Genomic DNA, 71,871 nt, shown 5'->3' with positions numbered 1-71,871 from the left:
TTATTTCATCCCTGCCTGTGCATCTTTTTTTGCGTCCTTTAACAATAAAGAGATGGAAGCCGAGTGTTGCCTTAAGTTGTGAACCATTCACCACCCCTGAGAAAGAGGATGTGATGATTCCCAGTTGTCCTTGCTTGATTGAAATCCCATGGTTTTTCTCTCCATCTTTCTCCCTTGCCCTCCTCCCCTCCTTCCCTCTCCTCTCCTCCCTATATAATCCAGACATTTTACTCTCTCTCTCTCTCTCTCTCTCCTGCCTCTCTCTCCCTCCCCCTCCCATCCCTTTCTTCCTATCCTCTCTCTTCTCTCTGTACCTTGTCCCTTGTCCCAACCCCCACCCCATGGTGACTTTTCTGGCCTCCTTCCTTGGAGCCAGTGAATTCAATAAATTTGCCATTAATATATATACATTATAGTCCATGTGACCCAGAGCTTACCCTTAGCATCTGGAGTAGAGGGGCAGAGTGAGGGTCTGAACCCACAAACCTGTGGGATGTGACGCTAAACCCAGGTAGTATGAAACTTTATCATGGACACCCACATTGGTGTCTGAAGACTTTTTGTCAGTCATGGAAAATGCCCTAGAACTTACATGCATGCGAGTGACTGTTATTGAAAACACGAAATAAGCATGTAGAAATAAAAGCAGCAAGCACTCATTAGCGTGGAGATATAAAAGTGCTGTGGCCACTGTGGTTCGTCAAAAGGTCACATGGAACTGTCATGTCATCTGGGTTCTCTCCAAAGCAAGGAACAAGCAGATGTTTATACATTAGCGCTCAGAGAGGCATTTTCCACAGAGCTCAAAGCTATGGACAATTCAATTATTAACCAATTGGTGAGCAAAATATGGTATTTTCCTTTATTAGGATATCCACAGTCTTAAAATGCATGGCACACTGCATTTTATGCTGCAACAGGGGTGACTTGAAAACACTAAGTGAGGTTAAGCCAGATACAAAAAGACAGGTACAGCAGGATTCCTGTCATACGGGAGATCAAGAGCAGACCAAGCCATGAGACTCATAGAAATCAACAGATTAGCAGAGGTAGGAATCGGATGGGAAATATCTTAAATATCTAAAGAGAAATACATGAAGAATTTCTCTCTAGGGTGCTGACAAAGTCCTGAAGGGGGACGAGTGCTACTTGCACATTTAAATGCGCCAACACCACTGAATCGTGTACCTAGTGATTCAAACGACAGTCTGCTATGTGCTTTTCATATGTGCCTTTCAAAGGGGCCGTAGCAAAGATGTCTGACGATGTCTGAGGAAAATAAAAAATGTTTCAGCAGTTGATTCTAATGGGAAAACCATGGCCGGTAATTGAGTTTGACTCTGCAGGCTACGCCTGTTCTGAACATGACTGCTTATTTCAGAACCACAAATGATAAGTGATGTTTCTAGGAAGCATTTTAGAAATACATAAAAACACAGAGACTGATCAAGACGGGGAAGGAGGGGAGGGAGGGAGGGAAGGAGGGAGAGAGGGAGGGAGGGTAGGAGGGAAGCAGAGGATGAGAGAATGTCTGCAGAAGTAACATGCATTACGGTTCATATGGTCCATTTGATTTATTTGGTTTTATTTTCTGTTTTGGTTTTCAAGCAGAATCTAATTATAGTCCAGGCTGACCTCAAACTCATTACATAGCCAGGGCTGGCCCTGGACTATCCTCCTGCATTTATGTACCAATTGCTAAGAACATAGATGTGAACCACTAAAGGTTTTAAGTTGTTTTGCTGAAACATTCAAGACAGATCACTCTAAGTACAGTCTATAGTGTGGGAAGATAGTTAATAGCATGGCGAAGGCCCATTGTGTGATTCAGTAAACTGTGAGTTCATGTCTCCATTTTCCCACTGTTAAATGAAGATAATAAAAGTACTTCTCTCATTTAGTTGGTGAATGGATTAAATAACTTGACAAAGGAAAATATTAGTGCAGAGCTTTTGATGTTATCATACAAAATAACAACGTATGATGTCCATTGCTGATTCTGTCTAGTCATCATTAAAGACTCAGTCTGTGGTTATCACTGAAGAAAGTTGTTCTGAATCCCTTAAAGAAAATCTGTGTGAGAGAGACAAAAGAGACCATCTTGTGAGTCCTTCCTCATTTACATGGTGAAAATACCTCTACCATGGTAGACTTCAGCTAGGAATCTGATGTTGCTGAACATGAAGTCAAGTCACCAGTAAAATTTAGTTTGTAAATGTAAATATATTTTACGTATGTTCAATCTTTTTAATCCTCTGTCCATCAATAATTAAGAAGTTGCTTTCCAACTCATTCTTTTAATTCTTTAAATATTTGTTTTATGTGCACATGTATGTGTCTAGACAGATGTCTGTACACCACATATCTGCAGGAGCCTGGGGAGATCAGAAGAGGCACTGGATTCCCTGAAATTAGAGATACAGATGGTTGTGAGCCATCTGGATGTGGGTGCTGGGAACTGAACCCAGGTCCTCTGCGAGAGCAGTAAGTGCACTTAGCTACTGAGCCATCTAAATTGTAAGATATCGCAGGTTTTTTGCTGTGATATAAAACCAGAGAGATGAGGTTGGACTTGAAGAGAGAAACCTCATTCAGTCCAGACCTGTACACTCCTTGTCCCAGGTATTTGGAAAGTTGCTTTGTTCCTTCCGCCATATTGAAAGGCTGCTGTCTGCTAGTCCAGTGAGTGATGGGGTAGGGTACAAAAGTCTTCAGCTCAGCCTCCACGTTGACCTCTGCTCTTTCTATGGCTTTCATTTGGCCGTGTATGTGTAATTAGTCTCACCCATCTAATCTGGCTTCCTGCTGTTAAACAGCATTTGCTGTTTCCATTACACAAAGATTCCAATCAGGGCTGATTTCAGGCTATGGATTATTATGACTGCACATAAAGACATGTGCCGGCCACGCCTAGCTCACCCTTTCAGTTACACGGTTTACCAGGGCACGCCCCTTTTATCACTGCTGTCCTGTGGTACTTGCCTAGATGAAGTTTGTCTGTTGCTGATGTTCCAGATTCTTTCCTTGCCAGGGAAAAATTATGAGTACATGGATAGACTTTTGTCCTTTTTATTTATTTTTATTTATCTTAGCTCTCTGTATCCTTTCATGTAGATACATCTTTCACAAGCAACATATAGTTATATTTTTATTTGTACTGCAATCTGATAATTTTAGGCTCTAGCTGACAATTTAATACACTGTTATATTCATATTTGCAACCGCTCTCTCCATATTACTTTAGTGTTTCTTACCTTTAACTTGTTTTTCCCCCTTTCCTTTCTTGCTTTCTTTTATATTGGTAAAACATTTTTATCATTCCAGTTAATCTTTTGCAGACAATGGAGAGCCACCATGTGAATTCTGGGAATTGAACCTGGATCCCCTTGAAGAACAGCCAGCAGTGCTCTTAAACTCTGAGCCAGTTTTCCAGTTTAACTTTTTCCTTAAATCTAATTACATCATTTTCTTAGACTCCAAGACCTTAGGGAAATCTTCCATTTCTATCGCTGGGCCTATTCATCCAAATGCTTTGAAAGTCTGAAACTGGTTATCCCAGATGATACCTGTGTGTCTTAATTATATATATATTTGCTTTCCTTTGGTTGTCAGCCATTTTCCTTTGTCTTCTGGCATGGCTACCAATCCCTTGATAAATAATCAGACTCCACATAAAACACAGCAGAATCCAAGAATGATGATCCATCACCCCTCACAGAAGATGTCAACTTACATCTGAGAGTTGGCCATTGTCAATGGTTGGGCCTTCTGAGAGCTGATTCCTTCTCCATTTCCCTTGCCTGTAGTTTTTAATTCCCTGGGTTGATTCCCTTCATGCCACCACTGCAAGCTAGGGGCGGCTCCCCAAACTCTGTGGTCCTACAGCAACCTTGAACACCAGATCCCACCCCTCCGGCTGACCGCTCCGTCCTCACCTACTGCCTGCAGCTCCAGGCTGCTTCCTGCTCCCCCCAGGGATAAAGGGAAGGAGCCCAGCTCCCTCCCTCCGGTTATTTCCTTCTCTGCTAACCCTTTACCCTGGTCCCTGAGTCTGCCAAAAATCTATTTTTTTTAATATATCTGTACAAGTTCTATAGTTATTCTTAACAGTAGGTTTGGTCTCATATAGGCAATTTCATAGTAATTAGAAACAGATGCTTCTTTATCTGTAATAAAATTAAATAAATAGTGGCCTCAGGTCCATGTTCTTGTCGAGATGACAGTCAAGATTGACTATCTCCAAGTAAAATAATAAGTCAAACCTTGAGTACACGAACCACACACTGATACTTAACATACTTTAACAGGACACATGTCAGCCTTTCTGTTTATTGTTGCCATATATGATGCATATATGATATATCTGTATAGTTCATAAATCTAATAAAAGATTTCAACTTATAATTTATTGTAATTTATTTATAGAAGGTATTTTCCCTATTAAAAATCTGGTTTTGGGTTTTCTTTAAGACTTTTTATTTTTATTTATGTATGTGTGAGTCTCTGTGAGAGCGTATGCCACCTCTACACAGGGGCCCATGGAGACCATAGGGGGGTAGTGGATCTGCTGAAGCTACAGTGATGGGCATTTGTGAGTTGTAATGTGGATACCAAGAAAAAAACCTGGTCCTCTGGAGGATCAGCAAGTGCTCCTAGCTGCCGACTCATCTCTGCAGCCCCGTTTTCACGGTAGCTGCCGTTACATTTTTCTGAGTTTACTGATGTGCTTTAGTCTCCAATTCTGTGGTAAGAAACTAGCCATTTTTCACGTTGTTGTTCTCTGCTGAAAGGCAGCACTTTTCTTCCAGTATATTTTCCTCTTCATTTGGTTTTGAGAATTAATTCATGCCACTGCTTTGTAGAGCACTATGTGGAGTTTCATGAACTTGGATCAAAAAAAAATCTAAACCACTTACAATCCCTTATGCTTTATTTGTATTTTCATAGAAACAGTATGAATATCCAAGACAAAACGCTTATACATATAAACTCATAACCATTGGTCCAGAATAAAATCTGTACATTTACAAAATATATTATAAGCGTATCCTCCCAGGGACAGGATAGTTTAGTCATATTAAACTATAGCCTGAAAGACATGACAAGGTAGTAATTTTTTGGATTTGCTTTCACTTTGATAACTTTTTTGTGATTTGTGTATCATATCTGTGTGCCACACTGGGTACACACATTCTGTGGTGTGTCTATGGTCAGAACAACTTTCAGAAGTCAGGTTTCTCCTTCCTCTGCAGACTCCAGGCATCAACTTGGATGATTAGGCTTCTGTAGCAAGAACATTTACCCATGAGCCACCTTGACAGCTCTCAAATATGCTCTCTCTCCAGGCAGAGCTAGCACCAAGTCAATCAACCTAAGCTCACTTCCATGCAGATGATCCTACATGAAGTCTTCACAAAACCTACTTCACCTCAAATGAGACATAAATGTGGTTCTCTCTATACAAAACAAACAGGTTTTGTTTGCTTGGCTTGACAACCTCATAACAAAGAAAAGGCACAGAAAATCTTGAATGGTTGGATCATGGTGTTGCAGTGGGATCCTCGTGAATCTTCACACTGTGTGAATTCATCCCTTGCAATCAGGCAGGCAACGCTTATGGTTTCAAAAGTCTGCGACTAAGATCTCAATGTATAGTGTGCAGCCCCATTAATGTTTCAACCTTTCCTCATGACTTAGGCAATGATTGCCGGCAAGAGGCAGGTATAATGAAGTTGTTTTCACCTCAGCATGGGTACACGTTATGCAATGTGTGTGTTTTGGATTCAGAGCCTAGACTAGTTCAGAGCCAAGCTAGGAAAACAGCCCCTCTATAGAGAAGCAACAGATGGGGATTCTGAGCTATCATCTCGGCTGTACCAAGGAGTAGGAGTTTTATGACTACACATAACCACAAAAAAAGTTAGTAACCACACATTAAAAAATAATTTTATTTTATTAAGTATCTGGTTCAGGAAAAAGTTACAGTTCAAAAGCAAGAAAATTTCTCACTTCCTGTAGCAAACACTGGAAAGACAGTTTTATAAAATGGGTACCTTGGACATAGGGGCGCTACCCTACCTCAGCCAGTAAGAGGTAAAAAACTTTATTTGAACTTTATTATGTTCTATCCAAGTTGTTTGCTTGAATATTTTCAACTTACAGAAGTTAAGCCATTTAGTAATACAGCTGTCAAAATATTACGTTTTAAAAATTCACAGTTAGGAGCTGTGGAAATGGCTTAGTCAAGATGTAGACACAAGGACCTGAGTTCAGATCCCAACACATAAATAAAAAGTGCACCTGTAATCCCAGCCCCCACCAGTGTGCTAGGTTTTCAGTAGGAGACCTTGTCTCAAACATAAAATGGAGAACTGTAAAGGAAGACACACAGTGTTGACCTCTGACCTTTGCACTCATACACCTATGTACATAAAAGTAATCAGTGATAACAAAATCCACAGCTAAAATGTTTTTAGTGTTCCCAAATAGTTTACTACATAATTCCACACAGAAAAACATAAAATAGAAGATATATATATTTCTTTTAAGTCTTCCTAAGATGAGAAGAATACACAATGAAAAAAACTTAATGAGCAGGCACTACAATTTTTTTAGTTTAATACTTATCAGTGTGAAAAAGTAACAGGACTGGTTTATGGTTGTCCTTGTTTTGTTTCATTTGAGACAAGGTCTCACTATGTAGCTCAGGCTGCCCTTGAACTCAGAGAGATTCACCCCACTGTCTCCTGAGTGCTGGGATTAAAGGAGTGCAGTCAGCATCAAGCTCAACTAAGGATGTTTAGTGTGGCATCACAGCCACCTAACTATTCTAACTAAGCACGCTGGTTTCATGTCCCTCCCTACCTGCCAACATTCCACATACGTGGGGGGAGGCTCACAGGACACTCAGTTTCCTTCAGGGATAAGCTGGTAGGTTGCTCCACTGTTCGGCCCTACATCCATGTGCACTCATTGGACAGTATGAGGTGTGAGTGTGTGTGTGTGTGTGTGTATGTGTGTGTGTGTTTCAAAGCCTCAGGACAATCCCAATGTGATCTTTCAACTTCCAGCTTGTGGTTCACATCAGGATGTAAGCTCTCCACATCTTGCTTCTGCTACCATGCCTGCTGCTTGCAGCCATGTCTCTGCCATAACAAACTCTTACCCTCTGAAACCATAAGCCCAAAAAACCCTTTCTTCTCTAAGATGCCTTGGTCATGGTGTTTTACTGCAGCAACAGAAAAGTAACTAACATACCCATGGAAGCAATACTTCAGTAAGTAGAAATAAGACTGAAAAAAACACATGGGCCATGATATGGGGACATTTGCACACTTATTATAAAGCTCCGATTCATTATCCTAAGAGCAACAATTAGATGCTGAAGGATTTGAACAAGGTCACTGAAATTATCGAACTTTAACCCAAAATGAGGCCAACCTGTCATTTGGAGAATGAATTGGGAAAAAAAGCCAAATATTTACTTATTAGGTTGACAAATTAATAACCTAACTAATAGGCCTAGATAACTATTATGTATCAACTTCACATTAACTGCAAACTGGTCATTGACAGTGAAAGCATGCAAGTAAAAAGCAAAAGTTCCTCCTTCAATGTCTCTTTATGTGGGATACCAAGACTTAGAGTGGACTTTTCTGCTTTAAATAATCATTAAGAAAATTGTCTAGCATGGTGGCACATGCCTTTAATCCCAGTACTTGGCTGCTATAGTAAGGGATAAAATTCAAAATTATGATCCAACCACAATGCAGATATGACCTGGATTACAGTATAATCTGGCTGAAATATAGACATGGCCTTAGTACACACTTTTAATCCTTAACAATGAAAGTAAGAGCCACAGAGCAGGAGGATCTCTGTGAGCTCAAGGCCAGCCTGATCCACAAAGAAAAGCTAGGTCCTGTTGTACAGAAAGGCCCAGAGAAATCCTCTCTCAAAAAAGAAAGAGAGGGTGAGAGAAAGTGAGAGAGGAAGAAAGAAAGGAAGGAAACAAAAAGAAAAGAAAATCCCATTCAAGAGTGTCCAGAAGCTTGGTTTTTTGGTTTTGTTGGTTGGTTGGTTGGTTGGTTTTGTTTTGTTTTGGTCTATTTTTGATTTTGAACTTTTTTTTTTTTTTTTGGTTTTTCGAGACAGGGTTTCTCTGTATAGCCCTGGCTGTCCTGGAACTCACTCTGGAGACCAGGCTGGCCTCAAACTCAGCAATCCACCTGCCTCTGCCTCCCAAGTGTTGGGATTACAGGCGTGCGCCACCGCCACCATGCCCAGTCCCCAATTTTTTTATTCTTATTTTAAATATATTAGTGTTTGTTTGTATATATATAATATACATATATATAAAACATGTACTTGCCTGGTGTCCGCAGAGGACAGAAGAGGGCATTGGGTCCCCTTGAACTGGAATTACAAGTGTTTGTTCAGTCCATGAAGCTAGCAACTCCATGTGGCTGGGAACTGAACTCTGGCCTCCTGAAAAAGCCACAGGCACTCTTAACCACTGAACCATCTCTCTAGCCACAGCTTGGGTTTTAGTTGGTCTGAGATTCAAACAAATTGACAACCAAGATTAACCACAAAAATACAAAAAAAAAAAAAAAAAAAAAAAAATGGTCCATAACCACCAACCCAGCACTGCAGAGGATACCAGAAGGAATTATAACCATAGAAGAGGAAGAAACATTTCACAAACCGTTAGAGCTCAGAAAAATATAAATATCTCGAGAAACAACAGATGAACAGTAGAGAACTAAGAAAAAAACTAACATATCCACTTCAGTGAGCCAAAGAGCTCCTAAGGTCAATAGGAGAACAAGAAAAATACAATTTAAACAAAACAAAAACAATGAACAAAATTATAGGAATCAGTAAATATTAATCAACAATAAATCAGACTGTAAATGATTTCAACAGATTAGGCCTGAGAGTAAGACTATATATATATGTGTATATATAGTGTGTATGTGCATATATGTATATATTGTATATATGTACATATTTTGTGTGTGTGTATTGTGTGTGTGTGTGTGTGTGTATGTGTGTGTGTGTGTAGGATGGAGAAGTGCATGCTGAACAAGAGAGTATAAGGAACAAGCAGGAAAGGCCACTCTTTCCTGGCAAATACAAGCCAATCTCAGAATCGATAAAGGTTACTACACATAAACAAGGGAAAATAAAATAAGAAGATAGAAGGATGTTAAGTAGTTCTTCACCAAATGCTAACATACCCAGTTTCATAAATTAAACACTGCTGGACATAAAAACGATGGACACCAATACGTTCAATACACCACTCTCCATAATATATAGATCATGCAAGCAAAAGAGAAACTTCAGAGTTAGACAACACCACAGATAAAATGGACTTAATAAACACCTATGAAGTATCATACCCAACAATTGCTAGAGATTGTACACTCTTCTTAGTAACCCAAGGAATTTCATCCAAAACAGACTGTGTCCTGGCCATAAAGCAAGTCTTAACAAATACCAAAAAATTAAAAAGTAAAATAATTTCTTTGATATTATCAAATCATAACAGAAAAAATTTTGGTTTCAATAACAAAAGAAGATATATGAACACACGAAGATTAAACAATATATTTTTGAGCTCACCACTAACCCTAGACCTGTTTCCTACCCCCAGTGACACACTTCCTCTAGCAAAGTCATACCTGCTCCTTCAAGGTCATTCCGCCTAATCTTTCCCTAAACATTCTACCAACTAGGAGCAAGAAATTCAAATCTATGAACCTATGGGGCCATTCTTATTCAAACAACCATATGCACACACTGCTAAACCTAGTGGCAGCCTGAGTTCATCCCCTATGATAGAAGGAGAGAACTGAACACAGACTGTTCTCTGATCTGATTGGGCACTGTGGCTGAGGTTCTCTCTGTCTCTCTCTCTCTCTCTCTCTCTCTCTCTCTCTCTCTCTCTCTGTCTCTCTCTCTCTCTCTCTGTGTCTCTCTCTGTCTCTCTCTCTCTCTCTGTCTCACACACACACACACACACACAGAATAGATAAATAAATAAAATGCAAAATAATACTGCAAAAACAAGACCTCAAAAAATACCACACAAAGACTCAACAAGGAAAGAGAATATCAGACCAATTTCTCTTTTTTTTTCTTTCTTTTTTTTTCTTTCTTTTTTTTATTCGATGTAATTTATTTACATTTCAAATGATTTCCCCTTTTCTAGCCCCCCCCACTCCCCGAAAGTCCCGTAAGCCCCCTTCTCTTCCCCTGTCCTCCCTCCCACCCCTTCCCAGTTCTCCGTTCTGGTTTTGCCAAATACTGTTTCACTGAGTCTTTCCAGAACCAGGGACCACTCCTGCTTTCTTCCTGTATCTCATTTGATGTGTGGATTATGTTTTGGGTATTCCAGTTCAGACCAATTTCTCTTATGAACATTGATGCAAAAATATTCAATAAAATACTTGCAAACTGAATCCAGGAAAACATACACAGACACACAAATCTTCCACCATGATCAAGTAGCGATGTTGGGATGGTTAAATATACAAAATCCATCAATGCAATTCACCATATAAACAAACAGAAAGAAAAAACCACATGATCATCTTGTTAGATGAAAAAAAAAACTATGACAAAATCCAACACTCGCTCATGTTAAAAGTCTTAGAGAGACCAAGGGATACAAGGAATATATCTAAATATAATAAAAGAAATGTACAGCAAGCCAGCAGCCAACATCTAATTAAATGGAAAGAAATTTAAGCAATTCCATTCAAATCAGAGACAAGACAAAGCGGCCCTCTCTCCTTATCCAATCAATCTAGTACTTACTGCTCTAGCTAGAGCAGTAAGACAACTAAAGAAGATCAAAAGAATACAAATTGGAAAGGAAGAAGTCAAAGTATCAGTATCTGTGAATAATATGATAGTATACATAAGTGACCCCAGAAATTTTACCGGAGCTGCTACAGCCCATAAATACCTTCAGCGAAGTGGCTAGATATAAAATTAACTCAAAAAATCAGTAGCTTTCCTTTATACTAATGATAAATGAGCCAAGAAAGAAATTAGGAAAAGAACACCCTTTACAATAACCACAGATAATATAAAATATCTTGGTGTAACTCTGACCAAAAAAGACCTATATAACAAAACTTCAAGTCACTGAAGAAAGAAATTGAGGAAAATATCAGAAGATGGAAAGATCTCCCATGCTTGTGAATCAGTAGGATTAACATAGTGAAAATGGCCATCTTGGACACAGATCTGGGAGTGGATGGGTGGGAAGCACCCTCATAGAAAAAGGGGGAGGGAGGATGGGATGGGGGTTTCCTGAGTGGAAACCAGAAAAGGGGATAACATTTGAAATGTAAATAAATAAAATATCCAATAAAAATCAATTTACAAATTCAATGATATTCCCATCAAACATCCAACACAATTTTTTACAAACCTTGACAGAGCAATTCTCAGCTTTGTATGGAAAAACAAAATACCCAGGATAGCTAAAACAATCCAGAACAATAAAAGAACTAGAAGTATCATCATCCCTGACCCCAGACTGTACTATAGAGCAATAGTAATAAAAACTGTGTGGTATGGTATAAGAACAGACAGATTGATCAATGGAATGGAATTAAAGACCCTGAAATAAACCCACGGACCTATGGACACTTAATTTAACAATGTGAACTTCATGAAACTGAAAAGCAAGGACACTGTCAGTAAGACAAAACAGAGTCTACATACATATTTGGAAAGGATCTTCACCTGACAGATTTACATCTGACAGAGAGCTAATATCCAAAGTTTATAAAGAACTCATGAAGTTAAACACTGTGAGGGTTTATATATGCTCATCCCAAGAAGTGGAACTATTAGAAAGTGTGGCCTTGTTGGAGCAGGTGTGTCACTGTGAGTGTGGGGTTTAAGACCCTCATCCTAGCTGTCAGTGTTCTGCTAGCAGCCTTCAGATGAAGATGTAGAATTCTCAGCTCCTCCTACACCATGCCTACCTGGATGCTGCCCTACTCTCACATTGATGATAATGGACTGAACCTCTGAATCTGTAGGCCCCAATTAACTGTTGTCCTTACAAGAGGTGCCTGGGTCTTGGTGTCCGCTCACAGCAGTAAAACTCTAACACAGAAATTGGTACCAGGAACTAGGGTTATTACTGTGATAGGCCTGGCCATGTTTTTGTTTGGAGGAATGTGAATTTGGGGACTTTGGAAAGCAGTGGAATGCTTTAAGTTGGGCTTAATGGGCCATCCTAGTAGGACTATGCAAGACTTTGTTGCTGAGTATGATGTGAAATGTGCAGACTTGGGCCCAAAGGTTTCAGTGGAGAATTTCAGAATGTGACCTTTTTTTTTTTTTTTTTTTTTTTTTTTTTTTTTTTTTTGTGGTATTTTGGTGAAGAATGTGGCTGCTTTTTACCCTTGTCTGAAGAGTCTATCTGAGGCTAAGATAAAGAGATTTATATTAATTGCATTGACAAAGGAAGTCTCAAAAAAGCCCAGTAGAGACTTTGTTCTCTGGTTAAGTCTCATATAGAGCATTTGAACAAGCACAGCAAGCTTAGAAAGGAAAAATATAAAATATTTCGTTCAAGTATTAAAGGAGCACCAGGAAGTGAAATGGACCTGAATCATGTGTTCCAGGAGTAACAGATTAAGGGTTTGGGAGCAAGATCCTACCTTACTAAATTTACATCCATGGTGGTACACGCCTTCAATCCCAGGAGACAAAGCCAAACAGATCTCTGAGTTCAAGGTCAATCTACAGAGCAAGTGCCAGGAAAGCCAAACTTAAGCAGAGGAGTTGGAAAACAGAAATAAAATGAGCAGGGCCATGTTCCAGCCCCAGCAATCAGCAGAACTCAGCAGCTTCAGCCATATGGCTCTGGCTTTAGAGTGAAAAATAGAGGTGACTACTGGGACAACTGATGCTGATTAGCTGGAGCTAAAAAATTAGCAGTGATTAAGAAGAGACAAGCTTCACCGAGGTGGAATCTTCTGGAAAGTGTTTTCTGAGAGCACAAAGAAGCTGTGTTCCAGAGATAGCCAAGGTTGTACCTCATGCTGCAGCTGTACTTGGTAATATGTAAGAGTTACCCAGATGGTACTGATTTTGAAGGAATGAAGGGGTCATGAAGTTGAGGCTTGGCACTGTGAGAGGCCATGGAAGGCAATGGTGAAGGTGTAGCCTCAGTTGTAGTTGACGACCCAGAACTGAAAGGTTTATGCAAATCATTTGATGCTTGGCACCATGAAGAAAGCCTATGACAGGCTACTTGCAGTGGAAGACCTCAGCATATTGGAGATACCAGTACCGTGGGATGATCACCAAGAACAGCAGTGGCAGTAAAGTGGATCAGCCTGAGCTTAGAGTGCTACAGAGGGCAGAGCTGGAGAAGTGACCTAAGCCCTTTGGAGGAGGCCAGAAGATCATGTATGGATCCCAGACATTAAAACCAGAAGCTATAACATTGGGGACCCCAAGATGTTTGAGATGCCAGAGCCATAGGATAGAATGGCTCCTGAAGAATGCTGCTAATGGGAGTGGAACCAGCCCAGGAAAAGAAATTTGTTGCAGTCAACAACAGTGAAAAAGGAGCTGGAGAGCTGAAAACTGCTTTGACATCTGCCATGGAGATGCAGAGTTTGGAGTTTGCCCAGCTGGTTTTCTGTTTTGCTTTGGGCTTTGAACTTTGGACTTTTAAAATTGTTGATACTGCTATAGACTATGAGGACTTTGGAAGTTGGACTAAACGTGCTTTTTTATTATCCTATTGGCTAGATGTTGCCCCCATAGACTCGTGTGTTTAAAGAAGCCTATGGGGGCTAGGATGGTTTGTATATGCTTGGCCCAGGAAGTGGCACTGTTGGAGTAGGTGTGTCACTGTGGGCGTGGGCTGGAAGTCAGTCTTCCAGTAGCAGCCTTCAGATGAAGATGTAGACCTCTCAGCTCCTCCTGCTATACCTGACTGGATGCTGCCATGCTCCTACCTTTATGATAATGTTCTGAACCTCTGAACCTGTAAGCCAGACCCAATTAAATGTTGTCCTTTATATAAGAGTTGCCTTGGCAATGTTATCTGTCCACAGCATTAAAACCCTAATACAGCCGGGCAGTGGTGGCGCACGCCTGTAATCCCAGCACTCTGGGAGGCAGAGGCAAGCAGATCTCTGAGTTCGAGGCCAGCCTGGTCTACAGAGTGAGTTCCAGGACAGCCAGGGCTACACAGAGAAACCCTGTCTCAAAACAAACAAACAAACAAACAAACAAATCCAAAAAACAAACAAAAAAACCCCTCTAATACAGACACCAACGACTCAATAATCCAATTAAAAATGGGGTACAGAGGTAAACAAAGAACTCAACAAAGAAATGGCCAAGAAACAAAAAAAAAATGTTCAAAGTTCTTAGTATTCAGGAAAATGCAAATCAAAACAACTTTTGAGATTTCACCTTACACCAATCAGAATGGCTAAAATCAAAAATGAAGTGACAGCACAGACTGATGAAGATGTGGAGCAAGGGGAGCCCTCCTTCACTGTGGATGGGAGTGCAAACTGGTACAATCGCTCTAGAAATCAATTTGGCAGTTTCTCAGAAAACTGGGAATAGTTCTACTTCAAGACCTAACAATACCACTCCTTGGGCTTATACACAAAAGATACTCCACCATCCCACAAAGACACTTGTTCAGCTATGTCCATAGTAGCTTCATTCATAACAGCTAGAAACCGGAAACAATCTAGATGTCCCTCAACTGAAGAAAGGACAAAGAAAATGTACCTCTTCGCAATGGAATAGTATTCAGCTAATAAACAAAACATCATGAATTTCGTAGGTAAATAGAAGGAAGTTGAAACTATCATCCAGAGTGAGGTAACCCAGTTCCAAAAGGACACGTATGCTAGGTTCTCACTTATAAATGGATATTAAGCCATAAAATACAGGATATCCGCACTACACTCCACAGACCTGAAGAAGCTAAACAAGAAGGTCCAAGGGAGGATGCTTGAACCTTATCTAGGAGAAATGGTCATAGGAAGCAAATGGAGATAGGGAACTGGGTAGGAGAGGGGAATGGGGGTATCAGGAACGGGTGTGGGAGAGACAGGGGAGATGGACAGATGGCCATGAGAATGAATGGAACTATCCAGTTGGTTAGGGTGGGGATGGGTGACATTTAGGATGTGCTAAGATCTATGGATTAGGGGAGGCTCCCAAGAATCAATGGGGGTGACATTAGCTGAAACTCATAGCAGTGGGGATATGGAACCTGAAGAGACCACCTCCTGTAGCAAAGCAGGAACCCCAGTGCAGCCATAGGGCCACCCAGCAGCTGACAGATGCAGAGACACAGTGCTAACATTGGATGGAGCTTGGAAACTCTTAAGGAAGAGTTTGGGGGAAGAACTGAGGACCTGACTGGGATAGAAAAGTCACAGGAAGTTCAACAGAGTCAGCTAACCTGGACCCTTGAGAGCTCTGAGACTAAACCACCAACATGCATACAGGAGTTTGACCTAGGCCTCCCCACACATATGTAGCAAATGTGCAGTTTGGTCTTCATATAGGTCCCAAGCAACTAGATTTGGGGCTATCCCTAAACCTGCTGCTTGTCTGTGGAATCTGTTCCCCTAAAGTGGAACATTATCCAAATCTCTTGTTTGGCCTCAGGAAGAGATAAAGCCCTGTGGAGACTTAAAGTGGCAAGATTGGATACCAGGGGGTGGGGGCGGGAGATCCACTCTCTCAGAGGAGAACAGGAAGAGGGACAGTGATCCGGATGTAAAGTGAACAACAACAACAACAACAACAAATCCAATCAACAAAAGTCAAATGAATCGAGCAAACAATTGTCAAAAACACAATGTCCAACACATTGGCCGGTAAAATGGCTCATTAGGTAAAGGTTCTTTCCATGCAGCCTGGCCAGTCTGATTTCAGTCCCACCTCACCCCCAAAGCCACATACAGGGGCATACAAGAGAACCAATTCCACAGTGTTGTCCTCTGACATGTACACAGTAGCACGTGTGTGCTCACATACACACATCATAAACACATATGATAGCAAATAAATAAAATTTAAATGGCATAAATTATGAAAAAAATTGATATCCTTAGCCATCAGAAGATTTCAAATCATAGTACATTAAGATTCCATCTTATCTCCAGTGGAAATGGCTGCCATTCGGAAATCAAACAACAAAAGTTGATGAGGACCCTGAGGAAAAGGACCCTTATCTTCTGTTGGTGTAATGGCTATTTGTTTGTCAACTTGACTATATCTGGAATGAACTACTATCCAGAATTGGAAGGTTTAATTGTGATCCAGATCTTGAGGCTGGAAGACACACGTTTCTGATCTGATTCTTGGTGTGGAGATCTTGAGGCATAGTAGCTATTAAAAATTCAGGCCCAAGCAAGATACTACATGCCTTTAATCTCAGGAGACTAGGGCAAGGATCCCTGGGACAAAACAAGTCCCAGATCCAGATGTGGTGATTCACACCTTTAATCTGGGCCACACCTTATGTTGGTGGCCATAAGGACTTTGGAAGAGGGAAGATTTGCTCTTAGCCGCTTGCACTTACTTGCCAGTTGGAATTCTCTTCTACAGAAGACCAGCTGAAACAATTAGCCTTGTTGGCCTGAGCAACTACTAGATTCTTGGACTTCCCACTCACAGCTGACCATTGTTGGGGAGTTGGACTACAGACTGTAAGTCATCACAATAAATCCCCTCAGTATAGAGAGGCATTCCATATGTTCTGTGACTCTAGAGAACCCTGACTAATACAGTTGGTATGAGCATAAATAGCACAGCCATTATAGGACTCAGTGTAGAGGTTCTTTAGAAAACTAAAATTAAAGGTACCACCTTCTCCAGCAGTTATAATCTTCCTAAGTAGCTTACAGGAACATAAATCATCACACTAGACAGTAATCTGATCAGTTTCTACTGGTGGTGGTGGCACAGGCAGGGGTAGGCAAATCTGAGTTCAAGGTCAGCCTGGTCAACAGAGTAAGTTCCAGGATGGCTAGAGCTAGCTCTACAGAGAAACTAACAAACTAAAAAAGACTAACAACAACAACAATAATAATAATTTTATAGATTGTTATTATTATTATTATTAGCTGGGCATGGTGACACATGCCTTTAATCCCTGCACATTAGAGGTGGGTGGACCTCTGTGAGTACAAGGCCAGCCTGGTCTACAAAACTGATGAGGACACTCATCAGGACAGCCAGAGCCATGTAGAAAGATTCTGTCTCGAAGAAAGGAAGGAAGGAAGGAAGGAAGGAAGGAAGGAAGGAAGGAAGGAAGGAAGGAAGGAAGGAAGGAAAGAAGGAAGGAAGGAAAAGAAGGAAGGAAGGAAAAAGAAACCTGCCCATTCATGCTGATTAGACACTATTCACAACAGCCAAGGTATGCTATCAGCCTAGGTGTCTATCAATAGATTAACAAATGGAGAAAACATGGAATATATACACAGTATTATTCAACTATTAATTAGAACACAAATTCTATTGGTGGAAGTATGGATGACACCTCTGTAAATAACCTCAATACAATCACCAACTCACCAAGTTGGACTTGGGTGGAATCCTTTGGTCTGTTGTCAGTTCCTTCCTGGGGTGATTAGACATTTGTTCACTCTTTCCCAGAAAGTGTCACTCAACAACAGGTCCTGGTTCTTTATGATCATTGGCCAGTGTGTCAATTTACTGGAGCTGCTATGACATGAGAGTACAAACTGGATGACTTAAGCAAAAGACATTTTTTTTGTTTTTCTCAAAGTTCAAGAAGTTATAGAAAAAGTCAAAGGTCAAGTGTTCTGCTTTTTTAGGCTTCCCTGGCTGGCAAACTGATGATTTACTTCTCTCATTTCAGTACCCTTCTCTATATGCACCCATCCCATTTATATGCAAATTGCCTTTTTATTAAATACACCTGTCGGATTGGGGTAGGGGCCATTCTAACGGCCTTATTTTAATAGTATGCCTTTAAAGGCCTTATCTCCAAATACAGTCAAAATTGTGAGGTAGTAGGGATAAGTGCTTCAGCATGCAGATATTAGGGGCCACAATTGTCCTGCGGCAGCCAGAGTTTCAGTTGCTGGCTGTAGATCCTTTTGTGGTTGATTCCCATGCATAGTTTCATGTAATCTTTGTGGGAGCAGAAGAGAGTATATCTCCTCCCCTTCCTCTTTTTCCTTCTCCTATTTGTTTTGTTTTTGAAACAGGGTCTCGCTATGTAGTCCTGGCCCAGGAACTTACTATGTAGATCAGGCTAGCCTTGAAGTCACAGAGATCCTCCTGCCTCTGGCTTCTAAATGCTAGGATTAAAGGCGCTTTCTAATACCCTGGTCCCTAGCGTGTTGTGGCCTCTTTGATAAACTTCCACCCCCAGAAGCACTTGCATTACCATTCATAACAGTAGCAAAAGCACAGTTATGAAGTAGACACAAAAATAATTTTGTGGTTGGAAGTCGTAAGGAACAAAAAGAGCCCCACCATTAGGAAGGTTAAGACTCACCACCGCTTTAGACAGTCTAAACTCTGGAGGAACATGGGAGTCTGTGTCTATTGTCCTACATTATTAGATTTAATCCTTAATATTGATTAAAGTGGGTCACTATTTGAGACTACAATTTCAGTACCCAGCACACCAGTTTTAGAGCCTGAGAAAGGATATGGCAATCCCCCACACACACTGGGTGGAAGTCCTGGTGGGCGTGGTCTCACCTGGCTCTAAGGGGTGGGGCCATAAAGCCTCGAGTCGTAAAGAACGCTCTAGGTCGTGAAGAGTCGTGGGTGGAACAGCTGCTTTACGGCTAACCCGTAAAGCGGGCGTGCAGAGCTTTCGGCTTCTGGTTCGCTGCACGTGTGGCGCTGTCTGTGGTTCGTTCTGTAATCTCTCTCCTTGGCGCGGTCGTGCCTCAGTGAAGACCGGCGTGGCAGCTTCGGCCACGGCTCGCGAGCTGATGGAAGTCGCAGGCGAGAAGGAAGGGACTCCGGGAGGAGATCCCCAGAGGGTAGCTGCGGGGGCGCGGCCGAGGCCTGCGGCGGCCGGTGGGGACGGGGCCGGGGACTTAGCTGGGAGCCCCGAAGCAGGCGATGGACAGGAGAGGAACGGACGGACGGGAATTAAGACCACAGAGGAAGCGGGGGCGCTAACGATGGACTTAGTTGTGGTGAAGCAGGAGGTAGTGGACTGGTCGGATCTGGACGGTGCTGCTTCGGACAGCCACTGGGTGAAGCAGGAGGCGGAGGGCGGGCCGGAGGTGAAGGATGAGAAAGGCGCGTTGGAGGTGAAGCAGGAGGTGGTGAAAGAAGAGGAGATGGAGGAGCCAGAAGTAAAGGAAGAGAAGGTGAAGGTGAAGGAGGAGGTGACGGACTGGGAAGAGGTGAAGGAGGAGGACTTGGGCGTAAAACAGGAGTTGTTTGTTGGCCAGAACGTAAAGGAGGAGCAGGGGATGGATGGCGTGCCCGTGAAGGAGGAGGACTGCCTCAAGAGAGAAGCCACGGAAGACTCGGAGGTGAAGGAAGAGCCTCAGATGAACCCCCGAGTGGGCTGCAAGAGGAAATTGGCGATGTCAAGGTAGGGCCGGGAGAAACCCCGGATGGGAGATAGAATACTGGGTGGACGAGCCCTGGGCAGCAGAGAGGGAGGTGAGTTAAACCAGACGTGATGGGTCCCTGCAGTCTGAATGGCGATGTTCGGGTTAGGATTGCAAAGCTTACTGTGTACGCTTTCAAGAACACTGTGTAAAGTGACAGTGTCCAGAAGGATGTGGCCAAGTCAGGGAGTGAAAAGTCTGGGAATCAGAAGTCCTTTGTGGAACCAGACCTTGTTAAATAAGAAGGTCTTACGCAGTCTGCCTTTTCGAATAGGAATTAGGGGCCATCTAATATAAACCAAAAACTAGCAAGTGGGTAGACTAATAGACAACCGGCAACTTACTCTTGGTTTTTGGTTTGTTTGTTTGCTTTTTTTTTTTTTAAGAGAGTTTCTCTGTGTAGCCCTGGCTGTCCTGGAACTCACTCACTCTGTAGACCAGGCTGGCCTCGAACTCAGAAATCCGCCTGCCTCTGCCTCCCAAGTGCTGGGATTAAAGGCGTGCGCCACCACTGTCCGGCCTCTACTTACTTTTGAATTTATTCCTGGCTCCTATGAATGTTGATTTCTTGGGTGTGGTCTCCTTAATATGCTCTTGGGACAGCACAGAAGCTCAGATTGTGATCAGACTCAGTTCTCAAACACCTTGAGCTGATAGAACTGACTTGTAGGAGGTATACTTTGGTTCTCAGTATCACCAGACCCTAGGAGACTGGTGGAGGACCAAAGATGAGTCATACCATTATTTGGGTGTCCATTCTAAATTCCCTGTGGAACTGGGGAAGAGCACACGTGGCTGCTGCTCTTTAAGTGGGGCTGGATCGCATCCTTCCTTGTTCCTCTGGTGTATATGCTTTTAAAATATTCAAATGTAGTTAATGTATTATGCTTCAGCACACACCCAAAGTCTCCATGAATTACGGTTTCAAAAGTCACCAATTCATATTATTCTCTAAGTATGGTAGGGAAAAAATGGGCTGATGATTTCTTTCATATTCTTGAATTGCATGTCATAAATGTCATTTTTAAACATTTTCATGGGGGGGGGGCACACACGTTTTCATGATTTCCAATGACAGCTATCACATGCTTTATCAGAGTTGCTTTGACTACCTACCCATAAACTGTGAAATGCCCTTGAGTCCAAATTCTAAGAACTAAAGGACATAAGTAGAGTTGACTTTGAACATTAAGTTGCATGTGCACTTTTACAGGTGTGAGACTTGTGGGACAGAAGAAGCGAAGTACAGATGTCCACGCTGCATGCGCTACTCCTGCAGGTAGATCTTAGCTCCCTCCCTCCCCCCTTCCTCCCTTCCTCCCCCCTCCCCCCCTCCCAGGAGCACTCTTATCTAGGATACAGACCTGCCTCCTCTTTGTTTCTTCAGTTTGCCCTGTGTGAAGAAACACAAGGCCGAGCTGACCTGTAATGGGGTCCGGGATAAGACTGCGTATGTTTCGCTGCAGCAGTTTACTGAGATGAATCTCCTGAGTGGTAAGTCATTTTGTGCACAACACAGGAATACTTTCTGGCCACTGGCACAGGTCATTTGTTAACTTTTCCATTCTGAAATTAAAGACTATCGATTTCTGGAAGACGTGGCAAGAACAGCAGACCAGGTTTCAAGAGATACTTTCTTGAAAAGACCAAAGCGGAAAAAATATGTAAGTATTTCTTGTAATCTTTTCAAGTTCAAATCTCTTCCACCCAGTTTATTAATTTCTCAGCTGAATCAAGTGACCACTGCAGCATGGGGGCTGTTCTGGTTATTGAGATGGATCCAAGTTCTTACCCTGAGGTGTTTGGTTCCACTGTAGAGGGGAGGTAGTTGAGGAGTTGGGGGGTATAGAACAGCAGCTGATTTCTTATAGATTTAAGTGCATGTGGGAAGTTAAGATGGTTCAAGAGAGTAGATAGAGCAGGGTGCTTGAGGGGCAGTGGTAGAGATGAGCTTTCCTGAGACGGAACAGACAAGTGGTGGACCTAATGGTATAAAATGGACATTGGAGACATTTAGAGGGAAGCTCTGGGTGGAAACATAAGCAGAAGCCCACAGACCTGGAGGTATGCATGCAAGGGGATCCACAGTAGAAGATAGACACATGAAGAACAGTTTCGGGGGTATATGTCATGGCAGCCATGCTGGTGGACTGGGGGCAGGTGTCATGGCAGCCATGCTGATGGACTGGGGGCAGGTGTCATGGCAGTCATGCTGGTGGACTGGGGGCAGGTGTCATGGCAGCCATGCTGGTGGACTGGGGGCAGGTGTCATGGCAGTCATGCTGGTGGACTGGGGGCAGGTGTCATGGCAGCCATGCTGGTGGACTGGGGGCAGGTGTCATGGCAGTCATGCTGGTGGACTGGGGGCAGGTGTCATGGCAGTCATGCTGGTGGACTGGGGGCAGGTGTCATGGCAGTCATGCTGGTGGACGGGGGGCAGGTGTCATGGCAGCCATGCTGGTGGACTGGGGGCAGGTGTCATGGCAGTCATGCTGGTGGACTGGGGGCAGGTGTCATGGCAGCCATGCTGGTGGACTGGGGGCAGGTGTCATGGCAGCCATGCTGGTGGACTGGGGGCAGGTGTCATGGCAGCCATACTGGTGGACTGGGGGCAGGTGTCATGGCAGCCATGCTGGTGGACTGGGGGCAGGTGTCATGGCAGCCATGCTGGTGAACTGGGGGTGGGGGGCGGGTATCATGGCAGCAATGCCATCAGGATGAGCAAAGGTATGGTTGTGAGGCAACTCTTTGGAAAGGTAACCAGGTCACTGCAGCACACCAGATGGTAGCAAGGATCTCCAGGGAAGCCAGAGTGCTCCCCTCCCAGGCCCAGTGCAGGTTTACACTATAATTGAATTTAGTGATGTTAAATTTAACCTGAGCAGTAGTAAGAACTGCTGCCTGGCAACTTCCTGCATGTGTAACAGCATCTTTGTGAGTGTGTGCTTGAGCATGTTGTTCTTTTTGTTGGTCATCTTTGAGATCTCTGACTGTGCGGGCAGGCACAGGCCATGGCACATGTATGTGGGGGTCAGAGGACAACCTCTGGTGCTTCTTCCTTCCCTGGTTTGCCTTGTTAGAGATAGGATCTCTTCTCCTGTCTCCAGCTCCCATCCCACCATAGGAGACCAGGAGAGAGAAGGCTGCTAACACACCAAGCCTTCTGTGTGTTCTGTGAGTTCAGACTCAGTTCTTCATACTTGTGCATCATACTTTTTACCCGCCGAGGTGTCATCAGCCCTGGAGAGCTGTCTTTGTCTTTAATAGTTTATAAGAATTCTTTGTATTTTTTAGATACTGGTCAATACTTGATAGAATGCTGTAAGACTACTTTGTATGGTGTTTCTTTTCATTCTTTTGGTGAACAAACCATCTTAGTGTAAGTTTTCCTTTGCTGTTTCCTTTCTAGCTGATAGTTAACATGTTTATAAGGAAGTTCTGTCCCGCGATTGCTCAGCAGCACTGCCATTTGGCCGGCCCGCTTTGAACCTAACATTCTAGCTCAAAGTTAGAGATAGTTGGTTTTTGGGAGCTTTAGAGTATTACATTTCACATTTTTGTCTTTTCCTGCAATTCTTAGTATCATTGAAACTGAAACTGCCATTTAATTTTCCACATAGATAGTTCCTCTTCACAGCACCAGTTCCTGGAAAGGTCACCTTTTGCTGCTTTCTCCCTAGGTCACCTTTATCTTAAGCCTGGCAGCCATAGAACAAACGCTTTGGTCAGCTTGTAGCCTGTCTGCGCCATCTTATTAGTCTACTTATCAGCCTTTTATCTTTGCTCTGCTCTCATTTAGTCGGCCTGTTTACTGGGAAGAAACAGACTCACTGTAGGCATTTGGCCTTGTCACATATTCAACCAGCCATGGATCAGATGTATTGGTGAAAATTCAGTCCTGAGGAGCCACAGCCTTTTTCTTACCATTATTCCCTGCATTACCTCCTGACTACTGTCTACATACTGTTGGGCATAAAGATTATTTCACATAGATAGAATGTATGAATGTCATATGCAAACATTACACCATTTCTACAAGGGACCTGAGCATCTGCAAAGCCTGGTGTCAGACAGTAGTTCTAAGGGACAAGAGTAGGCTTTCTTAAAGGCAGGGTTGTTGAATGTGTTACTTAAATCATTTCTAGCTTTCCTTGTTTGCAGTATTCCTAGTGAGTAAAAAGCACAATTACTTTTTGACCCCTGTGGCTTAGCTAAATTTTGCTTCATTACTTTAAGGCTAAATTACTATATGCATCAGGAATTAGTTCTTCTTTGACTTTATGAGGTTACCTTTTCTTCTAAGCCAGTGGTTCTTGACCTGTGGCTCACTACCCCTTTAACCATTGGAAAAAACAGATATTTACATTGCAATTTGTAACACTAGTACAGTTGCAGTTATGAAGAAGCAACAAAAATAATTTTATGGTAGAGCATCACCATTAACATGACAAACTCTATTAAAGGATCACAGGATTAGGAAGGTTGAGGACCACTTCTAAGCTTTGGTCTGCTTTGCCCAATATTAATTAAATGGCATCAGTGCTTTTATTGGTGTTTGTGTGGTGTTTTTATTTCTACTTCTCCTTAGGTTTTGAAAAACCTTTGTGTCACAGTTGTGTTGTCTCTTGAGCAAGTATGATAATTTAGGAGGTTTGCCAGCTCATAAATTGTTTTAAGGCAATTTTTAAATATTCTTATCTTTATACCTGTATTTCTCCCATTGCTTGGCTATGTTTTTGTGGAAAAAAAATCATCTTTTTAACTACTGCCATTACTAAAACCAAAGTCTGATGACTTACAAAATTACATAGCATTACTTTTGTAATTTTCTTACTTAGCTGGTGATTGCTAACCCTTCTCCATGGACTTATGACTTTTATCTTTGCTCTACTCTGCTCCAACTTGGCATTAAGACTCTTAGATTCCTATCCATTTAATCAGAAAACTTGATTTTTTTTTTTTAACCCCCTTCCTCTGGGCGATTGTGTCTCAATAGAAGCATTAGTTGAGTTACTTCAAGATTGTCTAATTACCTCCTTGAACTTAACATATGTTAGAAACAGGGGTCTTTATATCCCATTTTGTACCCTTTTTGTATACTATTATCTAAATATGAATTGTAAGGCATCCTGAAATTAACTTTTATTTGGTTTTGTTGTTAGCTGTTGTTTATGAAGAATCGTGCCCGAAAGCAAGGTATTTACTTGAGGCTTCTACCCAATGGATTTAGCAAGAGGAAAGAGAATTCAACAATGTTTGACCATAGGTAGGTTTCTCACTTCTACTGTATATATAGCTGTTATAATTAGATAAGGAATAACCTATAAGGTTTGGTTTGCTTTAGAACATTGTAAACAAAAATATGATCTATAAACTATTCCTGGATGACAAGAGGAACTGATAATTGCATGTCCTGTGACTGGTGGGTATGTCCAAGGACATGTATGCTGTCCTCGGAGAAGCTTCTCAAATGTTAATGTACATAACCAACCAGTAAATATCCTTGTGATTTCATCTCAGTAAGTTGGAATTTGATAGCATGTGTTTCTGATAGTGCCTGAACAATATTTGTGGCTGGGCTGAAGTTGGTAGTGTGCATTTCTAATGGTTCCCAGTAATGTTCATGGCTGAGAATCCTTCTTTGAGGAATAGTGTTGGGAAGTTTTCTCTGAGACCTAGAACATCATGGAAATATTTGGGGAGCTTAACTTCTAATCTGTAAGGGTGGTAAAGCCTAAGTTCCTTTGATTAAGTCGCTCCTCCTCACTCAGCATTGTGTACCTGATGTAAGATTAGAACCCTGAGGGACTTACTGCCTCTAGTTTTATAGGCAGGTCTCAGAGTTCTGACTCAAGCACTTCCACCTCAGACCTCCAGAGGCCTTCTGATTGCAGTATCTGTGACTTCTTAGGACCTTCGGTCAGTTGTTCTAGAGGACTTTGTTCTTGTGATGGTCTCCATCCCTTCTCTTCTTTTTCCCCTTCTCCTGTCCCCTCTTCTGCAGGGTTCTCCGAGCCCTGAGCAGAGGGATTGGATGCAGATATCTTGTTGAGAGCTGTGTGTTCCAAGCACACATGCTCAGCATGCTTTCTCTCTCTCTCTCTCTCTCTCTCTCTCTCTCTCTCTCTCTCTCTCTCTCTCTCTCTCCCCTCCCTCTCTCTGTATAGTATCTGACATTCTCTCCTCTCTCTCCTCTCTCTCTCTCTCTCTCTCTCTCCCTGTCTCTGTATAGTATCTGACATTCTCTCTCTCCCCTGCTCCCCTCCTCTCTCTACATAGTATCTAGCTGTGGATCTCTGTATCTGACCCATCTGCTACAGAAAGAAACCTCTCTGACTGTAGCTGATTAAGGCCCAGTCATTCTTTAGTATTCTCAGCCTGTGTGGTTAGCTCTACTCTCAACCTGTATTCCTGTATGGCAAGGAGCTGCTCCCAGAGGGCCCGGCTTTGCCCTCCTGACCACCCAGTTCTAGACCGCCTCTGAGCCCTGTGGTTGCTACTGTTCTCCCTCCTGCTTGGAACTGTGAGTCCTGAACTTCTTAATCCATCCTTTGAACTTAGGGTTTGGTTTGGTTTTTTGCTTTCTACAGAGGTATATGTCATCTTTATAGAATTAAGATCATAGAGCCATGCCCATTGTTAAAAATGTGAATTAGTATCTAAGTGTTCGAGTTCTGTTTTAGAAGTTAGCCACTAGGTGTCCCTCTTGTAAAGACAACATTTTACAAATTTAAAAATATTTTATTCTTTAGCTACAATTACAGCTTTCTTATTATATCACATGACTATCTACTTGTTAACATAATTGCATTCATTTCGTTAAATAGTTGTAGCAGTGCATTTCTTTCAACACCAGATTGCTTTTAACATGCTATCCATATAAGTATAGGTTTGTATGTTCCTATAACTTTGCTTTAGAAAGGAGCAAGGATAAGTAAAATGTTAAATCTTGAGGTTGTGGAGAACAAGTGGGCTTTACAGTGATAATTCAGAGGGTAATGAAATAGGTGCATGGGGCAGACTGGCAGCTGCGCTGAAATGTCCAATTCTGCCACCATTCCTTTTCCATGTGTCTTTTAGATGTTACGGAGGAATTTCAGTGACTGCAGGGTCTTCCAAAAGCACTGTGAAGAAGTAGAAGCCTGACTGTTCCCCAGTTCAGCCTCTCCTGACTATGGCCATGCAAGGGGGCTCTGTGACACTGCTTCCTAGGGCTTACCTTCCCATAGTGTCTCTCTGTCATCTTCAGTCATGCTTTTACCATGATAGCCATCTATTCAGAATATTATAGCTTCTTGCCCACTGTAGTCAGTGCCTCGGATGGCTCCATTGGCAGTTGGTAGTATTGCCAGTAGTTTAAATCTGTAATTTCATCACCTAGCCTGTCTGAAAACCTGAAATATTTTGTTCTTTCCATGGCCAGAAGTTAACATCTGCTTTTTAGTCACTCTGCAACCTAAATTGGTACATTTTAAGCAGAGCAGACTATTTCAGATATTTCTCGTGAATAATGGAAGGTACTTTGTGTGTTTGCTGGTTAAAGAAGATTACAACATACGTCATACACTTGGTTTGTTTCGTGATCACCATGGAAAAGCCTGATGCTACAGGAGGGGAGTTTTCTTGGCAAGTGACTTCTCTGTGCCTATTGCCTTGGGTATAACAGGATCCACAGTGATGGGACAACTTGCCATAGCTGAAGGTATTCCGTCCAGAGTGCCTTTCAGAACTAACTGTGGACCAGTGTGGAAGCTCAGAATTAGGCTTGATGAACAGAGCTGTTAATTCATTCACTTTAGGGGATCCTTATTTTTAAAAAAGCACCAGATGCGTTTGAAATCTGTGTCTGGTTGAAATCTACTGGCCTATCTAACAACTAGCACCTGCCCAGCTTTTTGGTAGACTCTGCACATTTGAGTACTACTAATTGGAGTGGTTACATACAGGCTGCAGGCAAATGAAAGGGGGAAGGACTTACCATGATCATGGTTTAAGAGGAGGGTAGAGTTGTGAGGGAGAGGAGTACACTGTGGGGTTCATCACGTCCAGGTAGATCATATACAGAAAGAAGGGCCTAGAAGTGGGGCTGGACTGATGGTCAAGGCCTGTCACCCCAGCAACCCATTCTTCCAGCAGTAAGTACCCCACCTCTTAAGAGTCCACAGCCTCCCCAGGCTGTGCCACCTACCAGAGAGCATTTTGTTTTATATCCAGACCTCATCAAGGTTCGGGACACATTTAAAAGGAAGGAAAACAGTTTTGTGCTCTGCAGGTATGACAGCAACTCAAGGCCCGGGGAGTGCAAGACAGTGGAGGGGGTTCTGTGTCTAGGGCTTAGAGGAGTGGGGTCATAGGGGCAGCGGCAAGCCCGCCCTGTTATGACAAGGAGTTACTGAGGTAACCCAGGGTGTTGATCGCTGACTCCTAGGACGCAGCCTCCTCCTGTATTTCCTCACATTGTGCAAGTGTGCACAGCTCATCTCTCCATCGTGTCTCCTCTGCCTGAGTTCCTGTAGTACTTATTTCCTCCACAGTTAACATGAAACAGATGACAGCATTTAATACCACGCTTTGGTATGCATATATCTGCTCTTCATTCTCCGTCATAGGGTCCCCCATGGGGGCTTTGGAGTATTTTAAAAGGTACATTTTGTGTGTGTGGAACCCTTTGTATTTCTGAGCCTTCCCTAGTAAATGGCCCTGTGCTCCCCAGTCTTAGACCGAGCCAGCTGTTCCCAAATGCCACTTCCTTCTTCACAGCCAATTAAGAACTGCCATAGTGCTTAAATGTCCCTTTCGTCTCAGCTTTTGTCGGCTGCATGCATTTTCTTAGTATGTATGTCATCTCAATCCAGCACCACCTAGCTGACCTGTTTCCTGTTACCACGTAGTGCAGTACTTCATGGGCAAAATATAACTGGTCCTTTTGAAAGTGTCTTCATAACGATGTGGGACATAAAATTGTGGTTTTCATTCTCAAACTTAGTTACTTTAATACAGACTAAGTAACTGAGCAGATCCTTTGTATTTATGCTTCCAGAAGTACTTAATCATGGAACTAATCCTAATAAATTATTTTTATGAGGAAGTGTTGCATTTATTTTTGAGAAACTTTAAGTTTTCATCATGAAAAATACTTTAAAGGTCAGGAGGCTGTGAGTGAAGGATTATGTAGCTGTTTCATGCATTTGCCCTTCAATGGCTTCCAAATTTGGTAGATTTTCTTTCAGTTTTCAATTAAAATACGATTTTATGGTCGCAAGTGGAACAAAATGCTTATGTTCCTAAAATTCCATCAGGTATTACTTGATGTCTCTAAATGTCCTAGCCGCTGGCAGTTTACGTCTGTCTTCCTGTCTGTTGCTTATGAATGAAAGGTGAAGGGTAGTGTCTTGGGCTTTGTCAGTTTGACACAAACTTAGATATACCTGGGAAGAAAGCCTCAAGTGAGGGCTTAATTGCCTCCCTCAGACTAGCTTGTGGGCTTGTTTGCCATGTTTTCTGATTGTTAATTCTGTAAGAGGCTCAGCTTGCTGTGGGGTATGCCTCCCTGGGCTGCTGGCAGGAGCTCTGTAAGAAGAGGGGCTGGGCCAGCCAGTAGGCAGCGTTCAGCCATGCTCTGTCTGTGCTTCAGTTTCCATGCCTAGTGTTTTCTCTGTGCCGGCTTCCCTTCATGAGACTATGGCCTGTAAGACAAAGAAAGAAATGTTCTCTCTTGTTTGTAGTCCTGCTGTTTATCCCAGCAAAAGAAAGCAATCGAGAACATCTGAGAAGAGGAAACTTTAGTCCCTTATCTGGAGTTTTAGGTGTTTGTGAGCTGTCTGCTGTGGGTGCTGGGAACTGAGGCTGGGTCCTCTGGAAGAGCAGCTAGTACCACTGAACCTTCTTTCCAGGCCCAGAGACTGAGAAGTCATAAGAGAAGCCAGAAGGCTTCGCTGGCTATCCAGCCAGAGAGGAGCATGGGTTGGCAAAGGAACAGTTCCACATTAACCCATTACCACGTGCGTGGACTGATCCATCCATACAGGCAGGGCCCTCAATGCTCAGGCGTGTCTCAGAAGCCCGCCTTAGCATGGACACGAGAGGAAGCACGTTTCCAGCACAGGAGCTTTGCGGAGGCATCTCCAAACTATCCTAGGAGACATGTATCTAACACTCTCAGGTTAAGGTTCAGTCTGACATCATGACAGTGTGGTTCTCAAAAATAGTTAGAAATACTTAAAAGCACAAAGCTAGACATGGTGGTACAAGCTTTAATCCCAGCATTCAGGAGGAAGAGCCAGGCTGATCTCTGCGTTTGAGGCCAACCTGATCTATCTACAAATTGATTTCCTGGACAGCCAGAACTATACAGTGAAACCCTGTCTCAAAAATCACCCAAAAATAGGAAAAAAAATAGGAAAAAAAAAAAAAAAAGATCAGACAAGGGCCAGTGAGTGGCAGTTAGGAATGGTGCCTGCTGCCAAGTCTTCTGGTCTAGTCTGATCCCCAGAGCCAACATGGGAGGAAGAGGAACCAACTCCTAAGTTGTCCTCTGACCTCCAGCTGCGTGCCGGAGACAATACTACTATACTCAAAAGATAGATAAGTAAACATAACCAAAGAAAACGACACTTAAGTCTCTGTTGCCTCTCATATTTCAGGGATTATAAGCATGTGCCTGGCTCCTTATAACATATTTCTCAGCAAAATACATTTGAAGCTATCAAAATAATTACATACATAATCCCGTCCTCATTGGGCCTGTGTGTCTCAGTGTATAGGCTAGGGGTCAGTCAGTGTTCCTCGGTCACTTACCACGTTCGTACCACGTTCATTTTTGGGGGTTTGGGGGTTTTGTTTGGTTGGTTTGGTTTTTGAGACAGTATCTCTCACTTATGTGCCGCTCACTGACTGGGCTAGGCTGGCCAGCCAGTGAGCCCTGGGGTCTGAACCCAGGTCATCCAGCAAGCACATCATTTGCCAACTGAACCGTCTCCTCTAGCATCCCCCAAGTAATAATTTGTAAGGAGACATGTTCAGGCAAATTTCTAATAAGGAAGTATTTTGGTTTTTAAAAAAACGTAAGGATAACTTCCAGGGTTTGTCTCACTGTTATCTGGTTCTTCTCATTAAAAGTATCTTTGGTTTAGTAGTAGTGGAAGATAACAAATCATATGTGAAAATTTTGTTTAATGCAGACCTATTCTTAAATAAGAATTAAGGCATTTCATGTCATACTCTCAGACTTGGGATACGACAGTCAGCGTGCTTGCTTCCCTACCTCACTGCATAGCTCTGCCTGGCCCTAGGGCTAGTTAACACTATGTTAATCAGTTTCCTTAGGACGGAGGCTGTTTCCTTAGCACTACTGTAGCAGTGGTGCAGTGGACACTTATGCATATCTTATTACTTGCCCAGTCCTTTCCTCAGTATAAATTCCTAGGAATGAAACTGATGGGTCTATACAGTTTTTTAAATGATAAATTCGTATTTATAGCTTTTTATAAAATTGCACTGCCAGAGGCTTTTATCTTTGTGTATTTTGACCAGCAATGGACAGCGTATTTTTCTTCATATTCCTGGTGCTACTAATTTTCAGAGTATATCTGTAAGTCTGGTAACCACCACATTTCTTTTCTGTGTGCATTTTTTTCATTGCATTTGAACAACCCTATAGTGTGAGCAGTAGTACCATTTATCAGGAACTGATGACTTTGGATTTGTATATTCCTTAGGATTCTGATAGAGCTTCAGATTAAAATGGCAGTTTTTAAAAAATAAAGTCAAGAATAATTGAGTATATGATCATAAAGCCCCTGCCAGTATCTTCATCTACATATTATTTTATTGAAACTTGGAAAGGATGATCCTTCAAAGTTCCAAGTAAGTGAGCATTGAGAAATATGTATAACTCTAGGATATAAATATTGCATAATATTTATATTCCCTATTTCATACGTGTGTCATCAGTTTTCCATTGTTTTCTATTATCCTCCCTCTCCCCTGGGAGCCTTTCAGACGCCCTCCTCCTAACTGCATCCTGTGATGCTTGACCTCACAGTGGCAGTCTGGGTACGCATCGTTCCTGTGGAGGCTCATGCATTAAGATTTTTTTTTTGACCAAAAAAAAAAATCGGGACAATACTGGCTCTCTTGCATGCATGTGTGTGTGTGTCTGTGTGTGTGTGTGTGTGTGTGTGTGTGTGTGTGTGTGTGTGTTTTTTCATGTCAATATCTGGGGAAAAGATAAGAAAATGTCACCACACCCGGGCTAACTCTGATACCTTGGCTTTCATGGGACTCTAAGAGCTGATTATGAGTGAGTTGTTCAGAAAGGGATAATCCTGTTAGTAATTGTACTGCATCACTGATCAGGGCAGCTGTAGACAACTGTCTTGGGTTCTTTAAGTTATATAGAATGCTCTAGGTGGTATTTTCATTCTTGAGAAAGTGCATTTGCCAAGGGTGCAGTGGTTATATTGTTGTTGAATGCGTCTGACTGAATCTGGGGAACAGTAGCCCAACTTGAAGAGACTGATAGTAAGTGCAAAACATCTGTCCCAGTACTCTATTATGGCGATTTTTCCTCCTGGGGATGCTGGAAGCATTTTTCAGTTAGTTGTCAGAACTGGAAGCCTGAATTCTTAAAACATGTAGTGGGTCAGGCAGGGACTCTTAACTGTCCTCCAGTGGGTTTATGGCCCAAGGAGGAGCTGGTCTAAAACAGTGACCTGCCACCGCTGAGAAGCACTGAACTAGCCTCATGATGTGCGTTATTTCATGGACTGTGTCTTCAGGAGATGCCAGGTAGCATTCCAGCTTTAGGATATGTTCATATTTTAAGCCATTTGTGTATCACCATATATAATTATGAAAATTGAAAACAATTCTGAGTCTCCAGAGTGGATTTGATTGTTCGTGTGTATCTGTTTCTTGTCAGTTATTACTTAATAGTTGTGCCTACATGAATTTCAGTTACACAAGTCTTCAGGGAAGAGCTAGTGAGACATCTCAGCAGGTACAACTGCATGTATCCCCGTAATTGATTGCTTGAAACTAGTAACTGCTGCATCTGAATTCGGATCTTTGTAAAAGTTCTGTCTCTTGAGATGCTAGACATCAGGCTTCTAGTAATGTGTGCTCTTTGCTCTTCTATCAAAAAGAAAACAAACAAACTAAACTTAACTCAGTTGTTTCTTGTATAATAATGGCATCGTAAACACAAACATAATCGCCACACTTTTTTTTTCAGCTTTTTCAAAACCTGCCATATTCAAATGTGTGGTAACTTACTCTAACAGACAGGATTTTCCTTGGCATATAGGAAAATTGCCTTCAGAAAATTAAAAAAGAAAAAAAAAATCCTCACTAAATTTTATAAATGCTTGGTGGAAGATATACTGCTAAAGTTGTGTTTTTTAAAAAATGTTTTACATTTGGGGTTCTATTTATTACAGGGTAAATTTCAAAAAGATTACTATTGTTTATTGCCTAAAAGAGCTATAGCAAGTGGGGTCAACAACTCAACAACAACAGGCAGGCTGTTGGGAGGCAGGCTGACCTCGAACTTCAAGGATAAACTGACTGTACAGCAAATGTTGTAGGCTAGCCAGGGCTGCATTGTCAGACCCTGAAGCCCTGTTTCAAAACAGAAACAAAAAACAAAAACAAACAGGAGATCTATATAAAGCCATCACTTAAATGAAGAGATTGAAATTTCTGTCATGGTACTTCAAACAGTAGTTGGGTTTTTTAAGTTTAAAAATTTTTATTTTGTCTGATTTGGGTCTGAGGGTATGTGGTCATTTTTCTTTTTTTTTAATTTTAAGCACATATATTTTGATTTTATTAACATTTGCAATTTCTAACAATTATGTATATGTTATAATATAGACCTTTTGAATATAAGACTTAAGTATTCGCATATAGCATGTGCTTCCTCTAAAATTACATTAACCTCTGCTTACCTACATGTGACAGTCAGTCATGAGGAAAGTGCTTCCTGGTGTCAGTGAGAGGTGCATGCCGTTCCTCCAAAGTGTCAGCCACTTAGAGTCGTGTTCGGGGTCTGCACTATATCTTATATACTTTTCAGAGTCTTAATAAATGACTAAATAATGGTCTTTATATACAAACATGAGTGAATATTGCATTTATAGATTCAAAAAGACGGTCGTTTTTCAAAAAGCAAACATTTAGTGACTTATGGTTTAGGTCCCATGTAGACCAAAGTCTAGATGAAAAGCAGAGGCACTCCTTGCAGTTTGCTTAGCAACCAGTCTGTTGTGTCGTGTTTTGCTACTGAATGCACACAGTCATCCTCACAAGTGTGTAGACAACCAGCTGGATTCAACTGGACAGGACTTCCTTCACCTGCTTTCTAGATTAGTCTGGTGGACACCAACTCACTGTGCTTCATCATGAGGAAATGTGCATGTAAACTCCGAGTGTAAGCTCCCCAGTCTCAGAAGCCCCAGTCTGAGAAACCACCTTCTGATTTAGGCAGACAAACATCTCTCAAGTTCAGAACTGTCTCACTTCTGTTCTTTCCTCTTATCAACCTTACAAGTCCATTACTCCAGGAACACAGTTCCCAAGGCTTTAGAAAATGGCAAGCGGCACTGAATAAAAGCCATAGTTTAAGTTTTGAGACCCACTGTAGAAAATCCTGTGGAAACCCTGATCTGATCTGTGGGCTGTGATTCCTTTCTACCTTAATCCACTCATGATTGTTCTCTTCCAGGAAACAGCAGTTTTGTTGGCATGTACAGCTCCAGTTTCCTCAGAGTCAAGCAGAGTATACAGAAAGAAGGTACAGTTCTACCACTGTCCTTACACATGCTTTAAGGACCTGCAATTACACAAGCGAGTGGCTGAATGAATAACTTAAGCTGTGGGTGTCACACAGTGTAGAACTCATTGGCAGTGGTTACAGACCTGCAGCTGAGCCCACAGCATGCAGATCAAATCAGCTACGATGCTGACAGGGTTCTGTCTCAGAGTGTGGAAAACTCCAGAAATCTTAACCATTTCAGGAATGTCTACAAAGTGGGTCAGACTTGAAGGGGGGGGGGGGGGGGGCGGGGAACAGTTAACATAGATTGTGGCAGTAATTATTTGAGCAGGGAGCATGATTTAGGAGAGGGATGTGATCCAAATCAGGAGGACATGAAAGATAACCAAGATAACCAAGAATTCTACTATAGTTGCCTCTGTAGTGATAGAATCCACAGAAAATATAGTTATATGTATGAAATCTATGTGTATGCATCATATCTACAGATCCATGCATTAAGTATATCATAACTTAATATTATTAAGGCTTATTAAGGTTTTTTAACTAAGAATATATCCAGGTATCACCCAGATTTTACTAACCATGTGCTATGTGGTTCTAAGTGGATGTTAGGTAGTGTCCTCAGCATCTGTCCCCACTGTGCAGTCTGTCTTTGGAATCCTCACGGGAAGTTAGCAAAGAATTTTGTTACCACGCAGAAGGCAGGACTGGTCTTGCTTAATATAAAGGGGTGTGACGGCAATGATGCAGGGGGAATTGCTAGGATACATTACTGTTCAGAGGAGTCTTGATTTTGTAGTTCAGCTTTTATAGAAATGTAAAGCTGTGTGCATATGCAGGAAGGTTTGAAAACCTAAAATGCTTCATTCCAGGGAAACTGGTATCAGCTTTAAAGCCTAATTTGTGGCTCTGGCTGAATGAACAGAACACTGGTTGAACCGCAGCCTCCTTAGCAGCCTGCAGATGTACTTCTTTGAGCTGCATACATGTCTCAGTTTTAATTTTTTTAAAGTTTGAACATAGGTGTACAGTAAAAGCAGCTTCTTATTTTGTAAGTGATTGGAGTGATTAAGTGATTTAGAATAAGGAGATATTCTAAATTTTTAAAGACTTTATCATGTATTCCTAGAAAGTCTTCCTTTTTCTTCTGCAAAAACTTATCATGAAAGAATGTTTTATGCTATATTTTGCCAAGAGTAAAATAAAGGGTCCTTGCTAGTTTTTGCACCAAATTTAGTAGTTTTAAGTTAACACTTAGTAGCAATTATAAGTAATAATGTAGCTATTTTTCTTTTCTTTTGGAAAGAGTACCAGATGATAAAACCATTAATGAAATTCTAAAACCTTACATTGATCCTGAAAAGTCTGATCCTGTGATTCGTCAGAGGTATGTTTCAAAAATCTTGTAGCTTTCCTGCAAGATTGAAACTGTTGACTTAAATGTGGTCTGATTATGCACTTGTTTGCATACACATGCTGCAAAACACAGCGTACAGAAAGCTTTGGAGAATGGGTGCTCTCCTTCCATGTGCCTCTCCACATTAGAACTTAGACCCCCAGGCTTGACCACAGTGTCTGTGCTTTCTGGGTCATCCTTCTGGATGCAAGTGTTAAAGTGTTTTTTAAGTGTGTATTTATCATAGGAAGTTGTGGCTGTATTTAAATATGTTGTTGGAATTTGCTGAGGTTCAGTCATTATAAAACTGTGTCATTTACTGTACCATAGACACTCCTCAAGTAGGCATTAATGGTGTCAGTCCACTTAACTGTTGCAGCAGCTCATACCCATTTTACATATGGAGAAACTGAGCCTTAAGTAGGTTAAATAACCTGTGACCAGTAAGCAAGGAAGCTGAGATTCAGACCCTTATGGGACTGCAGTCTCAGCCTTAGACCAGACTGTCTTTCACGTTGAACCCAAAATTCTAAAACTTAAAGCTTTTCTAGTAACTATAAAAGACAGGAAATTATTTCTCAGCCAAGTCCTCAAATAACTAAATAAGGTTACACTTTGCCTCCAGAAATACAACATGGTCAAAAGTGGCTAGCACAGCTTAGTGGAAAGTTTCTCCTGGATGTGTGAATTAAGTACTTACCTCTGTCTGCCTCTTAGGAACCTTGTGATAGAGCAACTTCTTCATCACCATGCTTTTATTTCCCATGAGTAGAATTAGAATAATACTAGATAAGCAATCAGGAAGCATGAAAGAGAGAAGTATAGAGGCCTCAGGGCCTGGTGTACACAGGGCCATGCTGACAGGAAGCTTGGGGTGACTTAGTTTCCAGTCAGTGCTCCCGCACAGGAACCGAGTGGGTGCTCTTCTTGACGTGGGAGTGCTGGTCCGATTCCTAGAGGGTTGAGGTTTACACCTGTGGATCTTAAGTGTCTGATCTGATCCTGTTGTCTCTCACTATTGAAGAAGACAGCGCCAGGCAGACTCCTGCAAGCCACGCAGGGACTAGGCCTTGTCTTTGCCGAGACAACTCTGACAGTTAAAGCTTGATTAGTTGATAATCTAGTTATTCTCATGGCTCGGAGAGTTGGCATTGGTGAACAGCATTGGTCACCTATGGAAGGCAGTGCAGAGGAAGTGCTGACTGCTTGCTGATACAAGTACATTGTTTAGCACATGTGCTGGCAAAACAAGACTTGAATTTCAGATGTGTAACTACCTGTGGGCAGGTAGTGCTTTCTCATCTTGCTTTGAAAACATCTTTTTTCTCTCTCTATTCTTTGATAGCCGAATTGAAAACATTAGTTACTCATAAATGCCTAGTTTCTATAAAGACTATTTTAAAATAGATTAAAAATTAATTTTGCTTCCTCTACTGCAATACTTTCTTTCAGATTGAAAGCCTACACACAGTCACAGACTGGAGTCCAAATTTTAATGCGGGTTGAAAATATGCAGCAAAATATGATAAGGTAAAATTGCTTCTCTCATTTTCTCTGTATAATTAACTAGCTTGATTAGGTGAAGTAGGTAACCATTGTTTTACTTTCAACAAAAATCTAGAAATCTAAACTTATCACCTTCGAGTTAAAATACTAAAATAATCACACACTTACAAGTTTTATAGCAATCACCTATCTGGGTTTTTTGGCTTTTCAAGGCAGGATTTCTCTGGGTAGCCCTGGCTATCTTGGAGCTTGGACCAGACTGGCCTCAAACTCATAGAGATCCACTTGGCTCAAGTACTTTAAAGTATTCTCAGATGCAACCAAAAAGTTGCACATATCTCAAGAATGCATGAGTTCCAATGTTTATAATTTTGGGAGCTCAAAAGCTTACATAGTCAGGTGGCTGCTGCATAAACTGTCTTAGAACAAAGCACCGCAAAGAAAGGCAGAGAGAGGGATTCTGGCAAACCCTGAGCCGAGAAAGTACCAGGCTTTGTTCATCAATGACTAGCTCACCTGTGGAGCTGTGTCTCCACCACCCAGCTCCCACAACTCCATGCACTAGGCTGCTACGGAGGGGTGGCATGCATCTGAGACCACAGGGATGAGGGAGACCGTTAGAGTGCTGGCCATCTTGGTTCCCCAAATCTCTGGCTTTAATCTCTCCTGCACAGAAAGAAAAGAAAATACAGGGGCAAAATGTGTTATCTGAGATAACTTCAAATAGCAGATATTAGTCACTGTTGAGGGACTGTACAGATGTTGTCTGCATCAGTCCATAAGTCTGACTCCAGATTACTTTAGCAAAATGAAATAATACTCACTTCAGTTAGTGGCGCTGGCATGGTTGCCTTGTCCCACCTGTCAGGTAGCCTGGTAATTCACTTTACCACATGGGGGAGGCAGCCTCTATCACTTTTATACAGTCAGAAAACAAAAGGAAATGATGTATGTTCTGGGCTTGTTTGTTTATTGGTTATTTGATTTGTGTAGGTTGGTATATTGTTCCCATTTTCCTTCATTAACTGTAAGGTGAGGTTTATTCTGCTTGGATTTGAGTCAGTGTATATTGGGCTGTGCACAGTAAACGAAGGCAGTAAGTACCCTTAAACTAGTCAGATTTGACTGTTTGACACAATGCTCACTTCTAAAACTCAAGGACATCAAAGTATTTTTGATAAAAAGATAATTGTAGGATGCTTACTTAAACTACAGGACAGTTGCTGGGCTGATGGCAAATATTTTTAACATTAAAAGTTTGAATTAACAAAGACATAGTGTAGAGGATGGAAAAGCAGCAGAAGTACCTGTCGGAGGACATGAGCCAGGGAGAGGGTCAGAGACTAGTCAGTCCTGGAAACCAGTCAGATCCGGAAGACTTAGGCAGTCCTAGCAGGTGGGCCTGCACATACACCACATTTGCTACAACTGGGTTTCCAACGAGAACGACCTCTATTAGTTACATGACTAAGATCCCTTATCAGTGAAATGTTGTTCCAGTAAGAGATACTAACAGTGTCCTTCCAGAGTACATAATTCACAGAGAACTGAAAGCCCTGTCTGTTTCACATGAAAACATTCCATATTACATCTTACAGGCTGCATTTCTTGCTTATATTATTCTCAGTAAATGCATATTTCATTATTTTTACTTGCAAAAAAAATTCATCCAGCTTAGTGCAAAATGGTGTGCATATAAAAGATTGTCATTTCAGTTTGCTTTCTTTAGCTTTTAGCATTCTGGAGACGGTTTTCTTGATAAAAGGGAGGAAATGTGTTCTTATGAGTTCCATGTGACTGACACTGGCCTGAGTCGGCATCATGGTCTTAAGTAACAGCTTCTTTTAACCAATAATTCCTTCTAGGGAGTATCCTGAGGTCAGTGTTAGCTATTCTCACAGGCTGCTCACCACAGGGTGCAGATACTCATGTTGGTTTACATTTCTTTTCAAATAAATTGGGTCTTGGAACAATGAAAATTTTTCAGAAGCTCGTTTAAGATGGCAGTAGTTATTATGTCTGTACAAATGCCTTCCGTATCTACATGTATTGGCATTCCTTCTCCCCAATCCCCAGGCCTGCTCTCCAGGTCTCTTTGCTTACATATTTCCATTAAATCTGAAGTTCAGTGTGTCTGCAGATCAGCACAGCACATTTATTTCTTCTCTGTGTGTCTGCATTTGGGGGTATGTATGTGTGATCTAGTGTATGGTGCATATATGTGTGTGTGGTGTGTGTATAAACTAGTCTTTACACTATTTGAACTAGAAATGGAAAATTAAATGATCTTGTTAGACTTAACAAAGAAATTGAAAACTGTACTTTGCAGATATTTGAAAAGAAAAGTGTGTGTGTGTGTGTGTGTGTGTGTGTGTGTGTGTGTGTGTGTGTGTATGTAAAATGCCTGTTAGACTTCGGAGATTCTTTAGAATTATTTGGCAAGGGGAGGCTTAATGAAGGACTGGATTTGGTATTTGAATAGGTAGGCTAAATTTTCTCTTTTTGTTTGTTTTTTTTATTTGATTCTGCTAATTAGTTGGTAATTGGGGGACATCACCTAGCCTAATAACCAATAATAACAAAAATCAGCAGCTTTGGCACTAGTGAAAGCTGCTTATACATTGTATTGATATTCATTTCCAATAAAGTTAACTATTGGTAATATAATAGTACCTCAAATTTTTTTAGTTCAGAAAAAAATTAACACTTAATGTCTTAAAATGAAAATTAATAGCTGTGAAAATAAATCTGTCACTAACCTGTAGTCCCAGCCCTTCTTTGCCTTTTTCCTCCTTCCCTGTTTTTATTGCACATGTATTGTGTGTGTGTCTGTGTGTGTCTGTGTGTCTGTGTGTGTGTGTGTGTGTGTGTGTGTGTGTGCATGTGCGCTTGAAAGACTAGCTGATGCTGCTTTCATTCACACTCCTCTTGTACAAGGTAGGGTCTCTCCAAACCAGGAGCTCAGCAGTCTGGCTAGTCTTAGCCTGCCGGGTCGTCCTGCCTCCCCAGAGCTGGGGTCACTGGTGCCTGCATTTACATGGGTTAGGGTTCTGAACTCAAGCCTGTGCTTGCACAGTCAGCGTGCATCCACTGCGCATCCCACAGAGCAAACTGCCCTTTGCTCATTCTAACTCAGGGCTGGCTTTGAACTGAAGCTGCTCCTGGGTCAGCCATCTACGTAGCTGGGACTTATGGTTAAGTGTGGCTCTAACACAAGTCATTAAAAATTCACTCTAACTTGTGGCTGGAGAACATGGTTCTCCTAGTCAGCTACAGCCTCTGGTTCTTAAATTGTTCCAGACCCCTCAATCTCAATGATCCTTGAGCCTTGGGAGAAAGAGAAATAATATAGACATCTTTTATGGGCAGAGCACTCAGAGTCGCTCATGCTCTGCACCTTGACTGTTTATGGGTCTCTATGGAAATCATTATCTATTGCAAAAGCAGCTTTTCTGGTGAGGGTTGAGAGATGCACTAGGCTCTGAGTATAACACTAAGTCTCTAAGAATCAGCTTAGCAGAATAGCAAGAGTAGGTTCTCCCTTAGGGCGGATGGACTGTATACCACAGGTTCTTGACCCTGGTAATGGTGCCAGACAAGTGTTTTACCTTGTAGAACAGGTCTTAAATCCAACCATAGTTACTCCCATGGCATTTCTACCATGGTTGTACAAATGGGTGTGTCTTGCCAGGCCCATTGTTACTGTCGCCTTCAAGGGGTGCACAGCTGTGTAAGGCTAATGCTTACTTTCCTGGTCCAGTAGGATGCACAGTACCTTCCTTCTAAGACTATGAAAGCTAGCCAGCTTCATTTCTCCATGGTCTTTGGCTTACGTATGTGCTGTGCTTAGCAGTAGAGTCTTTTTTTTTTTTTTTAAGATTTATTTATTATTATAAAGTACACTGTAGCTGTCTTCAGACACACCAGAAAAGGGCATCAGATCTCATTACAGATGGTTGTGAGCCACTATTTGGTTGCTGGGATTCGAACACAGGACTTCTGACAGAGCAGTCAGTGCTCTTAACTGCTGAGCCATCTCTCCAGCCCCAGCAGTAGAGTGTTACTGTCAAGTTCTGGGGGATAACCAAGAGCATTGGCAGTATCTCTTAATGTTGGGGCATATAGAACTTCACTGGTCAACAGCTCTAAAAGAGGCAGCCCATCTGTTAGCCTATGGTAGGGGCATCGTCATTCCCATTATAAGTGAACTCCTTCCCTTGTACACAGGAACTCACAGCAGTTGTGACGGTGTACACAACGCCTCTGCAAACCCAAGCCAAACAGAATCCCAGCATAGGGAGAGGAAGCAGACTCTAAGTCCTACCACTAACTGAGGAGCTTAGAGAGAGTTAGTCTGTAAGGGTGTGACCCCTGCTAGGTAGCTCACACTCCAGTTAGTGGCCACACATCCAAAAGTATTTGGGACTTTATGGTTTTTTAAGAAAGAGAAGGAGGGTGATCTGGATGAGATACCGGGAGGAATGAATATGATCAAAATGCATTGTATATAATTCTTAATAACTAATAAAAGGGGAAACTTATTAAAAACAGAAACCTTAAAACAATAAATTTTTAAAATATGCAAACTAAAAATCTACTCCAGGATCTTACTGAGTTCCATTATCTAAAGTGAGTCACAATTAAAAAAAAAAAAAAAAACAATGAATCTCCCAGATAGCAGTGAGCTGACTTACACTGTAGTAAGTCTTGGGCTCCCCACACACTCCAGAGAGTCAGAGGTTCAGTTTTGTACTTTTAGGATCAATTGTTTTCATTTTAACCCAGAAACTCAGGAAGAGACATATATAGCACTCTATAAAACATAGGTTAGCCCATGGCAGATGTGTGTCGGAACCTGCAGTTGTACAGCTGCGATCGCGCCTCGGTCGGCCACCTTATTTATAGTGGGAAATACTGTGTGCTAGAGACAACTATAAAATTGTTACATCTCGGGGAAAGTTGAGCTTTGCTATTTTATATTTTAGATAGTGGAAAGGTAGGCATTCAGAGTGTCCGCCTGGATCATTTGTGGTTCTCCTTTTTAAGTCTCTTGAATGTGAAGAACTGCTGCCCTAGTTTGCTGGGACAGAGAAGGCGAAGAAAATGACCAATTTCTTTGAAATATTGAAACAGGGCCAAGGTTACACTTGAGGATCAGGATTTTTGTTATTTACCGTCGACCTCTGAGACACCTTTTGAGCCTGCCGCCCTGCTGGTGTCTGCTGGTGTCTCTGTGGCTGCGGGGAGCAGGTCAGCTGGTCTAGAGGAGATTGAACAAGTAAAAGAAGAAATGTCTGCACTGTCTGAGGCTGAGAAGAAAGTAAATGCAGGATGGGATTGTACCTAAGTAGTTATCCTCGGACAGCTGAGTCGTGCTGATGGTATTAACAGAGTTGCAGACATTTCAGAAAGATCAAGGTGTCCTTTGGGACTTGGTGATCCAAAGGATCTGAGCCTGAGTGTTGTAAGAGGGTCAAAGTTGAGTTTAAAACTTGCCTCAGGATATTGGAAATAGAAGCATTTTAAGTACTTTTAGACCCTTGAAAATAAACATGACAATACAACAGAGGTTTGGGGTTGTACTAAAGGTCTCATTCTTATTCTTAGGCAAAGTGTGCACAAAGGTAAGAAGTACCTAATGCTGGCATGAATGCCGTTCTTTTTAACTAAGGAAATCCAGGGACTTTGTCCTGTAGTTATAATAAAGGGAAAGCTGTGTCCGAGCCTTGAGTATGTGAGCTAGTAGTCTGTTTAGTCTGAGTGCTCACAGCTCTGAAGACGCACAGACATCCCCATTTTCAAGTAGCAAACAGGAGTAAAGGAATGAAATGAACTAGGAAGCTCCTCACAAGTATGAAGATCTGAGTTGGAATCCTGGCACCTGGAAAAGCCAGGCACAGGAGCTCGTGTTTGGGCTCCCTAGATGCCCTAGAGCCAGCAAGTATGTTATGTGCAGCAGCAAACAACAAAGAGACCCTATCTCAAGGTGGAAGGTAAGGACTGGACCCTCCCCCCCAAGGCTGTGTACACACACATACATGCACATACTACACACATGCTAAATAAATACATATAAAAATAATTAAAAATGTAGAAGTGATGTATCCAGAATCATAGACCAATAAGTAGAGTAGGACTTTAGCTCCTCTTGGGCTTACTGCTTCATTTAGCTAAATTCCGAGTCCATAAAATGTTAGCCCCGTATGTATTTGACAGGCTTTCTTTGTGAATGACTTCCATGGTGCACTTGTAGTCACCAGTGCATACTGATGTCCTAGAATCCGAAGAATTCAGACTTTGAGCTAAGAGAGTCTGCATTGAAATATGAACTTCACGGTCAACAAGCACTGGTCTGGATGCTTACTGGTCCTCAAGAGCGGTGTTCCTCTGGTAGAGGCTGGTAACTGTGCAGGGCAAACACTGACTGAAACCCTGGAACGGGCTAAAGAGGGGGCCCAGCAGTGAGGAGAGCTTGCTGCTCTTACAGAGGACCAGACTTTGTTCTCAGTACCCATGCTGGAGGCCCAGCCACCTCTAAGTCCAGCTCCAGGGCCATGTGCTGCCTCTGGCCTCTGAGGGTGCCTCCTGCATAGGACATGCATTCACTCTCACACACACAGGCCACATACATAAATTAAAGACAGCAAACCCAGCTTCCTGTCATATTTGAACAAAAAAGTTTTAAAAAACAACTATTAACAACTCTGTAGACATTTGTGTAGTAAGTGCTTTGTATTCTACCTGCTTGGTTTGCACAGTAAGACTGCTTTCTCACGGCACCAAGTGCAGCCCTAACAGTTTCAGGCATCAGATGTGGAACGTGCTTGTCAGTTTTATGTTATCTATGGACATTCCTTTTCTGGGAGCATGTTAATTTTTTTTTATCAACAGTAATATTGGAGTTTGAGTACATGTGGCTTTTGGCAATCTAAAGCAACCAAGTGCAGAGTGAATGCTACAAAGTGAGATAAAATACTAAAAGTATTAGCTATACACAGAAAATTATTTACCAAAAAAAAAAGCTGAAATCAATAGAAACATCCCTTTCTATGTGAAGTCCCTTATGGGAAGCCTTGTGGATGGGATTAAATGTGTTGAAGGGAGGCTGTTTCACGTGTGCCCCCTGCAGCCTGAGAGCCCTCTGACTGAGAGCCCTGGTTGTGTTTTCCCCTAGGAAAAGGTCAGATGTGTCAGTGTATAATATACATCAATTTTATGCTCGGTTATCTAATGTAATCTCCTGTTTTTCTTAGTGTAACTACAACGGGGGGGGGGGGGATTATTTTAATTGATGCTTTTTAATTTATTCTTAATTTTATGCATATGAATGAGTGCTTTGCCTGCATGCATGTAGTGCACCACATATATGTAGAACCAGTGGAAGTCAGCAGAGGGCATCAGATCTCCCGGAAGGGCAGTAACAAGCAGTTGTGAGGTGTCCCGTGGGCTCCAAGAATGGAGCCCAGGTCCCCTGCAAGCACGCTGAGTACAACTGCTGAGCCATCCTCCAGCCCCACATTGTTTATTTTTAAGGGAATAATGTTTGAAAGATGTGAAGCATTTGATCCTTAAATCCTGGACCCACTTGTAAAATATTTTCTGCACATCTGTCTTCTGTTACTCAGGGAGAGAATGGTGTGTGAACACAGATGCTGGTTCAGAAAATGCAGTTACTTTGCATTTCATGCTTCTTTTTAATGCTCTGTGATTCTGAAATAAACACTCTAGTTCTTGGTAGAGCGATCGTCAGAGAAGCTGGCACACAGGTTCCTTCACACTCAGTCTCTCGGTGTTTTCCTCTGAGGAAGTCTATCACCATGGTAGGCGTGGCTTTGCATTTTTAAAGCACTTCTGTTTCCCCTGTTGCACAGGACAACCTTAGAACAGAGAAATCGCTGTTGTCAGAGTTCATAACTCCATATATAAATAACTTGATGTTAATTAAGAGATGCCAGAACTCGCCATTGCTTTACTGAGTCCAGCAGGCTGTAGTCTTCCAGGGGCGTCTTTGCCCTTGAGCCCTCACACTCCAGGATGCTTTCTTTTTTAAAGATGGATTTTTATTATTATTTTCATCATGTGTGTTGTTTAAGCGTGTGCATGTGGGTGCAGGTGCGTGTGGAGGCCAGAGGCTTGGAACCTGCTGGGGCTGGAGTCAGGTGGTTGAGAGCCACCATGAGGGTGCTGGGAGCCAGACCCAGGTCCTCTGCAAGGACAGCAAATACTTGGAAGAGCTGTGGGTTCGCCTGTGAGTGTCATATGCCATTGGTAGGGAAGAATGAAGTTGGTGAGCCTCTTCTCGGCATTTCCTTATTGACCTGAAACGACATTCAGATGCCAGCACAGTCCTGCACATATTATTACATATTATTACATGGCTGATGTGCCACCCCAGAGAGCACGTCTAGGAGCAAAGGAGCCGTCAGGAGGACACACCTTCAGCCCACTCTGTCTTTTAGGAACTTAGGCAGTCTTATTCCTTAGTGCATGTTGCTAAGTAACTTTTGTATTATCAACTCTGTCTGATCCCATAACCAATAGACTGTAATTTTTAGATTTCTCACTTTTATCACATTCACAAACCAAAAGTATTAAAGTATCAAGATGAAGACAAATCAAATTTAATTGCATGGCAATACAAACTTCTAGAAACCCATTATAAGTAGAATTGATTTTCTATAAAAGTATTTTGTAGCCAGTTATTCTTTTAAAGTTCAAAATAAATAGCTTTGAGGAACTTGAATTTCACCTGTCAAAGAAAAGTTCATGATGCATTGAACATTGGTTTTATATAAAACTGTTCATTTGTATTCGGGCGGTGGTGGCGCACGCCTGTAATCCCAGTACTCTGGGAGGTAGAGGCAGGTGGATTTCTGAGTTCAAGGCCAGCCTGGTCTACAGAGTGAGTTCCAGGACAGCCAGGAGAACTACACAGAGAAACCCTGTCTCAACAAAAACAAATCCAAAAAAAATAAAAACAAACAAACAAAACTGTTCATTTGTAAGTCTATATGAAAACTTGGTGTTTTCAAGTGCCAACATCTGGTCGATCTTTTTGCTAAATATGGTGTCTTGCAGTCATTTCCTAGAGTAGCCTCAAACTTCCTGTTTCAGCCTTCCAAGTAAGTGACATGGGTACATGTGCCACCAGGCCCTGCTTGCTGTACGTTCTGATTGCTGTTATTTCGGTCCCTTGACGCAGGGTCCCAGATTGGCCTGGAACTGTGTGTAGCCTCAGCTGCCCTCTGTCTTGAGCCTCCCGCCCCAGCTGCTCATGTGTTTGGTTATAGACACTGGGACACTTGTCAATTTGTTTTAGTATTGGTCTTTTTGTCTAGATTCTTAGAAATAAATATGGTTTGTTTGTTTTTTTTTTTTCCTCTCTTAAGGTATTATGAGCTTGATCCTTACAAAAGTCTTTTAGACAACCTGAGGAACAAAGTAATCATTGAATACCCGACCTTGCACGTGGTGTTGAGAGGCTCTGGGGATGGCATGCAGCTTCTGCACCAAGGTGAGCGGCCCGTTTGTCCCTCTTAAAGGGACAGGCAATAGCATGACTCTTCTGCATTTTATCTGTGCTTCCCCAGTGAGTTTATAGATGTAAAAGAATTTACTGTGTACAGCAGCTGATACTATGAAGTACCAAATAAGCAAGTGCCATTTCTGCCCTGCTAGAAAGTGCCTCTCAGGATGCTGATTGCAATGGCGAATCAGAGGATCTTGCTAAAAAGAATGTTTTGGCCTATGTGAATTATCAAGATATAGTTTACTGTCTACTGAAAACTCAAGGGGTTCACGAAATGAGCAATGACTATTTCATATCCTCCCCTCTAGGAAAGGGTGCTGCTGTAGGGAGCATTGTGTTTAAAATCCGAGTGTGTGTAGTTCAGCCGCTGTGGCCATGCCTCTGTTTACCTTTTTAAACTCATGGGTTTATTTCCTGCCTCTTCTGATTCTTTGTCCATGTGAGAGGATATTAAAATTGCTAAAACTGGGAGTGTTGTGTGAATGTTTGGTGTATAAAAATCGCTTACCTGCGTTCCAGCCATTGTTCAAAGTTACCTAGTTGTGCTACACAATACAGGAGTCTAGTGCTGCTGGGTTACAGCTCAGCAGTTATTTCTAGGAGGAGATTACTCAGAACGCTGAGATAACATCTCAGCTGAGAAGTCATGGGTACAGGCCAGGCAACATTGCAACAGACTGTGAATCTGTACATTGAAATAGTTTTATTCAGCAAGTGTGGTTTGTGTTTTCTTATATAACAAAATGCGGCCTGTTTATAAGGGGTTTATAAGGGGTCTCTACATGCGTGTATGTCATTTTTTTTCTTACTTGGATAAAATCAATTAAAAAAATTTTAAGATTCTTTCAGTGCTACATCTTTAAACTAGATTCTGATTAACAAATGTGTGGAGTTTTTTAAGAAATAAATTAAGAGTCTCTAAGCCTTATATTTATTCTTGTCTCTTTTTTTTTACCATTTGAGAATAGCCCACTTTTTTCACATTAGAAATTTCAGTTTTAAGTAATCATTTTAACTTTTTTAAACTTTGTAAAAACCTTTTTCTTCAACATGATTAACATAGCGTTGAGTCTTCTAAATGCTGGTTTCAGAGAAGATTGTAGGGTGAGTTCCTAGCCAGGGCAAACATGGCCTGTGTAAACAAAGCACACACAGCCTCTCTTTCACCTTGTTTAGGAATAACACATTCAAGCAAGGCTTCTGGGGATGAAGCAGTAAGAAAGGGTAATTCATCCTGTACTGGAACCTCAAGCAGAATGTGCTACTTTATTTTGGACTTATTTACAGGCACACGCAGGTGACTCTTCTTTCTGTGTAAAGGGCCGTCTAGGGTCGCAGCTGCAAAGAGAATCTGACAGAGTCGAAGGGTCCTGCCATGGCCGTCAAGTCCTAAGTACACTCCCATAGCAGTGAGGGCGGCCTGTGGACATGCATTTGTTTTCCGTAGCATGTCAAGCTGCGTGTTTCCCTGTGCAGTCCTCTAGCATTGATCTTCTGAAACACAGCTCACAATGCAGGAGGTTCTGTAAGAACTGAACATTTTCTTGGAAAAGCATTGAAAATTTTGTTCTCTCCCAATTGAATTTTTTATCCTGAGAATAGAGTTCTCTTTTGGGGGAAGATGTTCCAGGAAAATATAGTCTACAGTTGATGTCATTAGTGTTTGGTGGGAGATTGCCATATGTTAGGTCTGCCTATATTCATAGGCAAGGGGTGTTGGGATTTGCTTGTTTGTCCTTCTCTTTTTAAGGAATGAAAAGGGTTAGCTGTACCACTTAAGGGCTAGGCAGGAGAGGAAAGTGCTAGTTAACTGGTGTGAGGATGGGGGTCCGCACATGCACACACGCGCACACACACACCTTTGGATCCTGTGGAGAGCACTGAGAGTAGTAGAAGAGCCCACACAGGACCTCCTTGCTGGCATTCCAGTAGCAGATGGGAGAGACTTGAGAAAGCAGCCTGTGCTGTCTCCTAAGGAAAAGGAGAGAGCCCTGTGCGAAGGCAGCCAACAGCTTCAGCAGGCAAAGGAAAGGGCAGGTGTGCGTCCTGTGTGGAGCTTCGTGGATTGATGGGCGACATTACTGCATACACCAGTATGCACCAGTCACGTTCATACACCAGTCTCTACCTAGGGAACTAGATCCTTCCGTTGACCCCCTCCCCATCCCTCCTCAGCCCTCTTTGCCTTCTTTACCGTTTATTGTGTAGGTGATGGCGAGGCTCAGGCACGTGCAAGTACAACGAAGCTGTGTGCTCAGTGGGTGCCCTCATAAACCCCTCAGAGAAAGCTAGAGGGCAAAACTCACTCACAGGAGATGGGAGGAATTGGAAAGGTTCTGGAGTTTATAAAACTCCCAAGCTGCCTATTCCTGAGGTGGCAGTATTTTGGTGCCTTACACATAGGGAAGACTCACCAAATGGTTTTTGGTTGCCAGTACAGCTGTAGATCTAAATGAAATCCAGGCAGGGACACGGTCAGCTGGAATGAGACAGAGGGCCAAGCCTGTCTTTCTACCTGTGTCTATCCTCCATCCGCGCCCTGCTGCTGGAGATGAACGGTAGTAACTCTGAGCAAAATACTCTATAATTCCTTAAAGATTTAGCTTTATTTAAATGTGTACATGTGTGTGTGCGTGCACTCACACTTATATACAGTACTCTCAAAGGCCAAAAGAGGATGTTGGATCTCCTAGGGCTGAAGTTACAGGCAGTTGCGAGTTTCTCTGCATGAGCCCTGTGTGCTATCGAGTATTGGGATCCAGGCTTTGGTTCTGTGAAAGAGCAATGAGCCATTGCTCCAGACCCTAATCATAGTTTAATGTTAACAATTTTAAAAGTGCTTTAAATATGTTACGTCCTTTTAACTTCATTATCTATAAGGACAATGTAACTTACAATTACAGGGTTCAGTTCATTATGAGACAGGTCCAGGGAGGATTGGTTGGGTTGGGTTTTGTCATCAAGGACCAGCTTCAATGCCCGGCTGGGTGTCGCTCACCCTGGCCACAAATGCTTCAAAGGTGCTCCATTTGTGCTCAGTCTTCTGTCAGCTGACATTCATTCACATATACTGGCCATTAATTTTAAGTTTAAAATATACACATATGTAAAAAATGGTTCCAACCACATGTAGGCAGGCCACGTAATAATGGTGGTCTATTTGGTGTCATCAGTGTGTGATCATAGCTGAACTGTGAGGTCGGTTCCCGAGTCTTCCACAGTCAGGAAGGTTGTAACCTCACAGAGTATAATTGCCACTTTGACCCATCAGTTCTCTGTTTCCTATGTCCATAACTGTGGATCCTGGCTGCTGGGGACATGGCATGGTCTGTCTGTCTGTCCCTGTGCGCAGTAGCGCTGTTGCTATGCATCAGAAGGGAGGCAAGAGGAAGAGACAACAAACCAGGCTGAGCAGTATAAACATCTGACTATGTTTACATGTTTTTTCCAGTGAAAAGTGAATCTGCCCAGAAGCTTGGCAGTGGAAATTAAGCACTGTGGAAGAAGGTGGAAGTCCCCGAGGGCTGAGAAGATTGAGTTTCTGGACTGCTGGGTGACTGCATCTGTCAATGGGTGGAGTTTGTTTGTCTAAAAAGTAATTAAACAGCATAGTTTTTCAGGGGGAGAAAGTGCATTTTATTGCCTTTTGAATTAAGTGATTTATAAAAGCTTTTCTTCCACAGCATGGGCTCCTTGTGCACCTGACTAGTGTAGTCCTCACTAGACATTTAGCTTGCTTCTTTCTATAAGCTGAAAACTTGTTTTATTTGTTAGGTTGTCACAAGACCAAACCCAAGGATCACCAGTGTCAACCACAAAGCTGGCATTCTCTATGGTCTCAGCTTTCTGAAGAGAATCTCACAGCAAAGCATCTAGCCAGGGAGAAAGAAGCAGCTCTCGAGAAGTTGGCTGTCCTCCTGTTTGGGTTTATGTGATAGAGGAAGGGTTCATAGGGAACCAACCGTGTTGTTGCCAGGACCACTGGAAAGATGGTGAAGCTCTATTTCCCAGGATTCAGTTTGATCCAAAAGTGAAGTTTGTATCGCTGAAGCAGGCAGGAAGGACAGGTGGAAGAATTGAACTGAATTGTCTGCAGTTGTGGGGAAGAGGGATATAGAAAGAATATATGATCTGAGTGTTGGGGAGAGGACTCTCCTCAGTGAAATCTAGTGCTTTCCTCTTAAGTTGAAGAAAAGCGGTGAGCTTTATAAAACTGAACATCAAAGAAAAAATTTATTCTGTGCTTTCCTCTGCTTCTCAGGAGGGGAGGGGGGCAGAGTTCACCTAAATACAGCTGCAGCTCACTTGGCTGACATGCATATTTATTCCCAAGCAATATATAATGAACATGTGTTGTCTTAGTTAGGGCTTTATGCTGTGAACAGACACCATGACCAATGCGACTCTTAAAAAGAACGTTTAATTGGGACTGGCTTATGGAGCAGAGGTTCAGTCAGTTATCATGAAGGCAGGGTCATGGAAGTGTCCAGGCAGGCATGATGCAGGAGAAGCTGAGAGTTCTACATCTTCATCTGAAGGCTACTAGCAGAATACTAGTTTCTGGCCAGCAAGGATGAGGGTCTTAAAGCCCACACCCTGAACTGAGCATACACAAACCATCACAGGTGTCATAATGAAAAATCATGTTATACTTAAAGGGGGTGAGGTCAGAATGGTTTGCTGAGAGCCCAAGAAGGTAATAGTATTAAAGCTCACACTTAGATTCTGACAAATTCTGGAGTACACAGACTGAGACAACGACAAGTTTGTCATTCTGTGGTCTGTCCGTGGATTACCATGTGAGAGGGGAGAAGCTGCACCTGACCTCTTATTTTTAAACAATGATTTCAAAGACAAAATATATCTTTTCATAATTGTTAATTATCACATAGGATTAATATAGATCACAACATATAAAATTTACAAGTCCAATATCCTAAATTTGAACCTCAGAACCCACATTTACAGAAGAAGCAACAGCTGTCAGGCATGTAATACCAGTGACAGATACTGACAGACTCGTGGAGTTGCCTGGCCAGCCAGCCTAGTCTGGCTTACTCTGTGACTTAAAGGTCAGTGAGAAACATCTCAAAGTCAAGGTGGTCCCGCACCTGCAGCACACAACGTTATCCCCTGGCTGCACACATACTCGCTGCGTCCTTGACCAGCCAGCTGTATGAGCCCTACTCTTTCACCTTTCATGTTCTTGGTGAATAATTCAAGGCTCCAGAGCCCCATTTTCTTTCCATTCCTTGCTGTGATATTTTACTTAGGATCTCTAAGTCATTTAAGTATAGCATCATCATATGGAGGAGACTGAGGTCCAGCCAGATTAAAGATTGTGCTCCAGACCACTTGGATTGAGTGGGCCAGCATTCAAGCCAAGACGCTGAGCTGCTTAGGTTACATCCTTACCGGTTGGGCTACAGTCTCAGGTAGGCTCTGTATCACAGACTCTGGGATTCCTGCTGCTTGAAGTTACTGTGCAGAAACTTGCCACAGACATTTTGTTCTTCATACTTGTGACCAGTCATGAGTTTCTGGGTTTACCACCTTTCACTGTACAAAGAAACTTCCCTAATGAGGTCTGAGAGCTGCTCTCATAAATAAACTTGTTGGGTTATTTGTTTGTTTTGTTTTTTCTTTTTAAAGACAAGATCTCCTGTATTCTGGGCTAGCTTCGAATTTACATGTAGCCAAGAATGGCCTTGAGCACCCACCTTGTCCTTCTGCCTCCGTCTCCCTAGTTCTAGGGTGGTAGATATGTTACCACACCCAACCAACCACCTTTTTTCTTTTTTAAAGGTTGTTCATAACTTGTTAGACCGCTCTTCCCCATTTCTCCCAATGTGTTTAGCACTTTCTTGTGCCTTTCGTTTGCCCTACTCCAAGTCTTTGCTAGTTTGGACCTAAAAACTTCAGTGACTTCAGTTGCCTGCTAATGTTAATACCAATTTCCTTGATGGACTCTGAAACGCTGGCATCTGGCCTTTTTCATTGTCTCCTGTGACTTATCCACAGCTGAACCAGGTACTGCAGAGCTATTGCAGCAGGCTTGAGGAAGCATAGCTGTCCCAGCCTGCCTGGTCAGGGGCCCCACATGGAAAGGACACAAACATGCAAAAAAAACTGGGCTGGACCACTGCTGTGTTGGCATGTTAAACATCAGAAGAATCGTGCTTGGCCTACTGGTGAATCCAGCCGTAACTATTGGGCCATGCCCTTAGACAGGACAGCCTTGAGGGGTAGAGTTGGGTAGGAGCTATTGCAGCTATGGGAGACAGGGCCTTTTGGAATTCTTGGAAAAGGCTTCAGAAGCCGAAATCAAATAATTGAAGGAAATCCATGAAGATAACAGGACAGACGACAAAAGGAAGGTTTTGGCGACCATATGAGTGTTCATTTCATAGACTAGAGACACATGTCCGCACTCTGACATATGCACCCAAGAAGAAAACCAACTCAGGAAGGTTTTATCTCCCTGAGGAGATACAGAGACTTTTACACAGTGGTTTCACATTTTTATTTCAGAAAACTCACGTTTCTCTTGGGTTTCTGTTTAGCACTCTAGTTATTTTTGCTGTTAGAAGAAACTGTCACAATCCACCTCGTGGTATCTTAATTCTTTTGGCTCCTTGAACATTGGTTCTGGTTTAAGTCCATATGGTGTAAATCTGTGGTGCAGAGGCAGTCCCTAAGGCCCAGTAACTTTATTTTCCTAGAGCCCCATGGTCCTCCTTTTGACTGGTACTCTGTGTTCCTAAAGAAAAATAAAAGAATCCAGTTTCTGTGTTTTGAAGTGTGGGGAGGGGTGGCTAACAGGCACTGGGGTTCTCTGCTTTTAGAACTTTCACACTGTGAGAGACAGTGATCTTTCCATGTCCCTGACAGATTGGGAGGTGTTTTTCAAGTTCTCCGCTTCAGACCTCTGCCTGGAAAGCTTGGTCAGTTGTTCAGCCAACGACCTTGGCCTCTGCAGCTGAAAGCTGTTGCAGATTAGAAAGAAGCCTGTAATAGTTTTCACCATATTTGGACCCTCACAAACAGAACTGCTAAGCACTGAAACGGAAAAGTGGAGGTGTTGAGAAAGCCAAGAAAGCAGGGATGCAGTTTTCCAGGTAATAGATTCCATAAGGAAGCTACTGTGTGACTTGACCCATGTGGACAGTCAGAGGGAAGGAATGACCCAGGTGTGCCTTTATTGCTTTCCTAGGTGGCAAGGAGGGCAGTTGTGACCTGTGAGTTGATTCTTTTTCCCCTGACCAGCTTGTGTGCTCTTAGCAGTGAGAGGGGAAGCAAGTTAGATACCAAGTCTTTTGTCCTGTCAAAAAGTGTTTTGGGCCCTGGGGAGATGGCTCAGCAGTTAAGAGCACTGACTGCTCTTCCAGAGGTCCTGAGTTCAACTCCCAGCAACCACATGGTGGCTCACAACCATCTGCTATGGGATCCAATGCCCTCTTCTGCTGTGTCTAAAGACAATGACAAGTGTCCTCACATATATGAAATAAATCTTTTTTTAAAACTTTTTTTAAATTTCAATAACTTAGACAAAAAACACTTTATACTATTCTATAATCTCCTACATTGCCTTTACTACTTCTCCAAAGGGCAGTAGTACATCTGAGCACCTTGAACTTCCCAGATACATTAGTAGTCCTGGTAAAATCTGCTGTTTGCCACTCAGTGTGCTTCCCGCTCTCTCCTCTGAGAGTGACTGGCTTCTCTGCTCATAGCCACTGAGTTTAAACGTCCATGACCCATCTCCTGATGGGATTCTCTGCTCTAAGCTGTTAAGCCTCCTATTCCTCTGCTTAGGTCGAAACCATGCAGATGTGACCTAGGGAACTGGGAAAGGGCGGTGAGCTTGGACAGGTAGAGTCTGCTCCGCCAGAAAGCCAGAGATCGATCCCTGTTTTACTATCCTGAGAGAAGCCAAACTTGCTGATGACTAGGAAGAAGCCAGTTGTATCTGTGATAAGCCATGCCGCACATCCCTGAAGGGCTCAGTAATGTTAGCCAAAATACTGCTTTGTTCTTCCTCTTGTTATACTCTGCTAGAATTTAATAACCAGGAAATGAAGTGTAGTAAATGATGGCCATTGGACCACAGGATTTGCTAAATAAAATAGAAGAACCTCGATATTCAGGACTACAACATTAGGAAGGATTAGATTGACCTACAGAAGAAACATAACTATCACTGTAAACACAGTTTCCAGGTGTTAAAACATTGCTACTTATATCTCACCTGCCAGTGTTTGCCAGGCAAAAATAAAAGGAAGGCTAGCTTGATTTTTGGGTGGGGTTTGGGGGCAGTTTCTCTGTGTAGTCCTGCCTGTCCTAGGACTCACTCTGTAGACAAGGCTTGCCTCAAACTGAAGAGCTCGACCTGCCCCTGCCTTCAGAATACTGGGACTAAAGGTGCATACTATTGACCAGCAGGGTTTTCTTGATTTTTACTGAAAATTATGAATAGTTTTACTAAGGGGATCAATAAGGTATTGAGATGAGACATGAGTAACAGTCTTTACCACATTTGCTCACTGGCAAATCACACTTTGTAATACAGTAAAATAGTTGGCTATTGTATTCCTAATGTAAGTTGAGACCCTTGCTCCATACGCCTCCTTAAGCTGTGGCATTGAGAGAGTTGGACAGGAAGTAGATCGCTTGCTCAGTAGTTAAGAGTACTTGTTGCTCTTGCTGAAGACCCAAGTTCTGTCCTCAGCGCCTTTCTATAACTCCAGTTCCAGGATGTCGAATGTTCTCTTTTGAGCTCTGTAGACATCAGACGTGTGTGCACATACATAAATGTAGACAAAACTCTCATACGTACAAGTAAGTCTTTTAAAAGGAGTCAAGACTTCGACAAAAACAAATATAAATGACATAGATGATCTTCAGATTAACCCCATACTGAGGAGCTACTGGGAGATGATAGTTGCTGAGGGAGAATCATTCTTTGCAGACAACAGTAACTAGACTTAGTGGTTTATCCAAAGAAACAAACATGAAAATGGGAGAAGGGCATGATGGGAAAACATCCTGTTGGAAGAGGAAATAGGAATGTATGTGATCATACATATATGATGTTCACAAAGTTAAAAAAATTAAGTTCAGGTTGTATATCATTGCTGACAATTTGAAGGTGATTGTAAATCATGGACCAGTTTACATTGAAACTAATGCCTTTCTCAGGGGAAGAGAGGAAGGAAATAGTTGTAATACAAGAATACCGCCTGTGACCTCCAGTCAGTCCCAGTCAGCTGCATCCCTGTGAAGGCAGATTCCTTCCTAAGACTGAGTCAGCTGGAAAGTAGAGAAAAAGGAAGCTCAGGGAAGTCTTGTGGAGCCTTAAGATTCCATTCCACAGTCTTCACTTTCTAGTCTGGCAGGGCTACCATGCTCCTTGGAAAGATGCAGCCCATGTGTGAGTGTCCTGCAAATGGATAGACCCTCCCTCCCCTGACAAGATCACTGCTTTTGCATTGCTTCAACGGAGACCAGCACGAAAGCAGAAGCCAGTCTTCTACTGCCCCCTAAACCTGGATTCTAAATACAAAACCAAGAGTCAACTCATCACTTCACTTCTACTATGAGCCCATGAAACTGGAAAACAGAATTAGTAAGCATATGAATGGAGAAGAAGAGGTTCGTGTATTGGAGTGACTTACAGATGTGGAATGTGACAAGTCCCAAGACTTTACAGGTTTGTCAGCAAGCTAGAGTCATCAAAACCGATGTCTCAGTCAAAAGTCTTAGGAAAGAATCTCTCATACTCGGCCACAACATTCATTGACCCATTACCACCAACAAGCAATGGGCAGCTAATGACTGTACGGTCCTCTGAAGAGTTATGGAAATTATCAAGGACGATTCCCTTTGGGGAAATGAAACCGAAATAACCCCAAACTTCACTCCAAAATAGCAAATCTCTGTCTTTTGTTTTTAAAGATTGTGATGTGTATGAAGGAACAATGACTATGAGTTGTCTCATAGAGTTATTGGAATTAGAATTTTTTTATTATGATTCTATTTTCCTTCCCTGTAATATGTAAACTACATTTGTTTACCCACAAATCACTGAACCAAAAGTCAGTTGGTACAGCTCTGGTAGCACAACAGCTGTTACTACCCTTTAGAGATACCGTGTCAGTGTTGTATTTTGGACATTGCAGGATCAGATTAGCCAGTGAGTTGATGCATACGTCAATGCTTATTCTACCTAAATTTATACTCTCTATTTTGATTTGAAAGTAATTTCCCCTCATTCTCACCATTTGGTCAAGATTGACATCTCTATCCAGACTGAAGTAACTGGTTTAGGAATGGGCATATAATGCCTACTAAGGTAAGATGGACTGTTACAGTTTAACTGCCTCTTCCCTGGTGGGCTTATTTCTGTGAGGATGTATGCGTTAGAGACCTTATAACCATTTGTGGTACCACAGAGAGAACTGCGGTTAACTCAGTGGCATTTTGCTTTCACCCTTGCCATTCTGGGATGTGCGGCCTTCATTTCCAGCAGCAGCAGTGACGTTTTCTGAGTAATACAGAAGTGTGGGGAGAAGCAAACAGCTCCCTATTGAGGGCCATCGTTTCCACAGTGCTCCCCCCAAGATACACGATCTGCACCTCGGATGACCAAATCTTAGAACCAGAAAGGTTGTTGAGATCAGCTAGACTTCCCACGTGCCTCAGGGTGGCCAAGGTGATTTTTAGATGCTTCATGGACATTTAGTAAAGATCATCATAATGATTGCCAGAAAAATAGGACTTTTTTCATCAGACTTACAATTTTATGGGTTTTGGTGCAATGCTTTCATTGGAAGAGAAAATAAAGGTTAGAAAAACAATTCTCACTTTTTTAAGGAATTGCTCAGTTGCAAATGAAGGTTGAGAGATATTAAATGTGAAATAAAAACTGTGAGGGACCCTGGATATCCTGCTCTTGGCTCCTGCCTTCATCAAAGTCTTCAGCATCAGAACTCTTCCCCAGAGTGTGCCTCATAGGTGGTGGCCATCTTGCCTCTGCCTGACTATGCTTACCACCACTTGAGGCACACATACCATTTGGCAATTCTAATAGCAAGGCCTTTCTTGCTGAGCCAGAATCAGCACCCCTTTGAAATATCTTTCCTTTTTTTTTTTTAATTAATTTATTTATTTTTTATTCAATATATTTTTTATTTACATTTCAAATCCATTTAACTCTGCTTCTGCCCAGTAAAGGCACCTTCAGTGTGTCAAAGTCATAGCTTTGCACCTCCCAACACACTCCTAATTTTATCACAGCTGATGGCTTTTGGTCTTTCTTTTGCTTCAATACTCAATTGTCTCTACATTTGCTTTGAGTCTAGAATAACGCTTAATATACCTGCAGTACAGAATAAACCAGAACTATTCCAGCTTTCGTCCTGAACCTTAGGTTTCTGTGAAGGCAGCCTCAACTCATCATATACCCCATGGTTGAGCATTAATCATTTTACTCTGCAACCCTCCCTCCCTGTTCCCTGTGCCAGGGCTGGAGATCAAACTGTGTGTCTCTTAGGAGCTAGGCAAGCTCCCTGCCACTGAGTAGGTTACAACATTAGTCCTGTTTTCTGTTGTTTGTTGCCTGTACCATAGTCAACATACCATACCATAGTTGTATTCCATAGTCAAGTGACTGGGCAATTGAACTTTCTGTTTATAATTCCCAATTTATTCATCCTGATTCTATCAGCCAATTCATTGAACCCATAGATAGACCTTGGGAGTGTCTCTAGAAACTTAATAAAAATAGGTTTTATTCAAGTATAATGAATGAATGAAGGACATTAAAAACCTGGAATCTAGTACGTATCCAAGAGATTGATATAGACTGAAAGTATAAAGAATTCAGCATGAAGAATTCATTGACCTAACTTTGCCCAGCCAATACCCCTAGTGGTGAGTGCAAAGGAATGCACACCTGTCCCACTCAACCTGAAATTCTTATCAGCCTCCCACTGCTGCAAAGGCCAGCTGTCTCTGTCCTAAAGGAACTGATTTGGAAGGTAAATGGGACTGAATTCAAGATTAAGCATTAAAATCACTAGGTGATAGTCCCTCAAAAGCTTCCACGAGTTCTGCATAATAAAGATTTCAGCACATCAACACTTAACATAGCACGGGCTGTGGCCCACAGTCTATTAATACATAGTAATTATAAAACTGGAAATAAAATTAGCCCACATGGAGTAGACCTGTCTATCCGAACTTTGTGTATTTGGGTTTGGGCAGTTGCTACCCTGAAGCTCTTAACCAAGCATGCTTTGATGAAATCCCACAATCCTAGGGCTTCCCAGGATAACGGACCGGGGCTGTGTGAGGGTCTGAGGATAACAGTAATGGAGGAGGGAGTGGAAACCAGCTGAAGACTGCTCTTTCACCACTATAACTGAACAGCAATCCGGAACGCACACAGATGCCTCTTTATTAAAAGGCCACACTCTTCACTGAAACCTAGGAAGGAAGCAGCATGCGGCTTACCCCCCACACGTCATTCTGCAGAACTTCTGGACAGGAAGGAAGAGACTGTTCAGACAGGAAGTGGGAAAAGAACTTTTCCAGTGTACTCTTTCTGACCACTGACTTGCCATCCCAACAGGATGCTTTATTTATTATTATTATTATTGTTTATTATTATTATTATTATTATTATTATTATAAATTCACATTATATCCCCATCACTGCCCCATACACCCAGGATGCTTTTTTTTAACATGAAGTTGTTGGCTGCACGTGCCTGGGTAGGCTTAAATCTCCCCTTTGTGCTTCCAAACAGACTGGGCTTGCCAGTCCTGGGTATGGTCCCACCCAATCCAAGGATTATTATTAGGCAAGAGGGCTTTAAAAATTTAAATCCAATTAAAAGCAACAAAACAAGCTTCCCACCCTGTAAAATAGCTTCTATTAACAATCCCATAGTTGCTTTGTTCTTAAGATTTTTGAGGTCTATCACTTTTTTCCCCATCAGTGGCAGAGCAGTCAGTACCTAGATATTCACGGTAGCTCAGACCATAGAGATGACTGCTGGGTAAACCTTCTGGTGACCCCATGGTTGGCATGGTCCTCCCACTCTCTGCTTCTTTCAGCATCAGTGCTGCCCCATTGAGAGCGGGGTGCTGACGGTTTATTCACTTGAGGGATTTTTGGCTAGCCATTCATCACTGGATAATCAAAAGATTGTCTGTCTGTCTGTCCCCATTCGTCATTTCATCTGCCTCCCACTTCCTCACTCAGATCACAGAGCCCTTCCTGAAGTATTACCAGTTTTCCATTTCTCTGTTCCCTCCTTTCTTTTAATAACTCTGGGAGACAGGGAGGCACCTTGTAAAGTTAATTTCCTCCAAAGTTTTCAAAGCAAAGGCATCACTCAGGCCAGACACCACCACCCCTCTCCACCCCTCAGCAAGGTCGGACACCCCTCCTCGGAAGCCTTAGTCACTGGGCTGTGCCCGCCACCGAGGATTTGCCAGGCCCCAGCTAGGTCTCAGGGGCACCGTGAGTTACCCGGTCCTTTGGTCATGGGGTGAGGACCCTAGATGGGAAGACTCTGGTTTGTCTGTCTTGCCCCTTCCACATTCCACTTCCTAACCATGCCCCCCTCCCCTTCCCGTCCTGTTGCTTTCAGGACTGGGCTGGCTGCCTGTCCCTTGGATGGCATTTCCTCTTCAAAGGCCTGTGGCTTCAGCCACCCAGCTCCCCCAGCACACAAACCAATGGAATTGCTGCTGCTTTGTGGCCTTGGAAAGCAAGGGTAGGTTTTTTTTTTTTTTAATACCCCTTTGGTTTCTTGAGGGTGAAGCTTTTCTCGATCTCATTTATGCGAACACGACCTGTGGCTTTAGAGTGTTTGCTTTTGAATGTTTGTGTTAATGGACTAAGCTGAAAGCATTTCCTCTTACCGGAGAGGGCCTGCGCAGCTGGGGGCCAGGCTGCCCCGCTCTGGCAAAAGCTGTCCCAGGAGGAAGGAGTCGCCAGCCAGCCAGCCAAGGAAGTCTAGAGGCTCAGAGAGGAATTCACTGAGGCTCCGTGTGGGCAGAGAGCCTAAGCTGCCGAACTCCTTTGATTAATAGGAAGGGCTGGACTGACCAGGAGACACCTAGATTTTTGCAAATATGCTTTTTAAATTGTGCATGTATTTACCAAAACTTTTTTAACAGCTGTGGTGTCTGGTCTTTTCCTCCTATCCCCAGCCTTCCTGGCAATCCTAACTCTCCCCGAACGTGGTCAATCCTCAAGTCATTTGTTAGCCTATGCTTGTCTGTTTTCTCTTCTCTGTCTTCTCCCTCCCTGGTACGTAAGGAATGAAAACAGAAAAACTCAAAAGTTACGGTTTTAGGCAAAGTACTGCCATTCGTGGTAGAGTGCTTGCCTAGCATCCACAAGGCCCTGGGCTCAATTCCCAGACCAGGGAAAAATTAAGTCTCAGTTTAATCTTGTCCAATAACTGGATAACCTAACCCTGAGGTATGGAATGGAAGAAGAGGTCGTAACGAGGGACCAGACATGACTGTGCAATGAAAGTGGGGTCCTCACATATGTCACCGGGGTCCAGAACAGAAATGAAGGGAAACCGAGCTTGTCAGATTTTAAGGGTGGATGCTATCCCATCCTCACCGGAAGTCCTGTGTAGTCCTGGGTCTACCAGCCATGGAAACCTATAAGCCGTTGAACCAATGGTACAGACTGACCTGGACAACTTGAGGAGTTGAGCATGCTGGGACATGTCTTCTTACACACAGATAAGACCAACCAGGGCTAACTAGTTGGGAGTCTGCGTGTTGGCCTAGAGGATGGGCCTACCAGGGATGTGGCCTCTCTTACTAACCTCAAACAGACAGAATAGTTATTATTAAAGACTGTAGTAAGCAGCTGTGACAGAGTTGATGTAGGACTTCGGGCCATAGGAAAGCTACAGACGTTTTGGTTTTAGTTTGGGCGGTGGTCACACTTGGAGTCCAGAGGCAGCTGAGCATGCACTGTACCCTGAGGGCTACAGCTTGGAAACCATTACACGGTTCCTCATTTGAACTGTGAGTTCAAAGATGGCGGCCCTGTTCATTCTCTACGCTTTCCTTAGGCGGGCTCCGCCATCCATTGACCCTGGGACAACTGTCGTTTCATGTTCCTGCAATCTCTCCTCGCTGTCAGAGTCAGACTTCCAGCAACTTACTCTGCCTAGGACAACAGGTGCTTTCCAAGTGATGTGGACTCCCCCTTAAGTCTCCAAAGTTCCTCTCTCAACCAGCTGTGCCAAGAGAGAAACAAGGTCACCTGTCTTTTCTCTGAAATTTCATTAACCAAAGAAGGCTAAGCTCATGCCCAGGGAGAAAGACTAAAACCTGCTAACACCTCAGTAGACTTTTTGGTTTTGTTTTTTGTTTGTTTGGTTTGGTTTTTGGTTTTTTCGAGACAGGGTTTCTTTGTGAAGCCTTGACTGTCCTGGAACTCACTTTGTAGACCAGGCTGGCCTCGAACTCAGAATCTGCCTGCCTCTGCCTCCCAAGTGCCACCACTGTCCGACGACTTTTTATTTTCTTAAAAGAATAGTTTACTTGATTATGTTATTACATTTACTATAGTTTTTTACAATTAAAATAATTCTTTTCATATACTGTATTTTGATCACTTTCCCCTTCCCAGACTTTCCCTCACTCATTCTATTCTTTCTATTTCTGCCTCATTTAATATCCCATTTATAAACCATTGTCCATTCTGTATTCCTATAGGACTTTGTTCTAGATTATCTGTTCTCCACTCTCCTTCATTACTGCTGATATTTTCCTTTAAGGTAGTCTCACCACATAGCCCAGATATGTTTCAAACTCATGATCCTCCTGCCTTGGCCTAGCAGAGATCGCAGGTATGTGCCAGCCACCACACCCGGCTAAGAAGTGCTGTTTCTTCCAGAAAGCAGAGGTGGGTTCTAACCCATCCACCGAAAACGGCGGACCATGCCCAGGGTGTAGCCACTGGAGCAAGCCACACCCAGGACACACACACACACACACACACACACACACACCAGAGCAAGCACTAGAACTGCCCTGAATCCTTCCCTGGCTACTGTGGGCATTAAAGCCCCACTACAGTGCAAATTACTTTTCTGATCACTTTCTTTGGCTCTGCCTCCTTTAGTCTGTGAACATTTAATTTGCTCTCCTGTAGAGACTAAAGCCAGATTCCACTGTGTCTGATGAACATAATGACTCTGACGTGGGTGTCTACAGACAGTAATTAGAACCTCCTCAGTTCACTGAAATGTCACAACACCCGTCAGCTGCTTACTTTCTACGCTGCCTTGTTTGGACAGAATTCCAAAACATAGTGCATTCAATATACTTTTTAAAATGAGAAAATAGAGATAAAGAAAAATAATGGCATAAAAATTGATGCTGAGTAAGGTGGCTTACACATGTACTCCTGATTCTTGAGAGGCTAAGGAGATGGATTGCTGTGAGTTCAGGCTGTGTAGTATATCTCAGCACAGCCTGGGCTACTGAGTAAGACCTTGCTCCAAAAACACCAGACATGTTTTAAAATTAATATACCATGAAATCAACATATATTTACACAGTATCTAAAGTTTTATATATTTAATACATTAAGGGTTGCCAATGATTTGGCTCTGAGTTTCCTTGAAGCCAGCTCAAAGTGGGCATGACCAAGGGCACACTAAGACAGTGCTGTTTCTTTTCTTTCGCTTTCTTCCTTCCTTCCTTCCTTTCCTTTTCTTTCTTTTCTTCCTTCCTTCCTTTCTTTAATTATCTTTCAAGAAAAAGTTTTGCTGTGTAGCCATGGCTATCCAAGACCTCACTCTGTAGACCAGATTGACTCAAAACTCACAAAGATCCACCTGCCTCTGCCTCCCGAGTGCTGGGATTAAAGGCGTGCCCCACCACTGCCCGGCTCTTTTGGTATTTTTTTAGACAGTCTCGTGTATCCAGATTGGTTTCAAACTCTTACACAGGGTGACACTGAACTCTCGATCTTCCTGCATCGACCTCTCACGTACTGGGCTTACAGACGTCCCTCACCCTTCCTAGCTTAGCCTTGAATTTTTAGCAATAAAAGGAGTGCAGTTTCACAGTGACTAGGCATGTTTAGACCGTATGTTATACCATAGATTACATACAACTGATGAGAAAACCATTGCACTTACCGTATAGTCCCACAGACCTGGGCTCACTCTAAAGGCACTACTTTGCCCCTTGGTTTTCCTATGGAATACCCAGAGTCTTCTGCCCTCTGTGAATCATGGCCCTTTCTCCCCTGAAGAATGTTCCTCTCCTCTCTAAAGGATAAGCCATGGGGAGGCGGCTGCTTTGTCAAGATGCCTTTTCATTGTTTTGTCTGTGGCACTGAGAACAGATTCCAGGACCTCACCCATGCTAGACAAGCGCTGTACCCCTGAGCTGCACCCCAACCCTTGGCAAGTTATTCTTGCCTCTCTGAGAGGTCCTAGAACCATGGTCATGTGGTTCCAGGTTGAACTGTGGTCCTTTTGGATACAGTTGTGTTTCCACAGTGACGTATGTCAGCAACCGCAGAGTAAGCTGCCTGTGAGCTCATGTCAATCTGATACCCTGGGTTTATTTGCTCCTCGGGTTTCACTTTCGCTTATGTAATGGGCTATGACATTTTTCAGTCATTACCTCATGCCGGGACCTTCTTCTTTGTCTCTCCTGATGTGTCACGTTCTTGCCTCTGCTCCCTTGGACCTCTTGGCTATGGTGTTCCCAGCTGTAGGCGGGAGTGGGTGGGAGCTAGATCATGTGACCACTTCCCCACCCTTCCCCAGACAAGGGCCTGGGTTTGTCGCCATGCAATCTCTTGACATCCCTCAGAGACAAGTATACAGACAACCACAAGTGTCCATTAAATAGGCCTGGAGGAATGAGCCCAGGCTGCACTTCTGGGCCAGCCAGCGAGTCAGGCAGTCTTCTGATCTCTTAACCACCTGGCATTGTCCCCACAGGGTCTCTAGATGGCTACAGTACCCTGGGTGTCGTATACCTGACCACATCTATTCTGGAAATGTAAGCCTCAAAAGTGAGCAGTCTTTGACTTGAGGATCTTCTGCCTGGGACCACCCATTGGTCTCCGATGCTGTCTGCTTGAAAGTTGGAAGGCTCTGGGGCTTGAAGGCAACAGAACACCCCTGCCACACGCTCCCCCGTCACTTCTGACCCCATGTGACTCTGCCGAGAGTTCCGTGTTGACAAATGGCTGATCTTTACCCATTTGCTCACAGAGCAGGAGGAAGAAGGCGCTTCCTTGCTTTCAGCTCTCACGTCTACTTCAGGCATGCTATTTCCTCCAGAGTGTATCACACGCCTAGCTTTCATCACATGGTCCACGCTGCCGCTGGATCCTCACACCTGCTCTCGCCAGCCAGCCTCCCCACATCTATCTCTTCACGACCCTCTATAGTCTGTGACCAACCTGTAGGCAGGGCGACCAGTCATTTCACCCCAGAGCCTAAAACTCCACAGCATCCTTCAGCTTCCAGAAAACAGTAAGAGGCCAGTCCCCCTGCCCACCAGCTACACCACATCTCCTTTGCCTTCCATGGTCACTGTTGCAGACTCTCTTCTGGCCTCTTCTCTTCCTCAAAGGCTCCAGTGAGTTTGTTCTCGGGCCCATACCTTTGGTTATCTTTCCTTGGGAAGCCTGCCTTTGAGTTCTCACCACTGAAGCCACACTTGTTAGTGAAGTCCTATTGCCAATGTCTCAAGCCCCTTTCTTTCACAGCACTTCCTATCTCATAAGAGTTTCTCCAGTGTTAATATGTTCAATGTTTAAAAGATTTATGTGTGTGAGTGTGTCTGCCTGTGTGAATGTGCACCTCATGTGTGCAGTGCCTTCAGAGGCCATAAGATGGCGCTAGATCTGTGTAGCTTGGATGGGTTCTGTGAACTAAACTGGGTTCCTCTGGGAGAGCAGCCAGTGCTCTGAACTGCACGGCCATCGTCATTCCAACCCCATTCGCGCCCACCCTCCTCTCCTCATCATTTGTCAGCTTCATCCAGAACACATGTGTTGTTCATTACTGGATCTCTGACAGATTTTTCAAAATAAATACCATCTGAAGTAAAGACTCTCCTGACGCTGGAGCACATGGTCAGCCCGACACGGTACCTGGGCCGTCTCCTAGGTATAAGGTGCTCACAGGTGCATTGTGCAATTGGCGCCGGAGCCCCACTCCCTGCCCCTGCTTCTTTAACCATCCTGTGAGTGGCCGCCTGCCCTTCTCACACTCTTCTCATCTCTCCCTGACCGTATCAACCTTCTCATCTCTTAGACCCTTTCCCCCACTTTTGTTTATAACTTGAGTAATTTCTTCAGGTTAATTTTAGGATTCCCTGGTCTTCCCTCAACTGTAACAACTCTACTTTTTACTCAGCCATTGCTTTCAATTTTAATAATTATGATATTTTTACATATTCTAATATACAATTACATTTTACAACATGTTGTAGATTACTATTTTCTTTTTCTCAGTTCTTCCCAGTGTTTTTATTCCTTTTTAGGTTTCTTTACCCTTATGCTTCATTAAACACTTTATTGTCATCAAAGACCTAGTGTCCTCTGCTGTGGCGTCTCATTCCCTACTGCAGTGACAAGCTGCACCCTATGCTCAGCGACACTGCACTTGTTAGATTTCTTTGAAGTCATTCTGACTGTCCCTCTGGAGAATGCTTCTGCATAGAATATCTGTTTCTGCAGAAGAATATCTGGGATGCTACCAACCTGGGACTAGTTATTTTTTTACTTGATGTTTCTCAGCGCTTATAGAGAGTGTTAATTCAAACACTAACCTATGTGAAGGGAAGCCTGGGATTTTACACCCTGAGTCCAGGCCGAGACACACCAGTTTCTTGGCGTCCAAGAGCAAGCAGTTTTGGCCTGTGTTTGCTTTGTTTTGGCTGTGGTCTACCCTTTCACGGGGTGTCGTCTGTTCCTTTGTAGCCTCACATTTATGCAGAAGCCTCAGTTCTAACTCTCTATCCTTTTAAGGTACTAAGCCTTGACTCCTTCCTCCACATGGTCTTTAAAACTGTGCTTCAGTATAAATGTGACAGACTGACTTTCTTTTTTTTTTAAAGATTTATTTATTTATTATATGTAAGTACACTGTAGCTGTCTTTACACACACCAGAAGAGAGTGTCAGATCTTGTTACAGATGGTTGTGAGCCACCATGTGGTTGCTGGGATTTGAACTCAGGACCTTCAGAAGAGCAGTTGGTGCTCTTAACCACTGAGCCATCTCTCCAGCCCCAGACTGACTTTCTTAAGCAGCAAGAGCTTTGCTAGAAGCTTACCACCCGTTTGCAGACTTTGTGGTATGTGTGTGTGTGTGTGCGCGCGCGCACGCTCATGTGTGTGGGTGTGTGGGTGTGTGTGTGCGCGCACACACACATCCATGGACACTTCTCTGTGAGAGTTTGGCAGTACATTTGAAAAATGCATTTTTTTTCTTTTTACAGTATAGATTACAGTTTATTCAGGGCATGGGGAAGGAGTAAAGAGGGTAGCAGAGGCAGAGTAAGGCAGAAAGAAGAGGAGGGTAGAGAAGTAGAGGCCGGCCATGACCACGTGGCGAAGGGAATGGAGAGGGGAAGGGCAAGAGGACGAGAGGCAAGAGAGAGAGACAAGAGGAAGATGCAGTTAAACTTTAGTATTAATTAGTGATCAATCTCTCTGGTGATTCATAAGCTGAAGCAATATGTCATTGACCTCATGGCTTTAGCACACAGTTTCTCTATAGCTCTCAAAATACTTTTACCTCTATTAATTCAACTTAGCTGCTCATCTGTCCCCCAGAAGGAGATAGGGCAGGTGCTTTGCCCTTCCTGACAAATGTGAAGCCTCCTGTGGTAAGAGATGAGCACAGGGAAAGCCCGAGCATGAGCTGTGTACAAGGAATGTATGAGGGAAAACCAGACAAGCAGCCAGTGGTGGGCCTCCAGGGGTCTGTGGAGAAGTGATGGCAGACGTCCAGACGTTTGATCCTGACTGATCTCCTCAATTCCGGCCACGTCATCGGGCGTCTGAGAATGGGGATGAGGCGTCCATGTGGCTGCGTGCTCATTGTCTCGCGCTCAGCCCCACTCGGTGCTCAGACGGGGTCCCTCTCTGAGATGCCCACCACACCGTGTCAGCCGTCCTCATGGGACTATGGACTCCGAGAGCACATCTCCTTTCTCACTTGCTGGGTGACTCTAGCATGTCGCATATGCTCCACACGTGGAAAGTGCTCTCAACATTTGTTTAATAAATGATGAGTGAGTGCCTTGGACATAAAAACGCAGAAGTCAGGAGAAGCAAGGCCAGAGACTTAGCTATAAACCCTAGGAGAGGAAGCACGAGTGAGAATTAGCAGTGAGTCTTACGCCTGCAAAGGGGGCATTCTTCGGACCTGTCACTGACCATGAAGGGTTTTAAGAACCAAAGAAGAGTCCAGCAAGATGGCTCGGTGGGTAAAGGCACTGTTCACAAGCCTGGTGAGCTGTGAGCGACCCCTGAAAGAGAAAACTGACCCCCATAATTTGTCTTTTGACTTCCACATGTGTACTTAAGCATGTGCCCCCACCCCATCAATGAGTCAAACTGTAATAAAAATTTTAGAAAAATCAGAGATCTCCCACAGTGACTTTAATTGTTATGACTTTCCACTTATTTAGCCCAATTTTATTTTCAAACATTTGAAAATTTTCAAGCACAAAATGATCTTCAGCCTTGGTTTTACCAAAAGTCCACACACCCCTGAGAGAAGAGATGGCCACTCAGCAGGGAGTAGCTCTTATCCATGAGATTTCACACCGCTGAGGGTGGCTAGCCCTCAGTCAGAGTGACTCTTGGCAGCCATATGCATTTCTGGACTCATCCCCGGAGCAAACTTACCTTTTGCTTCCTCTACAACTTCTTTACCTTTTCCCTTAACTAGGGTCTGTCTGCTTCAGTATATCTCCCACGGACCACAAGCCTCCAGCCAGTGATGCAGGACTCCTTTTTCACCAGGAGCCTCTCAATATGGGGCTGTATTCGGCCCTGAGAACCATGTCACTAGATGGACAACCCAACACATACAAAAACAAGGTGTATCCACCCTGTCTTTAAAGAGATAGTGTAGCCCTTAAAACTTGAATTCTCAGCTGGGGATGTAGCTCAGCGGAAGAACACTTGGCCTAAAATCACAAGATACCAAATTTATTCCCTAGAACTGTGAAGTCCATTTCAAAAGTAAAAACTTAGATGTTTGACAGGTAGTATCTCTGAGATCGATAGGGAGGAGTGCATCCCAGCGTGGGCAGGTGGCAGCTGTAACTCATCTCACTTCAGATGTATCTCCTCACCCAGCCACGAAGATGACCTAATCATGCACAGCAGCAGCGCTTGGACAGGGAGAATAATACAGTAATACAAATATTCAAACCAAATTGGAAAAGCAAAGAAAGAAGGAGCCAGAAGACATTAGATCATTGCCGCTGCGACCTGGCCCAGACAGCATCTGGGCGTGCATCCTCTGTCCAGCCTTTGTCCACACAACCTCGTCATGCTTCACTGCATGTCTAGAATAATAGCTCATATCTACACAGAACCCTTTGTGTGGCTGCGCTCTGAGGAACAAGGTCTCTCACATTGTCCCTTGAGAAGGAGCAGGGACTCCCTGGTAGGAATGTTTTAATAGGTTTCCGGGGGAAAAGGGAGTCCTTCTCCCTCTGAAGGGATGGGCGGAGTAGTGGTGTACCTTTTGGCCAGTGTCTATGTTTTAATCGTGTGACCAGGGCGAGCTGTGCTAATGTTCCTTCCACACTGGGTCATTTCCACTTTAGTTCTGAAAGCAAGAACAATTGATTAAGCAGAGAGCCTTCCTAACTGAACCTTGGATTCCCCTCTGGGTTTGGACAAGAAAGGAAGGAAGTGTTTTTCTTCCTTTCCATCTGCATCCTACCATTGGTTAAAGTCAGCCTGAGTCTGGAGAATCCCTCCTGACTCATTCTTAGCAGTATTTCCCCCACACTGGGCAACCCCAAGCTCATCCTCTGGGAAATCAGTCCCACTCAGGCCCCGAGTGGACCCTGAGCCCTGCCACCGCTGACTCTCAGACAGGACGGGTGTGCAGTTAAAGCATCAGCGTTGGCTCCTGAAAGTCTTAAGCTATTTAACACCAACCCTGTCTGTCTCCTGGGTGTGTGAACAGGCTGTGTCATAAAGTGGTCTTCCCACACCCGGCACTGGGCCGAGCATTCCAGAAAGACTAAATCTTCTTGCTATCAACTGACAGCTGTCCTTCAGCACCTTGTGGCCATGGATAGCCCCAGCCCAAGTCCAGTGGTAAGCAGCCAAGGACCATATTAGGGGACTGATTGGTAGAATGCTGACCTTCCTCCCCTTCAGCTAGTGAGTGCTTCCCTTTCTGAGAACAGCTGTGAGAATTTCTTTATTTCAGTGTGTCTTCATTTACTAGAACATGTGAAGCCATAAAATAATAATAATATTAGAGAAAGTACTAAAACTGGGTCTGGAGATGGCTCAAAGTTAAAGGCAGTGGCTGTTCTTCCAGAGGCTCTGGGTTTGATTCCCAGCACCCACATGATAGCTCACAACTATCTGTAACTCCGTTTCTAGGGGTCTGACCCTTTCTTCTGGCTTCTGTCTGTACCAGGTACTCAAGCAGGCAAAATGCTCGTACAGACAAATTAAAAATAGACAAATCCTTAAAAATAGTAGTAGTAGTAGAAGTAACATTCATAATATAAAACCTGGGACTTGAGAGAGGGCAGGGGGGACCTGATGGAGAACCAGAGACAGAGAAGTCACCCAAAGCCAGCCAATCTCCTGCAGCTGTACCCAGGAGCTAGACAAGAAAGAATCATAACACAGGCTCCAGTCAGTGAACCTGAGGGCAGATGAGTTCCAGCGCCCAGGGAGTAAGGAGCCACACTGAACAGCGTAAGGCAAGATCAAGAACAATCCTGGACTCAATCTCTCCTCTTGCCTTAGCAAATGTGTTGGTCTGTGCAAGTTCCTAACCATCCCAAGGCTAGATGTTTTCATTTGTGAAATGCAGCTGATATCACTTTGCTGAAGTAACATGGGATATATATGTCTTAGGGGATACTGTTAAGATGAGACATCTCTGAGGGGCTTGAACACACACACACATGCACACACACACATGCACACATACATACACACATGCACACACACATGCATACATACATACACACACATGCACACATACACACACATGCACACACACACACATGCACACATACATGCACACACACACACATATACAAGGACTTGTGGTCCCTGGCAGGAGTACCTGGGACCAGACCAGCTCCAGGGTTCCACAAGGCCAAGGACATGTCCCCAGAGTCTCTGCATGTGACAAGTACCAATGGCTGAGAGCTGGCAGTCAGAGCCAGTGCTGGTATTCTGGGCAGCGGCCTTTGTCTCATAGATCAGGCTAGTGGCTCCCTGGGTTCCCTGCTTAATCACGAGCATTGCAGCCAAATTTCTGATGATCTAAAACTATTGATTTGCAAAGAAGGAAAAGCTCAGGGTGTGTGAGAGGCACCCAAACACAAGCCGGTCTGCACTGTTGCTGTGGGATTCTGTTCAGATGCAGACAGAGGGAGTTTCTTTTTTATTTAAACAGATAACAAGACGATGAAAATTCCCACAGATCTTTGCAATTCTCTACTGCAGAGATTGCACCGTGTGTGTGTGTGTGTGTGTGTGTGTGTGTGTGTGTGTGTGTGTGTGTTGCATCGTTGCTATGGCAATGCATATGGTTTTATTTGGTGGAAATATGCATAGAAAGGGCAGGAAGTTTTATGTATGCATGACAGAACATATGCAATGAGTCAGAAACCAGGCTTCTAAATAAAGATCATTTGAATCTTTTGACAGTAACTTAAAATGGAGATCATGGTGCAAAGATGCTACTCAGCCTAGGGTCCCTGAGGAGGCAGAGG

At 43.0% G+C, this 71,871-nt stretch overlaps 1 protein-coding gene and 1 long non-coding RNA gene across 6 annotated transcripts; both read left to right on the top strand.

Moving 5' to 3' along the window:
- Positions 1–18,844: 18,844 nt before the first annotated feature.
- On the top strand, positions 18,845–52,479 carry Znhit6 (zinc finger HIT-type containing 6). 3 transcript variants are annotated; one of them, XM_052179018.1, is made up of 11 exons: positions 18,845–19,391; positions 19,476–19,621; positions 20,854–20,919; positions 21,028–21,134; positions 21,219–21,304; positions 24,803–24,906; positions 34,366–34,434; positions 35,726–35,806; positions 37,268–37,345; positions 46,711–46,835; positions 50,302–52,479. In XM_052179018.1, exons 1-11 carry the CDS (start codon positions 19,005–19,007, stop codon positions 50,340–50,342), a joined length of 1,290 nt encoding a protein of 429 aa, XP_052034978.1. In that variant the 5' UTR covers positions 18,845–19,004; the 3' UTR covers positions 50,343–52,479. The 3 variants fall into 3 exon arrangements, with proteins under 3 accessions (XP_052034978.1, XP_052034977.1, XP_052034979.1); XM_052179019.1 differs by having other exon boundaries at positions 18,847–19,055; XM_052179017.1 differs by having other exon boundaries at positions 18,845–19,621.
- LOC127682592 (uncharacterized) lies at positions 21,734–22,290 on the top strand. 3 transcript variants are annotated; one of them, XR_007977397.1, is made up of 3 exons: positions 21,734–21,870; positions 21,906–22,010; positions 22,081–22,290. It is a non-coding gene; the product is annotated as an uncharacterized LOC127682592 (long non-coding RNA). The 3 variants fall into 3 exon arrangements; XR_007977395.1 differs by having other exon boundaries at positions 21,906–22,045; positions 22,116–22,290; XR_007977396.1 differs by having other exon boundaries at positions 21,734–21,940; positions 21,976–22,045.
- Positions 52,480–71,871: the final 19,392 nt, after the last annotated feature.

The sequence above is a fragment of the Apodemus sylvaticus genome, chromosome 4, assembly GCF_947179515.1.
Source record: "Apodemus sylvaticus chromosome 4, mApoSyl1.1, whole genome shotgun sequence".
Classification (NCBI taxonomy): domain Eukaryota; kingdom Metazoa; phylum Chordata; class Mammalia; order Rodentia; family Muridae; genus Apodemus; species Apodemus sylvaticus.
The sequence above is the reverse complement of the archived record's forward strand: the minus strand, read 5'-3'. Positions and strand labels throughout refer to the sequence as shown.

Coding starts and splice junctions, on each gene's coding strand:
- Znhit6 (XM_052179017.1), top strand. CDS start 19,005: ATGGAAGTCGCAGGCGAGAAGGAAGGGACTCCGGGAGGAGATCCCCAG. Junction 19,622..20,853: donor AGGAAATTGGCGATGTCAAG/GTAGGGCCGGGA, acceptor GCACTTTTACAG/GTGTGAGACTTGTGGGACAG. Junction 20,920..21,027: donor TGCATGCGCTACTCCTGCAG/GTAGATCTTAGC, acceptor TTGTTTCTTCAG/TTTGCCCTGTGTGAAGAAAC.